This window comes from Quercus lobata, chromosome 4 (assembly GCF_001633185.2).
Source record: "Quercus lobata isolate SW786 chromosome 4, ValleyOak3.0 Primary Assembly, whole genome shotgun sequence".
Lineage (NCBI taxonomy): Eukaryota > Viridiplantae > Streptophyta > Magnoliopsida > Fagales > Fagaceae > Quercus > Quercus lobata.
Genome location: NC_044907.1, coordinates 16,789,776 through 16,850,723, shown reverse-complemented (window position 1 = coordinate 16,850,723; position 60,948 = coordinate 16,789,776). Strand labels below are relative to the sequence as shown.

General features: G+C 36.4%; 5 protein-coding genes across 5 annotated transcripts; 3 read left to right on the top strand and 2 right to left on the bottom strand.

The window, feature by feature from the left end:
* The first annotated feature begins 12,446 nt into the window (after nucleotides 1–12,446).
* On the top strand, nucleotides 12,447–15,561 carry LOC115984342 (receptor-like protein EIX1). Its single transcript, XM_031107348.1, has 2 exons — nucleotides 12,447–15,410; nucleotides 15,498–15,561. Exon 1 carries the CDS (start codon nucleotides 12,448–12,450, stop codon nucleotides 15,145–15,147), a length of 2,700 nt encoding a protein of 899 aa, XP_030963208.1. The 5' UTR covers nucleotide 12,447; the 3' UTR covers nucleotides 15,148–15,410; nucleotides 15,498–15,561.
* A 5,556-nt stretch (nucleotides 15,562–21,117) lies between these two features.
* Nucleotides 21,118–26,177, bottom strand: LOC115983531 (putative receptor-like protein kinase At3g47110). The gene is made up of 2 exons (XM_031106238.1): nucleotides 25,679–26,177; nucleotides 21,118–21,236 (listed from the first exon to the last, which is right to left on the bottom strand). Exons 1-2 carry the CDS (start codon nucleotides 26,085–26,087, stop codon nucleotides 21,217–21,219), a joined length of 429 nt encoding a protein of 142 aa, XP_030962098.1. The 5' UTR covers nucleotides 26,088–26,177; the 3' UTR covers nucleotides 21,118–21,216.
* Nucleotides 26,178–26,241: 64 nt separating this feature from the next.
* On the bottom strand, nucleotides 26,242–27,589 carry LOC115984711 (probable LRR receptor-like serine/threonine-protein kinase At3g47570). The gene is made up of 2 exons (XM_031107725.1): nucleotides 26,323–27,589; nucleotides 26,242–26,269 (listed from the first exon to the last, which is right to left on the bottom strand). Exons 1-2 carry the CDS (start codon nucleotides 27,564–27,566, stop codon nucleotides 26,242–26,244), a joined length of 1,272 nt encoding a protein of 423 aa, XP_030963585.1. The 5' UTR covers nucleotides 27,567–27,589.
* An 8,197-nt stretch (nucleotides 27,590–35,786) lies between these two features.
* On the top strand, nucleotides 35,787–37,223 carry LOC115984710. The gene has a single exon (XM_031107724.1). The coding sequence runs from the start codon at nucleotides 35,787–35,789 to the stop codon at nucleotides 37,221–37,223; it is 1,437 nt and encodes a 478-aa protein (XP_030963584.1).
* An 8,800-nt stretch (nucleotides 37,224–46,023) lies between these two features.
* LOC115984709 lies at nucleotides 46,024–47,499 on the top strand. The gene is made up of 3 exons (XM_031107723.1): nucleotides 46,024–46,334; nucleotides 46,744–46,955; nucleotides 47,039–47,499. Exons 1-3 carry the CDS (start codon nucleotides 46,024–46,026, stop codon nucleotides 47,497–47,499), a joined length of 984 nt encoding a protein of 327 aa, XP_030963583.1.
* Nucleotides 47,500–60,948: the final 13,449 nt, after the last annotated feature.

Below are 60,948 nucleotides of genomic sequence, written 5' to 3'. Positions count from 1 at the left end.
GCCTTTGGCTTTTTGGGCATCATACATTTCATTTTACGTCGCTTTCCCTTTTTCCTAGTTAAATACTAGTATGTACGACAGGCTTTTACAGCTCAATATCTCTTTTCATTTGGAGATTTACATTTGGTGAGCTCTTTAAGCAAAATCAATAAAATAAATGAGTGGGAAGATATATAGGCACAAGTTTATGCATGTCTCAAGATTAACAATACCATTGACTAGTCATTCATGGCAAATTTGAAGATTTATTTACAACAATCACATAGATGTCAAGATTTCTCCCACAATGATATGAGTGCATAAAGAACAAGCTATACTCGCAAATGCACAAAGCCATTAGTACAAAGATACAAGGCAAAACATGCTTGTGACAATACACAATAATGTTGATCAAAATTTTTGGATTTTCTACTTTTTATGTGTTTTTGGATTTTTGACATAAAAGTAAGAAAAGATTGACCCAGAAAGAACGTAAAAGCATTCAAAGCAAATAACAAACACACACAATTATCAACACATGCTGGAGTGATAACAAAAAGGCACACAACCAATCAAAGTCACAAAGCATAGAAAGTATTTATGCATGGACATGTTGTAATGCTTATGCATGTGTACCCTTCTTCACCCACACGACACTTGCGTTTGGGGTGATATCCCTAGAGGATTGGGTATGATTGTTGTGACTTTCAAACCTTTTGGTATAGCTTGCCAAACAAGTAGTGAAGGCATCAATCATCTTCAGCACATCCCTCACTCCAGGATCGCCTTCTTGACCTTTTGATTGCTCAGTAGTCCAATTCCCTTTGCCATGTCTTGGTCGTCTCAACCTTTGAGCATTTGAATTCTTCAATGCTTGAAGCTTATGGAAATTTGGTCTGATGTGTCCTTGAATTCCACAGCGATAGCAAAAATGTTGAATTCTCGGACCTCTTTGTGACTTTGGGAGAGATTTCCCTTGAGCCTTAGGTTTGACCACTGATTGGTTAGGTGGCTTAGAGAAAACCCATTGGTCAATCACATTCCGCTTCTTTTTCGGCTTCACTTTCTCTACAACTAAAGTTTCTACCACTGGTTCCTTAGCTTTCACAAACTTCATTTCCTTGGATATATTAACCGTCAAACTGCTCTCTCCGGTGTATCCCAATCCATTTCTGTTGGAGAATGGTTTTTGATGAGCAAGCACTTCATCAAGCTTTTTGGAGGAGACTCGCTCTACTTTAGCATTGGCTTGAATCACCTTAAGCTCAAGAAATTTTATCTTTGAGTAGGCTTCAGTTAGCTCTCCATTCAGCGTCTCAATTTTACATTTAGTCTCCTTGTATTGGACTAAAAGACTCTTGTAGTCTTGCTCTGCTTTCTTCATTTTCTTAATGGCTGCTTTAGCCACTTTTACATATTCACTGGTCTTATCAAGGAGGGAATTGTATGTCTCTTGTAGTCCCACTGTTCTTTCCTCTTCCTCATTATCGGATTCCTCTGTTATTCCCATCGACTCCACTTCGATGTGCTCACCAAGCTCTTCCACTAACACACTCAAGTCATCCGAAGATTGCACGAAAGCAATGGTCATGAGTGCAGAGTAGTTTCCCTTTCTAAGACGGAGACCTTCATCTAAAGATCCAACGATGTTATTGCAAGGATGGTTTTTGATCACTCTTGAAGATGGCTTCTTTGAGGTAGACACTTCATCATTCCGAGAGAAGGGAGGATGAACTTCCGAAGGAGTGAGAGGAGTTGATGTCCTAGACATTGATCTTGTTTCCATTTTTGAGTTCACAGGAGTTGATTCCTCTTCCAGTGTAGGTTCTTTAACTTCAATATCTTGGGCTTCACCCTCAATTGTGAGTTCTTTGGAGCTTGGCCCTTCTCCATCATCAACCATCTCTACCTTTGTTATAGCATCATCAACTTCCACATTGATGGACTCCATTACCGTCTTTGTTCTCTTGTTGAATACTCTATATGCCCGGCTATTTGTAGAATACCCAAGGAAGATGCCTTCATCACTTTTCACATCAAACTTCCCAAGGTTCTCACGATCATTGAGAATGTAACACTTGCTTCCGAATACTCGGAAGTACTTCACTTTTGGCTGCTTTTATTTCCAAATTTCATATGCGGTCTTCTTTGTTCCCGTTCGAAAATATATTCTATTGCCAATGTGACATGAGGTGTTCACAGCTTCTCCCCAAAACTTTTGAGAAATTTGCTTGTTGAGTAGCATAACTCTCGCCATTTCTTGAATCACCCGATTCTTCCTCTTAACCACCCCATTTTGTTGAGAAGTTTTGGAAGCTGAAAATTCCTTTTTGATTCCATTCTTCTCACAAAACGACTCAAATCTTGCATTCTCAAACTCCTTGCCATGATCACTCCTTATCTTGACAATAGGAGCCCCTTTCTCATTTTGTAGTCTCTTGTAAAGAATTTTCAATTTCTCACACGCTTCCAATTTTTCTCTAAGAAATTCAACCCAAGTGTATCTTGAGAAATCATCAACAATGACCATAATGTACCTTTTTCCTCCTAGACTTTCAGTTCTTGTGGGCCCCATTAGATCAACATGAAGAAGCTCTAAGCATTGTGAAGTGGCAATCACATTCACCTTGTAGTGACTTGCCTTTGTTAGCTTCCCCATTTGGCATGCACCACAAAAAGTCTTCTCCACCTTTCCAAATTTTAGAAGTCCCCCAACAGCTTCAAATTTGGAGACTTTAGCCACTTGTTTGAAGTTTGCATGTCCAAATCTTTGATGCCAAAGTTCCAACATGTCAACACGAGAAATTCTGCAGGAAATTAGTGCCGTAGGAACCACTCCGTAGCAACTGTTGGTGGTCCTCTTTCCTTCCAAGACTTGAATCCCTTCTTCATCAATGATTATGCACCCCTTCTTTGAGAATTGAACAAGGAAATCCTCATCACATATTTTAGTGATGCTTAAAAGATTTGCCTTCAACTCTTTGATGTATAAGACATCTTTCAATAGAGGTAATCCAAGTATCTCAACAGTCCCTTTGCCAAGAACTTGAGCATGACTCCCATCGCCAAATGTTACATAGTCACCAACCTTTTCTTTGAGTGACTTAAACAGTGATTTATCACCTGTCATATGATGAGAACAGCCGCTATCAAGATACCATAGACATGAATTAAATACCTTCAAAGAGGTGTGCACAAATAGGCAAGCATGGGATAAACACTCTTAACCTTCAAACAGAAACTTATCTGCATTTTCCATGCTCTTGCTAGATTGAATTTTCTTTTTTAGATTATCAACCTTATCACACAATATTCTATTTCTTCTTTTATACTTCTTAACCAACAAATTAGATGAACATAGACTATTGTGTAAGATGTGATTCTCATTTTCAAAAAATTTCCGCATGTGAACAAACATTCTAGCATGTTTCTTTATTTTTAATAACTCTAGGAGTTCATTGTTAGGGCACCCTTCAAACATACTCATAGAGTCATTACCACAAACATTTAAATCACAATTCAGCATAGCCTTTTCCATAGCTTCATCCATAGCTAAGTGGTCTAGGATCACACTTAGGTAATAAAACCACAGCAAGTGCACCCGCTCTGATACCAATTGAAAGTTCAATATGTGTATAAAACACTATGAACGTTTAGACCCCCAATTTTCAAATAATCAATTCAAGCTTATTATCAAACAATTAATGTGCGGAATATGAACATAAGCATATAACAGATTATAAATCCAAGTTTGAGCTATTTATGAACGGCTTGGTTCACTTACATCCATAATTTTAAACATATTTATATGAATGGAATGCTAGGGTTTGGACCCAAGAAAGTTGGCAATATGATGGGAATTTCGAGAAATTTGGAAAGTAAATTAGGGCAATCGGTAAGTTTTTCTTTTCTATGCAAAAATGCATATTATAAAAAAGACTATTAGTAAATATATATGAATAAATAAATTCACCATTAAATTGCATTTCTTTCTTATATCTTCCACGCTTGCAAAATTTCTTAAAGATAAAAGATCAATAGCAATATCATCAATCAAATGTTTAAATTTCAAATTTTTGTAATTTAAAGTTATGGTGGTCAACAGCAAAGGCTATGGCCAATGGCGGCTCCAGGAATATTTTCTAGGGTGGTCATTAAAATACTAAAATTATACAAAATTTAATAAAGAAAACTTTATATATTGACCAAAAAAAATAACACACACACACACACACACACATACATAAAGTCTTACAATTTTTTTTTACAAATTTTCTTATTTTGAAGCCTTTGCATGATAGTCTTGTTATCAATGTTGCAAGTTACATCATTTTCAAAATTTTAGTTAGATAAAAATTTTCTTGGACTTTTTCTTTTTGTTTGTAAGGACCTAATATATTGTTAAGGGAGGACAAATTTTGGCTACAAACTTAGTTGTAGGGCTACAATTCTCACAAAATAAATTAACATGATTACATATTTTGGAAATCTAATGCCAGTGCTTTCAACCGCTGGCTAATAAGTGTGACAATAGCCCCAAGTGAGCTACACTGACAGTTTGAAAAATGCTGGTATAGGTCTCGATAGTTTTGAGCAAGCTATCTTGGTGGTTTGAAAGTACCACTATATGGGTTTTTTTTTTTTTTTTTTCAATTTATTATTTTTTTTTAATACATGCTTTAGTAGCTGTTTAAAAGCACTGCTATTGACCGTAATCCTAAAACATTTGTTAGAGAAGTCATTGACACATTGGTTACTGGATGAGGGTATATCTTTTACCTTTAAAAAGTTCAGATCAAATAGAGGAATACTGTTATAGATAATATAGATTATTCTTCCAAAATATCAAAATATTAAAAAAAATAATAACTCTCTCATTCATTTAAATTTCAATATTTTTTGTACTTTAAAATTATACACAAAAAATGAATTTATTTGATTGAGTGGTAAATAATCTGCGTACACATAAAAAATTTAATATGCTTGTTCAGAATAGAAGAAAATTTGATGAATTTTGTCAAAAGTCCTATAGCTCAACTAACTCTTTTGTTTTTGCTAAAAAAGAAAACAAGACCATTTTCTTTAGTCTTCTTTCTTCCTTCTTAACATGTGATAAAATGATTTGAAGCGTTAATTTATCCTGTTTGATAACCAAATTGAAAAAAAAAAAAAATTAATATGATTAATAACAGAATGAGAACATAATAAAAGAAATTTATATTTTCATATTTGGGCCCAATTTATTCAATGAATAGGTATTATTATTATTATTAAATATCTCTCTTAAAATGGCTAAGCATTGAGTGCTTTTTTTTTTTTTTTTTCATCCAACACCCTCCCCACCATTTGAGTCTTCAACCACAGAGAGAGCTTGTATTTCGTTCAATCTTTGTCCATGTTGCTCATTTTTTGGTGTCATGTACTTTTGGCTTAGGCTTGTGGGGTGCATTTATTTCTCGTGTTTGTTTTTTTCTTTTTTCTTTTTTTGCTACGCACCTAGGGCTTTGCTTTGTCTCCTCTTTGTAAATAATGGGTACACTTACTGAATTGCCCTCCTTAGCACTGTGTTTGGTTGGAGTGAAAATAGGGAGGATGGAAAACAGAGGGAGGAAAATAGGGTGGAAAATAGTGTTTTCCACTGTTTGGCAAAAGAAGGAAAATGTGGAGGAAGGAAAATCCGGGAGAAAGTTTTCTCTCCCTGGCCCACATTTCATCCTCCCAAATCGGGAGGAAAAGGTTGATGAGAAAAATGCTCTCACAGCACTTTTACACAAATTCTCTCTCTTTCCCAACGGTCACAACAACTCAGCAAAGAAGAAGAAGACAATTTTCCAACCACCAACTCAGCACAACCCAACTATCACCACCACAACCCAAAAATAACTCAAAATCAACACAAAACAACTTAAAATCAACTCAAACCCCATTGGAAAACCCATCCCAAACCTAACTCAAAATCAACCCAAAACAAAATTAACTCAAAATCAAACCCAAAATCCATACAAAATCAACTCAAAATTAAACCATTAACTAAAAACCCATAACCCAAACCCAAAATCAAAATCAAATACAAACCCCATAGTGGCAGAGACTTAAGGGATCTAAGAATTAAGGAGAGAGATGAGGGATTTCCTTATGTTTTCAATCATCTTCATCTTCATCTTCTTCACCATCATCATCATCATCTTCTCTCTTCCTTGTAGCTTTCGAACTGTCAAAAAAAAAAAAAAAGATGCAGAGACTTGAGGGATGGGAGAGGGGCGGAGACTTTGTGGGTTAGAGGAAAGTGAGAGTTAAGTCACTTTATGGGTTAGGTGGGGTAGGTGGGAAATAATAAAAAAGTGAGAAAACATATTATTTTAATAAAAAAGTGTGTATAATAGATAAATTGATGTGAGTGTTTTGTAAAAGTGATGATGTTACAAATTTTATATTATTTAATGAGTACAAATAAATCTATTTCTTATCTATTATGTAACAAGAGTATAATAGTTAATTTATATAAATTACATTTTCCATCCTTCCCTTCTTCTCTCCAACCAAACAAAAGAGTTTTTCACCCTTCCACTTTTTCACCCCTTCAACCAAATACACAAGAGGGAAAACTAAATATTTTCCATCCTCCCACTTTTCCACTCCTCCAACCAAACGGACCTTAGGTGTCGTGTGCAGTAATGATTCTCCATCAGTGATGTGCCCATGATTGGTTGGAGCTGTCGTTGCTAAACTAGCACTAATGTGCCGTGTGGGACTTGAATTCCTTGCAATTGTGGGAGTTGCGGTCTTAGATCCTTCATTAATGGGTACACTGACTATGTTGACTTCCATAGGTGCCATGTGGGGTAATGATTCTCCATCATTGATGTGCCCGTGTTTAATGGGATGAGATATTCCCATATTAGTTTGTGCCGTGTGGGACTTGAATTCCCCGCAATTGTGGGAGTTGCGGCTTCAAATCCTTCATTAGTGGGTACACTGACCAGGTTGACTTCCATAGGTGTCATGTGGGGTAATGATTCTCCATCATTGACGTGCCCGTGTTTAATGGGATGAGATATTCCCATATTAGTTAGTACCATGTGGGACTTGAATTCCCCGCAATTGTAGGAGTTGCAGTTTTAGATCCTTCATTAATGGGTACACTGACCAGGTTGACTTCCATTGGTGTCGTGTGGGGTAATGATTCTCCATCATTGATGTGCCTGTGTTTAATGGGATGAGATATTCCCATATCAGTTAGTGCCGTGTGGGACCTGAATTCCCCACAATTGTGGGAGTTGCAGTTTCAGAGCCAACATTTCAATTCATTATATTTTTATTAAAAGACAGAATAATGCAGTAAAGAGATGTAATTCTAAAGATTCAAAATTTTACAGAACATGAACATCTCAATATTACTAGATTTTATTTTCTAACTCTAACAAAATTAAGAGTTTCATATCATTTAAAAACAGAAAGAAAAGGGACCTAGATGAGCAATTTGCTTTTTAGTGAATCCCCCATTTTCAAATGCATTGGGTCTAACTTATTATTATTGGAAGCTATTAATTGCAAGTGAAGTCTATTGAATCAGGTAAAGTTGAAGTTTCTGTAGATAAAGACTCGGGGCAATATCGAGATGGACAGGTCTTTGGGTGGAGGATTTCAAAATAGACTTTGGGTTGCTTTACTGAAAGCAAGCGGGTGGAAGTGGTACGTGAATTAAGGGTAACGAAAACTGGTCTTCTGGGATTGAGATGATGCAATTGTTCTCAATGGTTGAGATTGAGAGTTGAAAAAAGCAACTTTTAATCTCAATTGTTAAATAAAATAAGTGAGAATCATAAAAACTTTTTGTGAGGGAAATACGGAGTAACCTAGGTATTGCACTGGATCTAAATCTAGTCCTCTGCCATAAGTCCTTTCCTTCTGTCCTCATGATGGATATACACTATTTCTTTTTCTTTCTTTCTTTTTTTAATTTTTAATTTTTTTTTTACAAATAATACAGTAGTTGACAGTTGCCTTAGGCTTGTTATGAAAATTTCAAACATGCAAGTAGTCCATGAATATAATAGACTTATATATAGGGTATATTATACCCTTTTTGTGGTTGGATCCGGTCGCAATTTAGTTTACAAACTTTCAATTGTTATATTTGTCCCATATAGTTTAAATTAAAATGAAACCAATAATTCTGTTTAAATTAACAGATTTTGTATTTTTTAGACTAATAAATTACTCATTTCTAGTTTGATAACAATGGAGAGCTACACATTCCATTCGATTTTGTTATGCTTGGTATGAGTAATATATTGACTCAATCAACTCAATTTAGATTAAAAGGCCCATGTTTAATACAACTTTGTTCTAATATGCAAAGTTGGAATCCATAGACCCCAAGCTATTCAAGTCTTCAAATCTTCATGAAAATAGACCTACTTCATGATAAAATTCACTCCTTGTTTCTTCTCATGCCATTTAAAATTTAAAATGATGGTGCTTCTTAGTTCTTAACACCATGGTTTTTAGACCCGAACCGTTCAATAAATCGTAAAAAGGAGAGGTTCAAGATTTTTAAGGTCGAACCGAGGTCGAACTAAGGTTGAATCGTGATGACATCATAATTATTTTAATAATTTATTAATATAAAAATAGTAAAATACATATACAAAATTTAACAATTTTAATTAAAATAATATATAAAGAGGTTAAAATATATTTTAATTAAAGAAAAGATGATTTAAGCAAAAAATTAAAAATAAAGAAAATATGATATTTTTTGTAATTTATTACAAAAATGATAAAATATCTCTTATATTATTTAAAATATCTAAATTTTCTTTCATTTTATCCACCCGGCCCCACTTCCAATACTTTTTCTTCTCATTCTTATCTCATTCACGTGTCCCCTGTCTTGCCTTATTCTCTCTAGTTTTTATTTTTTATAAATTGTTCTCTCTAGTCTTATCAATTAACAAATCCCAATATTCTCACATTCAAAACTTCATCCTCACCGTCAATTCAAAATGATATCTTTAGCTTTCTATCTTCTCTCTTCTAGTCGCCGTTCCTAATAGTCTGATACTTTGGGTGCGTTTGTTTCAATGTAAATTGAATTTCGAGTGTAAAATGAATGCAAAGGAAAATAAATTCTGGTAAGGAAAATGAAATCTGGATGATTGATTCTGCGATGGAAAATAATCCAGAAAACAATTTCTGGTGTTTGGTAACATTCTGAAAATGCTATTTTCATACAAATTTTTCATATTTTCTTAGCTCCCAAATAAATTTTATAACAGAAAAATTCAAAATATACACTTAACACAACCAAAAATCAAAATAAAAACATCTTTTAGACTCGATGAGAGAAGGAAGAAAGAGTGAGAGATTAAGGGAAAGAGAGAGAGATCAGGAAAGAGATGGAGATTGGGTCAACGAGATCAGTCTTCAGCGGCGGCGATGATCTTCAGCAGCGACAACGAGATCGGTCTTGGGTTGGTCGAGTTCGAGATCAATCTTGGGTGGATCGGGTATTGTAGAGGGTAGGTTTAAGAGAAGTGTTTCGCTGCCGACGTGGGAGCGACAGATCAGAGATGTTGGAGGTGAGATGGGCTTCGCTGGCATGAAGGAGATGTTTTCCTTGGTGGATCGAGTACATGCAGAGCTCAAAGTGGGCAGAGGTGAGGTTGAGTGGATTGGGTACGGCGGCGCTGCTCGTCGGAGTGTGGGGGACCTCAGACCGGCATCTGCGTGCGGCGTGGAGCTGAGTCTCTCTCTCGGTACGTGGGGTGGAGCTGAGGGGAGATGTGTTTCGGACCCCTGTGCTCTCTCTCTCTCTCTTTCTCTCTCTCTCTCTCTCTCTCTCTCTCTCTCTCTCTCTCTTTGAGTCCTGGAAATCATTTAAAGGTAAAATGAGAGTGCAATTGATTTTACGACTGAAGTGGGTTCTTTTTACGGTCAACGGAAATGTTTTTCCGTTTAACAAAATTTTCCATGCGCAACCAAACACATGGTAGGGTGTAAAATGATTTCTTGAAATGCTTTTCAGGTGAAACAAATGCAGCCTTCGTTCATTTTTCTTTTCTTTCTCCCTTTTGGTTAGCTCCAAGAATGCCTACAAAACATCTCTTCGAAAATGCATGATTCAACTTCTATTCCAGAAAATCTAATGCCAGCGTAACTTTGCTCTTCATTTTCCATTACTATATTACTTCATTCTCTCTAATCTCTATTACTCTCGCCTTTTTCTGTCTCCCTCCCCTTTCTTGGTCTCTCATTAAACGGTGAAATCCAGTGATGTAGTTGACAAACGAGATGAAAGCTAGAGATTTTTAGCAAAATTATGCGGGGAAGAAAACTGGAAAACTTGTGCCCGGTTCCACAAACCAAACGGTTTGAACAGTTTGCTGCAAAACAGAGAGTTTCGGTTTTTTATGTTTAAAAACCCGAATTAATGGCCAGTTTCCAGTTAATCTGGTCTGACTGTACGATCCGGTCCAGATTTCAAAACCATGCTTAACACCACGCACATTATTAGATTAGCATTTACCCATCCCAAAATGTTTCTAGGCATGGAGTAAAGGCACCTTAGGAAGCGTTATTGATCCAGTTTGATTTCTATATAACACCTTTGGTTGTCTTCTCTAAGGATTTTTCTACAACTTTATGTGCTACCATTTATTAATTCTCTTCTATGATTAAAATTATGCATGCATCAAGCTTGAAAGAGTTTAATCTATTGTGAATGTATATGCAGTGGGCGAAATTTGTCCCTGCATCATACATTCCCATAATCAATTCAAACTAACCACGACCAAAAAAAAAAAGATTTACATGAGCAATTTGCTATCCAGTCATGAGTCACCAATTTTCAAATGCATTGGGACCAATTTATTATCGTTGGAACTTCGAAGCTATTGCAACTTGCAAGTGAAGTCTGTCGATTCAAACATGGTGCAACATCAAGATGGACAGGTCTTCCTAGTCTCGTCATTCTTCTTTACTTAGCCATCATAAGTTACAAGTTACAACGACTTAGACTTGGAATGGGCCAAATGGTTAAGAAGTCAGGATTGCTTAGCTTGCTTCCACTAGTGATCAATCTAACATGAGTGCGGAAATTTGGTATAGAAAACATAGGGTTCGAATCTCCGTTAATACCAAAAATTAATGGGTGTTTTAGCTTGATGATAAGAGTAATTTTTAAGAAGTGGTTATAGGTTGAAATGCCCTATTTATCAAAAAAAAAAAACATTTGTTTGTTTGTTTAAAAAAAAAAAATATTTCAATGAGAGGGAGGGTTAAACCCTACCTAGACACATCAAGAGATACGGTGTAAACTCTTAATTAGCTAATACTTAATATTACATAATTTTATAATTTTTTTTTATTGAATTTTTTTTTTTAGATGTTTTTTTCTTTTTTATAATATTATGCTTACAAAATATATTGGATTATAAAATAATAAATATCTCATTTAAAAATGTTTAAATTTCAATTTTTTTATTTTAATATTATACACAAGACTGTGTTTGGATGGTTCTTATTGATAAGTAATTTGGTATGTTTATTAAGAAGAAAATACCCTATAATCCAATTATTTGATTTCTAAATTAATCTAAATTAATCCAATTACTATAGTTTAAGATTATGCATAAAATATAAGCTTATAAATCATATAATAATATTCGATTAACACAAAATTTGATATGTGTATTAAGAGTGTAAAGAACATGTAATTCAATGGTTAGATTTTCAAAATATGTAGTAATGTTTATTTTATTAAGAGGTTGTAGCCTTAGTCTATAACCAATTTTTTAGCTAAACTTTGTTTAAATAAACCGTTACAATGATCAAAATTTAATTATCAAAAGTTTCAAGAAATTCAAAGGCAATTATTATTTATTGTTTTAAATTATTTTATAATCTATTAGAAACTTTGGTTTTTTTTTATTTTTATAATATATAAAAACTTAGTCCCAATCGATGTACATTCTTCATGTAACTTAAACTTTGTTCCATTGAAAAAAAAAAATAACTTTTTTTGTTTTATTTTTATCATCTATTTTATTATTCAAATGTAATTATACATGCGTGTGTGTTTCTAATGAAAAGCATAACAAAATATAAAAGACATTAGTATATATGTTGATTGATTTAATAAAAATTAATTTCATATAACCTCTTACAGTTTTTTTTTTTTTTTTCCCTTTTTTGCTGCTTGTTCACTCAGAAAACAAATGTTTTTTTAACAATATAGTATCCATTGATATAAGTAGAAGACTAATAATTTAGCAAATAAAACAGAAACAAAATTAATTTATATTTATTTCTTAAACAAAACTATTCTATAATAAACAATATCCTGCAAATTCTAAGCACCAATAATTCAAGTGAAAAAAAGAAAAGTTAATAGACAATCCGCATGCTTATAAATAAGCATCTATAACAACGATCCTTGTAAGGAGATAAGGGGAAATGGCCAACATGAATACCACCTTTGTACTTCTTAATCTTCTTTACCTTCTTTTGATAACCGAATCTATTTCACTTGAAGCTGTACCATCCAATTCTATTGCTGTAAATGCCAACGTGCGTTGCATTGAGATAGAGAGGGTAGCCCTTCAAAAATTCAGAAAAGGTCTTAAGGATCCATTCAATTGGCTTTCTTCTTGGGTGGGTCAAGATTGTTGCAATTGGGAAGGCATTGGTTGTAGCAATCAAACGAGCAACGTAGTAAAGCTTGATCTTGGAAGCTCAAATCTATGCGGTTTTGGAGGAGGAAGCCAATATACTCCTGATCAGCCTAATTGTTTGAGTGGTAAGTTAGATCCTTCTTTACAAAATCTGAAATATTTGAGTTACTTAAACCTAAGCAACATCAATTTCCAAGGATTATCATTCCCATATTTCCTTGGCTCTCTCAAGAAGCTGACATTCCTTGACCTTTCCTTTACAATGTTTTCTGGAGTAGTGTCTCCCAGTCTTGGAAATTTAACAAATTTGAGCTATCTTAATCTCATTCCATCTCAATTTTCTGAAAGAACTCTTTCGGTTTCAAATATATATTGGCTCACCAATCTCTCTTCCTTACAATACTTGAATTTGCAAAACATAGACCTTAGCAAAGCAGAAACTCATTGGCTGCAAGTTGTTAATATGCTTCCTTCACTATCAGAGTTGTATTTGTCAAGTTGTGGTCTTCATCATCTCCCTCAAACTCTTCCATTTGTGAATTTAACGTCCCTTTCGGTCCTTGATCTCTCAAATAATGGCTTCAACTCTTCTTCTATTCCCCCATGGTTGTTTAATCTTACTGCCCTCATTAATCTCAGGATCAATTTATGTGACCTAAAAGGCCCCATCCCTAACATAGCAAGGGCTAGCCTATGCAATTTGAAGAATTTAGATATGTCGTTCAATTTTTTTATCGGTGGCCCAATAACTGAATTTATCCAAGCATTATCCGGATGTGGCAACCATAGACTAGAACAATTAAATTTGGGATCAAACCAACTTAGTGGTGTTTTGCCTCATTCCTTGGGGTATTTTACACATTTAAGAGAGCTCCATCTCACCAACAACTCATTCTCAGGCCCAATTCCATCAAGTACACAACATTTATCACGTTTGGAGATACTAGATCTCTCTTACAACTTGATGAATGGAACCATCCCAGAATTTATTGGACAACTTACTGAGTTGAGCACTTTGGCTCTCTTCAGTAATTCTTGGGAAGGTACCATGACTGAAACTCATTTCCTAAATCTCAAAAAACTAACTTGGTTTTCCTTGTCATCAACTAGGAAATCCTTAGTTCTCAATGTGACACATGATTGGACTCCCCCTTTTAGTCTCCAAAATGTCCTAATCAAAAACTGCCAATTGGGTCCTGCATTCCCGGCATGGCTCAAAACTCAAAAGAATCTTCTTGAGATCTCCCTTGTAAACTCTTCAATTTCAGCTAAAATACCAAATTGGTTGTGGAATTTGTCTTCGTTGCCTTGGAAATTAGATCTTTCTCATAACCAATTGAGGGGAGACCTTCCTAAGTCATTATCTTTTGAGTGGGTAGATCTAAGTTACAATAATTTAACTGGTTCACTCCCACTGTGGCCTAGTGTGTCATATCTCTCATTAAGGAAAAACCTTCTTTCTGGACCATTACCAGTAAACATCTTCCAACGTATGAAAAAATTGGTCACCCTAGATCTTGCAAGAAACTTTCTAAATGGTAGTATCCCCTCATTGACCATTGGGCCGACGGGTTTGTGGTTTGTTGATTTATCGAACAATCTTTTATCTGGAAACATCCCCAGGCATTGGATGAGTATGCAAAATTTAGAGGCCATTGATCTGTCGCGAAACAATCTATTGGGTAACATCCCAACCTCATTGTGCTCACTACCTACCCTTAATTGGCTGCAACTAAGCTACAACAATTTTTCTGGAGATCTCTTTTCCACCTTGCAAAACTGCTCGAGCTTATATACACTTGATGTTGGAGGTAATAGATTCTCAGGGACTTTGCCAAAATGGATTGGAAAAAGGCTACCTTCAATATCAGAATTGCGCCTACGAGAAAACATGCTCTCAGGACCCATTTTGGAACAATTGTGTATTCTCGCTCGTCTACATGTTTTGGACTTTGGATATAATAATTTTTCAGGATCTATCCCTACTTGTTTGGGCAATTTGGCTGGTTTGAAATCTTTGGTCAAATATTCTATATCACCAATCCGAAGTCTCCTTCTTCCACAAACCTACTCGGAGCATATGGATTTGACTGCAAAGGGTGCCCAACGTGAATATTACAGCCTAATTTTCTTGATGAATAGTATAGATCTTTCAAGAAACAATCTAACCGGAGAAATTCCAGAAGCACTAACAAAGCTCTCATTACTATCTACCTTAAATTTGTCATGGAATCAATTAACCGGAACGATACCAGAGAATATAGGAGCATTGCATAATTTAGAAACTCTTGACCTCTCATGCAACCATCTTTTAGGTCCCATTCCTCCAAGTATGTCTTCTTTGACTTTTTTAAGTTATTTGAACTTGTCATATAACAACTTGTCTGGATCTATTCCATTAGCCAACCAATTTCAAACTTTCATTGATCCGTCCATTTATGAGGGTAACCCAAAACTTTGCGGGCCTCCATTGATAACAAATTGCTCATGATTGCCAAGTGATGGGGATACAGAAGCTGTAGATGAAGACAATGAGGAATTTAGGTTTGAAAAGTTATGGTTCTATGTAAGTGTTGTTTTGGGGTTCATTGTGGGATTTTGGATTGTTTGCGGTAGTTTGGTGATAAAGAAGTCTTGGAGACATGCTTACTTCAATTTTGTTAATGAAAAGAAAGATAGGCTTTTCGTGGTTGTCAAAGTTAATATGGCTCGTTTGCAAGGGAAGATTGAAGCATAGAGACACAAAGATTGAAGGTAATTAAAAAAAGAAATCACTTTGTAGCTTCTTTTTTGTGACTTCATTTCTTCTTTTTAATTTCTCTTTATTGTTTATCGGTGTAGTTGTGCTTCATTATCAGGTGGAAGTCTCAGTACTTGGAGATCCTATGATTTACAGTACGTGTTTAATTCTTCAGTTCATGCACATGGAGAAGTACTCTGTTAGAGATTAAGTTATGTTAGTTAGTTTGTTGTAACATAGATATTTGTGTAGTTGTATCAATGGAAAAGCTCAGGCGTGGTATTTTGATTAGTATAAATAGATAGCTCACTATAATTAATGAAGAGTAATTAGTTATATAATTTTTCTCAATTTGATCCAATATTGCGAGTTTCTTCTCTTCTCTTCTCCTCTCTCTCTCTCTCTCTCTCTCTCTCTCTCTCTCTCTATCTCTCTCTCTCCTCACTTGAACATTGATAAACATGAAAAATAAATAAATCTTTCAAACACAAGATGAATCTTACATGTTCAATTGTACTTCTATAATATTTTTTGAGCATTCACTTGCAGCTAGCTATATTGTAATGGAAAATACTAAAGCCATAAACTATTTTATAAATTTTTTTACGAATTGCTGATATGATAAATGGTTATTAGTATGTAAAAAAGTGATGTTGATAATGGACACAAATAAAAACTATTAATAATTTATCATATTAATAGATTATAAAAATATTGTAAAACATTGGCAGAGCCAGAGGGGGGCGTGGGGGAGGGGGGGGGGGTGGGGCACCCCCTGACTCCTAAAATTTTCTAACATTAGTAGTCTAAAGCAATTACTTACTGACATGGAGGGAAAAAAGAAAAGAAAAGAAAAGAAAAGGACTTCTACTTGGTAGAAAGTGACTCTGACACAGGAAAAAGAAAGGAAAAAAAAAAATTCTCAAGCACCAAACCATGCTTTTGTCTTGTCCTATGTGAAACTTGCACCTATTTCCATATTTTTATTTTATATCATTATTTACACTATTTTCACTATTTATGATACTTTTCACAACATTTTATCCTTAAATGATGCTAAAGATATTACAAATTTTACTACTTATGTCTTACAAATTGGCATGTCACCAATTACAAAAAATAATTTCAAACATTTATTCATTATATTTTTTAAGTAACACTAATCACATTTTTACTCCATCAGTTTGTAAAGTTTTTAGAAGCTATGAGTTGGTTATTTTTGTTTATTTATTTTAATAATATGAAATATATTCATATTTGCATACAATTGTTTATTTATTTTGTTATTATTGTTGATTAATATTTTTTAGATTAATTTCACTTTTAATATCTTCTTTTAATTTTCCCCCTCTAGAATAAAATCCTAGCTCCGCCATTGTTGTAAAATAGTTTGTGACAACTGTAACATTATTCTTGTGTCATGGACTATACTAAACATTATGGTGAACAGGGACGAAGCTATGGTAGTTTGCAGCAACTGTACATACTACACACTACACAGATGATTTTTTAAATATAGTATCTATACTACTATTTAAGGGGCTTCCCCGGTTGGGATTTCTCACTTTTTTTGTTCAAAAATGCCCATACACTCCTATGTTTAAGTAGAAAAAAAAAATATATATATATATATATATATCCAATAAAAATGCAACTCTAACTCCCACTAAAATATTGCCTAAAAAATAAGGTCACTTTGCAGTTAGATTTTCAAAATAATATATATATATATATATAAAATAAAAATTATGACTCTATCATCTTTACTCAAAAAAAATTATGATACTATAAAAAAATAAATAATAAAAAATAAAAAAAGTCTCATCGCACGCACAAATAGTTAGTTAATAATTAACTTGTGCCTTTGCTACTATTTACTAGTATAACTTTTTATTATTATTATTGACTTCAAAACTCAAAATTATTATTATTATTATTATTAACGCGTGTTCTAATTAACTTAGTTGGTAAAATATCATGTCATCGAATAAGATTCAGAATATGAACTCTATTTATACCAAAAACCAATTAGTATCTTAACATAATGATAAGAGCAATCATCAGGGTACGAACCCCATAAATTAGAAATAATAACATCTCAAATAAAAAAGAAAAATATTTACTTAGTATTATTATTTTTTTGATAATGGTAATAATTAACAACTAAAGTATAATTATTTGGGAGATTGCTCTACAAGATTTTTCTCCCCTGGTTAGCTGGCTGGCTGGACCATTGGAGGATTCCAAAATAGACTTTTGCCTTGTTGAAAGCTAGTTGGTGGAAGTGATGGGTGTCTAATAAATGACTTTAATCTAATGACTTAACAAGGAATTAGTACAAATCTTCTGCCGTGATTTACTGTGATGGAATAGGAATTTGGTTCCGGTTTGGTTTTCCATGTAACACCTTTGTTTGTCTTCTATTTAAGAGCAACCACATTAATTAGTGTAAAATTTCCATCTATTTTGCAAGAAAATATCTACTTTTTTTATTATACACACTCACTTTTACAAAACTCTCACTTCAGTTTATCTATTTTACACATTTATTCAATAAAATAATCATTTCTTTTAACACTGTCATCTCTCAACACAACCCCCACAGCCACCATCATCAAGCAACCTCCATTATCAACCTAGCCTCCGGCCTCCTACTAAGCAACAAGATCGACACCAACATCCAACAACAACAACAACAACAACAACAACAACAACAACAACAACAACAACAACAACAACAAAAACCAGAAAAACAACCTGAAGAACAGACCGACAACCCACCAACCCACACCCACAATCACCGATACCATCAACCCACACCCATAATCACTATCATGGCAGCCTTAAGCTCAACCCAAAAACTAGAAAAAAAAATTAAAAAAAAAAACCCAAAGAGCAGATTGGCGATCAAGAGAAATAACCCACCACAACCTAATTGACGATTAAGAGAAAACCAGCAACCGTTATCTGAGAGAGTTGATCTGATCCACAACAGATTGGCGGCAGGGCTTGAGTCGGTGGCGTGGGTCGGTGAGAGTGAGGTGATCTAATGAAATGAGAGAATTGATCTAATGGCATGTGAGAGAGTTGATCGGTGGGAGTGAGGTGAGAGAGGAAATGAGAAAAAGAGAGAGGTGAGAGTCAGAGGTAATGAGAGGCGAGAGAAAAAAATCTAAAATAATAGATAGACGAGCTACAGTAACCATGTAAATATACATGGTTATTGTAGCTAATGTGAATATTTACACATTTTTACACCCACTGATGTGGATGTTTTTTTACTTAAAATGTGTAAAATGGTTACTTTTTTCTATTTTAGAAGACTATACAAGGGCTAATGTGGTTGCTCTAAGGATTTTTCTTACAACTTTTTGTCCTAAGGTTTATTAATTCTCCTTTATGGTTAAAATTATGCATCAAACTTTAAAAATTTAATCTATAATTTTTTATTAAAAAGAAATGTCACATTATTTAAAAAATTTTAAGTCATTATTTCGTTAACCACTTCAGCAATACTACCAATGGAAGTTAACCGAAGGACTTAAACGGCTCATTTTGAAAATTTGAGGGACCAATTATGCTCACTTGAAACTTGAGAAACCAATTGCGCATCTAGGATAAACTCCAGGAACTTATAGTATAATTTTGCCATATTAATTTAATTCTCCTCTGTATTTAAAATTATGCATAAAGCTTTAAAAATTTTAATCTGTTGTTGTGAGTGAATACGCAATAGGCGAAATTTGTCTCTGTATCATACATTACCATAATCAATTCAAACTTGGCAAGAAACAAAAACAAAAAGAATAGGGGCCTATTGAATCCGAAAAAGAGTTGAAGTTTCTGTAGCCAAAGACTTGGGACCGCATCGAGTAGGACAGGTCTTTTTGGTCCCATCATCCCTTGCGCAAAGCCGCAAAGTTGAGATACAAGATTTTTGACAATTTTCTATTATTAAAAGTATTTTAAAATATGGTACTAACTACTAAGTAACAAGTTGGTACTATTTGTGAGGTCGATAGAAGATTTTTCTTCGGGTTTCTTTATTGAAAGCAAGCTGGTGGAAGATGGAAGTGATGGGTGTCTAACCTAACCAAGATGTTTTCTAATTTCTATGAAATATGTAGCAAATAAATGTGTGAATTATGCATAACAAGGACAGGTCTTCTGCCGTGTAAGCCCTTTCCTTCCGTCCTCATGATGGATATATGTGATATCTAATTTATTGGGTTGCTTATCTCTGCGGTCATAGAAAACAGAGTTAAAGAATACACTAGTTTTTTTTTTTTTTTTTTACAAATAATACACTATTTGGCAATTGGCTCAGGCTTGTTATTGAAATTTCAAAAATGTATATGGTCCACAAATACAATAGACTCATATATGGGTATATTACACTCCCTTTGTGGTTGGGCTTGGTCGTCATTTAGTTTAAAAACTTTCAATTGTTACATTTTCCATTTATTGTTTGAATTAAGATGAAATGATTGGTTTGGCCCAAATCTATAGATTTCGCATTTTTTAAACAAATAAATTACTTGTTACCGGTTTGATAAAGAATGAGGAGCTACACATTCCGTTCGATTATGTTATACTTGTACGATAATTATATTGACTCAAAAAACTCAATTTAGATTAAAAGGCACATGTTTAATACAACTTGTTCTATTATGCAAGGTTGGAATCTATAGATGCAAAGCTATTCAAGTCTTCAAACATTCATGAAAATACTCAAAATAGACCTACTTCATGATAAAATTCCCTTAATGGATCAGTTAATCATTCTAATTTGATGACGTTATAATAAAGTCTAAACACATGAGATGTACCCCAATCTTTCATGAAAAATACTTCAGATTATTCAAAGTTGCATCAACAACAATCTGCATAAATCATTCAACTGAGCTCTCATTCAACAACACTTGGACCAAAATCATTTTGAACCCAACAAGGGCCAACCGGCCCAACCCATGAAACTGGAGCAGGACCAAACTGGCTCAGGCCTAAAAACATTGTCTTTTGTTTAACATAAGATTAGGCCAGATCCAAAATGAGCCCAATTTGAATTTAACTGGCTTTAGGCCTGAAAACATTGACTTCTGTTCAGAACAAAGTTATACCTGACCAAAAATGAGCCCAGTAGTATAAAACTAGGATTGGGTCAAAAGTGTTTGATCCTAACCAACGTTAAAAATAACAGGAAAAGACCAATATGTATATTACAAGATCCAAATTCACATGAACCCAATCTTAAAATAGAAAGTGATCGAAAAGCACTGTACAAAAAGAAAAAAGAAAAAAGAAAAAGAGAAAAACAAATTCTCCATCAAAATTTGTAAAATTACATCTTCTATGTTTAAAATTAAATTCACCTTTCTCTATTAAAAAAAAAAATCACCTTAATAAAAAAAATTAAACCTAAGTCCAAAAATCTTAAGATTGATAAAAATTATTCTTGAATATTACACATTACTTGGCTAAAATTCATGAAATTAGTTTGAATTATAAAATATAAGTTGAAGAAATTGTAAAAATTCCCTTGGATTATACCTTAGCCAATTAGATACCACAGCATATACACATGCGTCATAGCCCATTTTTAATTTGTTGAAGGGAAAATCATCCACTTGTGACATGCGATGTCTTTTGAAAATTCAATGAATTTCCAACAAATAAAATTTAGAAAAAAGGGAAAAAATAAATAAATAAAAACACCCTTGAAATAATTGAATTTCCTCTTGGCTTGAAATAATAGTGATACGGTGATACCAAGCACGGACTTCTCTGTTGTGGTAAAACTGGAAAGGGTGCACATAGCTTCTAGGACACAGGATGAGAAACTGGAAAAGGCAATAGCGTTACGATTACGAATAATATATTCACTAAATGGGCCATGCTTGAAACAATTATTGGGAAATTATCTCAAATTACAATTTTAACCTGGAAAGCTATTTGAATTAATCATTCTAGTGCTAATATGCAAGATTGGAATCATAGATGCTAAATTATTGAATTCTTCTCCATTAGCGAAAAACATTACCATCTACATAACCAAAAAAAAAAAAACAGGAAGCTAAGTTATATTTTGTTTTCTTTTATTGTAAGTTTGACATTAATTTATTTGATTTTTGTTGGTTGCTTTTGCAGAAAGTTGTGTAAAATATATTTGTAATTGAAAAAAAAAAAAGTAGAGATTTTAAAAAATTGTACATAAACAAAATAAACTAAAAATTAAACAAAAAATCCTGTGACAAAATCATTTTAATTTATTAAATAGATCTCACTTCATTGATCTATTCATCATTTTAACTTAATAGTTATGATAAGTTTAATTTAACTTAATTGACCAATTAATCATTTTAATTTGCACCATTGCCCATTAAGCTTGAAAAAATATTATACAAATTTTCAAGATTACATAATTACTTGCAACAGTTTCAAGTAATTATAAGACCAGGAGTATCATGATGTCTAATACTAGCAAGTAACTCACTACATATGCGCAAGTACACTTGAGTTTAGTACAACCAATTTTAGGTTTTGAATTTCTACCTTCTCTTGAAACAACCTTGTATGGGCATTCACAATGAGTTCTACAAAGTTCTAGCAAAATTTTTGCTAGAAATCCCATTTCCTTTTTTACCTACCTACCTTTTTGAATACAAGTTCTAACAAACTCTTTATTTCTTTCTCTTTCTATTTAAATATTTTTATTTTTCTATCCCAATAACCCCCAGAGCAGCACACCTACACCAAGGGATACCCAAAAAACCCATAAATTTCCAACCAAACAAAGTTTAGCTTCCAACATGTTTGAAGTTTTGAATTCCAACACTCAATAAAAAGATGATATGCATTCTTGTTAATTGCAATACACATGACTCACATAATCTAACTAACCAAGCAAATCATGTATATTGTACTTAAGAGTGACATACAAATATCATCTTCATATTGGGAATTAAAATCCAAGACTCCAAACATTTTTAGAGACAAACTTTCTCCGCCCCGCAAACCCACCCCCGGTCTATTCTTGACAAAAAGGGGGATAATATACTCTAGAGAGTATACCGGAGAGTTTTTGTCATTTCTATATGACTCTTGTGCACATCCTTAGGGAGAGAAATTCTATTTCTCATGCACATTTGTAGGGGGAGAGATTTTCCATTGTGGAAATGCATATACCAAGGGGGAGAAGACATTGTGTTAATTAGAAAAATTTGTTCTGTTTGCTTTCTTGTTGGCTTTATGGTGCTTTGAGTTATGCTTTGTTGTTCTCATTGCATCGTTGGTCTCATTGCATCGTTGTTCTCATTGCATCGTGTTTGTGTTTTGAACATGCATATATCCCTTTATTATTGTGCTTCATTGAATACATGTTCAGATGATCATTTGTTTTACTATGTGATCATCGTAGTCATTTCTATATGACTATTTTGGTGTATGATCAAGTTGCTCACATGTTTCACATCATGTTTACTTGATCGCAATCCACTTGTTATATTATATTTGTCCTTTTATTATTTGCTTTACCTTAAAGGTCTAATGTGTTTTGTGCAAGTGTTTCAGGCTACAAGTATATATGTTCCAAGTGCATCACAGCTTCTCATCATTCTGAAGGGGAGAAACTTTAAGCACTTTTAGCTTATATTGTTTAAGTTTTTATTCAGTATTTTGTGGTTTGTGCCCATGTTTCTTCTGTAAGCTTTTAGGGTTTGTTTCCATGATTTTGTAGGTTTTATGAGTTGTACCATGCTTTATACAGCCGTTATGCTTTGTTAAATCAGTATTTCTAACTAAATGTCATGTATTTTCCTTTTAAGTACTGTCACTCTTGTGTCCTTGTAGGATTGTTCCTAGATGCATATACTTAGTGTATTATGCATTGGTTGAGTGTTGGGCATACAAGTAACTTGCATTGTTCTTATTAGCTTGTATATTCAAGTGTTCATTCCAAGTGTGAATGAGCATTGTGATCATTACCTTGTAGTGATTACTTGTTTAACCAAGCCATGATTTGTTTCTTAACTTCATCTTTGCTTGATCACTTTATGCCTGTTTCATATACTTTTCATGTTTTCTGCATACAATGATCATGGTGTATTGTTGTGTTTTAGGAGTTTCATGTTCATATGATTCAAGTGCCTCACAGTTTCTAGAATTAGGTGTGAGTGAGTTTTGCTTAACTGTTCCCAACTTACATGTTAAGTCTAGAGTCTGTTTTAGGGTTTTGTCACGGAATAGCCAAAGGGGAAGATTGTAAGGTTGAATTTAATCAACTATCTTGTTGGCTTTATTCCGTGCCAAATTTGCTTGTATTTCAGCAATTAGTACCCCTGTATTTAGGTGGGTTTGTTGTAAGGATAGTGAGTGAGATAGAGTGTTGAATGCTCAAGAGTGTGCAAGAAAACAGAGTCTCGCGGTTGGATCTCGCGGGTGACTTGCGGCTGCAAGCCGCCAGAAGCAGCACACGTACCAAGCATGCCAGAAGTTGAAGCGTCATGCTAGTTAGAGCACTACAAGACAAAATAGGACAACTGGTCGTTCTATTATCTCACGGCTGGATCTCGCGACTCAGTCAAGTCACGTGGCCAAGCCGCGAGCCAACCCTATTTTTGAAAAACCTGACGTTTCACATTCCATTCTCACCCTAGTATAAATACCTCTTATACCCACGAAAGAATGAGAGTTTTCAGAGAGAATTTTGAGAGAGAAACCCTAGAGTAAAACAAGATTGATTCATCCACAATCTTTACACAAGAGACTCTTCAAATTCCTCAACTCTCTTCCTCTCTATTGTTAAACCCTTGAGAGGTCTTTTTACCAAAACTTTTTCTCACCATATCCATTACTGTGAGAGGGCTGTTTGGTGTTCTGGAAAGCAGTTAGGAAGGAACTAATCTACATTAGTTGATGCTATGGTCAAGTAGCGAAATCCGAGAAGTTAGAAAAGAAATAGGTTTGGCACAACCTCGTTGGAGCAAGAAGCTTGGAGGGCTTAGGTACACTGAGTAGATTAGGCTTGGAGGGTCTATTGCTGTTCATGTATCCCAACTACATTTTCTAGTGGATTACTTACCGCTTGGAGGGCGGCGGAGACGTTTTACGCCGAGGGCTTTGGTTTCCTCTTTGATAACACATCGTGTGTTGTCCTTGTGTTTGCATCTTCCTTCCCTTTTATCTTTGCCATTTATTATCTACTGTTGTTATGTTTTAATTGGCTTAGATTGTTTACCAATTCCGTTTATAGCTTTTGTTCATTTTCCGTACACTAGTTGTTTGTCATACAACTTGAATTTGTTATTTTGTAATTGGGGGTCTAAACGTTCAAGGGTGTTTTATACACTTTTTGAACTTTCACTTGTTTTCATGCATAACTTTAGCCTTCATACATCAACTTAAAAATTTCTTAAGCATGTAAATTCTATAGGTCTTGATTGTGAATAACTTTGGATATAAACTTATTTAATAGTACATTAAAACATAAAGTTAATTATTTAAGAAGATATTACATACTTGATACAGGAGGGGGAAAAAACATTCATGAATCATGACTGCTATAAGGAAGCTACAATATTGATTATTCTCTCTAGTGTTACATATAATAAAACTAGAAAATCATGATGATCACAATTAACCTTCATAATAAATCATGACTCTTGTGCACCTACGAAGAAGGAAGATAATTTCAATATATTAGAATGATAAGCTTCGGAATTCATAAATGACAGAATGCTAAATGGTCGTTTTCCCAAAAATAAATAGAATTCAAAAGATATTCATTATCAGTAACTTAATATTTATGTTTTACTAGTGAGAAAATTCATGATGCGAGAATCCTTATTTGCGGTATGAAAAAATCCCAACCCATTCAATAATTGTGGAATTGGTGTGCATTTACTTGGATTTATTTAGAATTCTAAACAAGAAAATTTCTCCAACAAATTCGTTAACTCTAACTACACCCTTCAAATGTCTATGTTATTCATTCAGTAAAACTGAGATAATATGATCTTATGTTATCGATATAGAGACCTCCTACATCTTGTGGACCACTTCAACAAATAGAAAATAGATTTTAGAGGCATATTTTGTGTTTTGGTATTATAAAAAAGTAATTGGGCTTATTCCCCAACTAAATGCAACATAATGAGCGATATGATTAGTGAGTCAGTGACACTTTCTTCCCTTAAAATATTTGGACTAGCCTTATCATATTAGATCACGTAATGTGGGGTGCTACCAAATTATAACATATACACAAAGGCAAACAATATATTACCTGTGGATTGAAGCCTTTGTCTGCGTATATTAGTTCCAAGAAGTTTCTGTCGAATTGAATGTAGCTCAATCATAACAGCACTCATGTTCATCCTTTCTCTTGGAAATTCAACCGAACAAGCAACCCCAATTTCGAAAATCAAAACCACGCATTCTTGAATTCTTACACTTCCATTTTGACGCTCGTTGCAAGTAATGTTGTTCATTTGTGTCTCTCCTTCTCTTCCACGTAGAAGGATGGGATCAATAATGTCATCAATTATCTGTTCTAACAAAGCTACTTTCACAAAGTTGCAAAGGTTTAAGTTATCTTGGAAAATGTCATTGGTTGGCCTTTTTCCTGTGAACATCTCTGACAATAATATCTCATAACTATAAACATCACCATATGTTGATATCATGTTTCCCATGCCATACTCTACAATCAACCATTACATAACATATTTAATGTGAGCATAGATTTCTACCCATAAAAAAGAAGGGAAGATATATATATATATATATATATATATATATATATCAGATAAGTATTAAAAGAGTTTTTTCAATGCCATATAATAAGAATTAAGATAAGCAGAAAATATTGAAAATTCTTTTTTTTTTTTTTATCTACAGTACATTCTTATTAAAATTTTCCTTTCAGACTTTAAAATATAGTAAAAGACAAAAGAAATTGGAAACAAAATTAAATTTAATAAATGATAATGATATTCACTTGGAGGAGTATAGCCAACTGTGGCTCTTATTCCGATGGAGATTGATTGATTAATAGAACAATCTTGAGTAGCATCGAAAAGAAATCTTGCCAAGCCAAAGTCACCTACATGTCCAATCATTTCATGATCAAGAAGAATATTGCTAGACTTGAGGTCACAATGAACAATTGGCGTTTGGCAATGATGATGAAGATAATCCAATGCATTAGCAAAATCAATGGCAATATTTAGTCTCTGAAGAAAACTCAAGTTCTTTAGTTTCTTAGGAGTCTCATTTGTTCTCGAAGTTGGATGTAGCCATTCATCTAGGTTGCCATTTTCCATGAACTCATAGACCAATGCTTTAAAATCATGACCTTGATGGTCAACACTAGAACATGATGTAAGTACCTTTACAAGATTTCGATGTCTAATGTTTCTTAAAGCCTTACTCTCAGCTATGAAACTTTTAGAAGCTCCACAACGCAAAAGGTTAAGCACCTTGACAGCAATCGTTTGTCTACCTTGATCAAGAATTCCTTTATACACGGATCCAAAGCTACCCACACCAATTAAATTGGTAGTAGAAAACCCATCAGTTGCTTTTAGGAGAATTTGGTAGGATAGATTCAAAAGAAAATTTCCAGAGTCACTTGAGGACTTTCCTTTCCTTTTCTTTCTTAAAGAACAACAAAGTAGAAGTGATAGAACCAATGTTACTCCAAAAAGCCTTGAAATTATGGAGATTATTAACTTCAAGGTAAGAGTTAAGTTCTTTTTCTTGGATTTTTCGTATTTGCATTTAGGACGCTGGAACTTGGGTACGCCCCCACAAAGCTTACCATTTCCCTTGATGAAAGTTGCACTTGTATTCTTGAAAACTCCATTTGTTGGAACTTCTCCCTCAAACTGGTTGTAAGATAGATTTAAAACTTGCAAGTAGATAAAGATCTCCAAAAATTTTGGAATATGGCCTGATAAATTATTGTTAGAAAGATCTAATTTCTCAAGGCCTCTTAATGATTCCAAAGATGGAGGAATGATCCCTTGGAAGAGGTTTCCCCTCATGGCTAGAAGTTCCAATTTTACACAGCTACCAAGACTTACTGGAATCTTACCAAACAACATGTTTTCAGAAACATCCAATTCTTCTAGATTTATCCAATTTCCTACTTCCATGGGAAGGATAACCATGAATCGGTTGGCAGATAAATCTAGAAAAGTTAGTGAGAATGAGAGACCAATAATTTGTGGCGATAGCGAACCATTGAGATTGTTATTAGCAAGATTCAAATCAAACAAATTTTGGCACTTGCTAAGACTTAGAGGGATGTTGCCCTAAAGATTATTCTTATATAAATACAACTCTATGATAACAGTTAAATTTCCAATAGAGGATGGAATGTTTCCATATAGATTGTTTGTATTTAATGCCAAAATTTGTAAGTTTTGAAGCTTTCCAATTTCGAAGGGAATATTACTTGATAATTTGTTCTTCCACATATTGAGCCTCTCCAAGTTGATCAAATTTCCTATTTCAATAGGAATCTTACCAGATATCTTATTATTATCTAAAAGTAATATAGTAGGAGTAGTTGATAAATTACCAATGCATTTGGGGAAATCTCCCCCAAAGTTATTAGCATTTATTTCCAACAAATGTAGATATGTGGCATTTTTCAAAGAACAAAGAAAACTCAAATCATTTGCCCCTCTATTTCCAAGATTGTTCCAAGTAATGATAAAAAATGAAATTCTATTTAGCTTCTCCAAAGAAGGAACTTCTCCTCTAAGTTGATTAGAGTTCAATTCAAGGACTTCTAGATGTGACGCATTAGATATTGATATAGGGATAGATCCAGTAAATTTGTTCTGGCCAATGGAAAAGACTTCAATATTTGGTAGAGTAATGACACCCATATTTGATGGAAGACACCCTTGGATTTGGTTGATTCCTACATCAAAGGCTATTAATGAAGATAAATTGAGGATTGAGGGAGGAATTGTACCAAACAACCTATTTGAAGCCATAAGAAAAAATTTAAGCATAGTCAATCAGCCAAAAGAATTAGGGATAATCCCCCTGGAGGGATTTATCACCCTGTGCAAACGACCAATTTCTGGAGGGATTTCATTATAAAAGCTGTTGTTAAAGAGAGATAAATTCCTCAAAAAACTTAAATTTCCAACATAGGGTGATATAGAGCCTACCAGTTTCAATGATTGTAGGTATAACATGGTGACCCTTTGATGTCGGTGCCCACAAATGACCCGTTGCCATTGGCAAAAGTGGATGCTATCATTCCAAGAGCTCAAAACCCCGAAAGGGTCATGAGCGATCTTGGCTTTGAACTCGAGCAACACCAACCAGTCCGTCTCATTATTGCCGCTAACCACAGAGGTGAATAATAAGCTACACCAACATAAAATAGTAAAGGTACGCATACAAAAGGATGAAGTCTGTGAGGATGGGGAAGCTGAAATCAACCGGGAAAGCCCTATGCAAATTCGCGCTGGGTAGGAGTGGGTGTTGATTTTGCCGCTTAGGGCTCAAGCAAAAGTGCATTTATAGCAAGGGAAGAATGAAGAAGAACCAACTTTTTGCATGGAGCGCGGACCCACCCAAAAGACTTGTCCTCAAATCATTGTAATGATTAATGGGCAGTGTGAATTGTTTGGTTGAAGTTGGAACACGTGTGAATTGTTTTTTTTTTTTTGGGTATGAACCCATGTGTAAATCTCACCCACCAAAATCCATTTGTTAAAGTCAAGTTTGTCAAGATTTTGCAAAAGTATTTTTTAATTCTGCCTTTTTATTTCATTGGTTAGGTAAATTTTGCAAAGATTTTCTGAAAACCTAACAACCATGATATTAGTATTTTAGTAAATGTGCCTTTGCCTTTTTATTTCATTCTTCTTTTTATTATATATATATTTGATAGATATGATAAAATTTTAACTAGTAACTTCCACTTTATAATAATTTCTTACTAATTGGTACATATATATACACTTATATAATTTCTTTTACATATAAACAAATATAAAAATATAAAGTAAGAACATGATAAAATATAAGAAGAAAAGTACTTCAATCCAATTTAATTCGATTTGTTTTACTTCGAATCAGAGTACTTTGATTTACTCTGTTTAGCAATTATTTACTTTCAACTAAGTTAATTCTAATGTCATTGAGTCGAAAGAATTATTCACTTTCAACTAGTTTTCTTCAATTCAATGACATTAGAATCAAGGTTTTCAGACCCAGACCGTTCATTGAACCGTAAAAAGAAGAGGTTCAAGGTTTTTAAGGTCGAACCGAGATTGAACCGGAATCGAACCGTGATAACGTCATAATTAATTTAATAATTATTTAAATATAAATAAATATATTAAATTAGTATAAATAAAAAAATTAAATTAAATGACCGAATTAAATATAAAAATCTATCTTTCAAATGTATTTTTTCATATCATAACTTTCACTTTTATGTTACAAAACCATGCTTAAGTTATTATGTAACTTAATATGTAACTTAAGTTATTATATCATAACTTTCGGTTAAGTTATGATATTTTTTTCATTTTAACCCATTATTATATCTTGGTTATTTTTTCCTAATCAGCTCGAATCAAGTTGGTTCAACTCACTCAAAAGTTTTCATCATGCTTTTAGCAATTTCATATTTTGCACGTGTAATGGAAATGCATTTCGGGCTAAATAGATAAACATTAGGCCTTGTGATTTAACTTAAAAGACAACCAAAGTTGTTGTAATTGTTAGGTACTTTGGGCCCAACATAAATAGCCCATTAGACATTAGTTGTGAATTGATGTGATGATTCACCTGAAGCCTTCATTCTTCTTCAACAGTACACTAACTAGCACAGCACTTGGAGTCTCTTGTTTTGGTGGGCGGACAGACCAATAAAGCAAATAAATAAAAGTAAAGAGTATTAATATAAAATGAAAGTTCTCAACTTCCAAGAATGCGTTGGCAGCACCTCCTCCATGCAAAGTGCTTCAAAGTTCAAAGTTGGCATTTTACAGTTCAAAACTTTTCTTTACTTTTTTCTTTGAAAGTTTCAGATGCAGTGCTCTCTATTCTTCTCTTCACTTGAGCATCCTCTGCTGTGTGCTTGTGAATTTCAGTTCTTTTCTTCCTTCTTTGCCCTTTTTTTTTTTTTTGGGTCAACAACTTCTTTCATTTTCTCTATCTCATGTTGCCCTCTCTTCTCTATCACTTGAGAAAAAAGATCCAAACTTTATGGAGAGACACGAATGGAAGATCTGAGAGCGGAAAAAGAAAAATGCAAAGAGTAATAGAGAGACACGCAAGAAGAAGGAGGTTCAACAATTTTTTTAAAATTTTTTTTATTGCTTTGATCTGAACCGTGAAAGGTTTTTAGACCCGGCCGGTTCAACCACGGTTCGAACGATTTCATGCTTTTTATGTACAGAACAGTTTTTAGGGTCTAAAGAACCAGATTGATTAGAGGGTCACGGTTAACCTGGTCGGACCGTACGGTCCGGTTCGAGTCTAAAAACCATGATTAGAATTAACTTAGATTTAAGAATTAGACTTAGTCATTTGGGTCTATTACAGTACTACTTTTATTTTTAAATACGATTCTCACTTTATCACTCAGTAAAACCAAAATATTTTGTGACTATAGAGTTATTGGAAGAGCATTACAGTGACAGGTTTTTAGCTGTAAGTTTTTATTTCCATAGTTCCTCAATGATGGGATACGTGTGAGTGGATTGGAAAAAATATGTATTAAGAAAACTAGTAAGAATGTGAAATTGGGCTGTAAATACAGGATCGAGTTGGGTAAAGCACTAAAGCCACTTTATTTTAAAAATAAAATAAAATAAATAAATGTCTTGTTATTAAAAATAGGTCAACTCCTTGCTTGCACAAAAAAAAAAAAAAATTAACAGAACCAAATAAAATGATCAATATAACTTATTTTTAAAACTTTATAGACTATAATTACTCATTTGAAACATCACAGACAAAACACGAATTAACATCTTAACTTTTGGTAACGTCTTAATTTTTTTTGTCTATATTGTTTAATTCGAGTTGACAATTGTTGGTAATCAATAATAAGTTGGCTTACCCTCAAAAAAAATAATAAGTTGGCTGATCCAATATAAAAAATTAATTAGTTTTCATGATCTGATAAAAAATAATAATAATAATCGTAAAGTCCAAGCAAAAGTCATAAAGTGTAAAAAAAGTGTAATTTTATAATATCTGTTATTAAATTAAAAAAGGAAAAAGAAGAAGAATAGAGAAATGTTAAAGCATGCCTTAAGGTTAAAAGAGAAAAAGAGGGCTTACTAATTGTGCTATGATTGTGTTGACAGGAATTTATAAGGATAAGACTTGAGTCTAGTATCTAGTTACATTGGACCCGTTGAGATTATTATACGTATTTATTTTTGAACAAATATCACTATCTTAACGGGCTACTGCACAACATGCATTGGACCAAAACCTCACCTAATTTATAAATGCTTGTTGCTTTTAAATGATTAGTTGGGAGTTGGAACCCATTTGTGAATTTCATCAATATTGCAAAATCTGAAGTTTATTATATTATTTTTATTTCTTTTGAGATATTGCAAAATCTAAAGTTGATGATGCAAGACCCTACACTCCCCGAAAAAATAAAAAAGATTTTCCAGCAGAAAGCCTAACAACCATTTTTTTTTTTTTTTTTTTAAGTCAAAAAGGAATCTGCTTTTTAAATCTCAATAGATAGCCAAGATTTTTCAAAAGCACCTTTTGACTCTGGTTTTTTATTTCATTGATTAGATAAGTTTTGCAAAGATTTTCCAAAAGTGTACCCACCAGTATTTTAGTAATATCAATAAACACAACCTTTACACGGTGATTTTGTGTTTTGAGTTGAATTGTGGTCATCAACAATCTCTCCCTTATAATGATATTCCTTCGATTTGAACTCATGACCTTGAGTCTAATACTATATGTTAGACTATAAGTTGTGTCATTTCATCTAAAAAACAATTAGTGATGAGGAAGATAAACTCAAATTTTTTATGGCATTCGACATCGCACCCCATGTTAGTAGTTATAGGGAGTCGAATTGTGGTCTCTCAAAAAATATTACTACATAATTATAAAAATTTGATATATTTTTTAAAAATAAATTACAAACTAATGTATTGGATTTTTAAAAAGAGTAATGCTACAGTCACAAATTATTTTATAATATTTTTACAAATTGTTGATGTGACTAGTTTCTTATTGGTTTTTTTTTAGGTCTACCATTAACATTACTTTTTCATTTACTAATAATTACTCACCACGTCAGCAATTTGAAAAAAATTTGTAGTTTCAGCATTACTCTTTTAGATATAAAACAAAAGAAGTAATTAAGAAATTATTTATTATACAGGTGAGATGGTATCTTATAGTTGTAACTGATTTAATTGAGAAGAATTAATAAAAGCATGCATGAAAACCAAAAAAAAAAAAAAAAAAAAAAAAAGCATGAAAAAAAGAAGAGGATGGTGGTGCTGAACTCCAATGGGAAAACCCGATATGGAATATGGTTGTAGTCTTTAAAGAGGCATTTGGCAGTTGGTACAAGTGTTTATTGTGAGAGAAGGCTAATTTAGTAATTTGGCTATGTATAGAATCTCAAGAAGTGAAATTCATAACGAGAGATCGAAGAAATTTGGTGCAAGAATTTAGTGATGTTTGGTCCCAATCCAAGATTGCAAGAAACTTTTAGGTATTATGGTCAGTCTGATTATCTTTAATTAATTAGACTATGTAATAGACTCTAGATGGTGACCTCATAAACTTTATTTGTTCAGTCCTAGTCCAAGATTACAAGAAACTTTTGGGGATTATGGCTAGTCTGATTATCTTTGATTAATCAGACCGTGTAATAGACTCTAGACAGTGACCCCCATAAACTTTATTTGTTCGGTCCCAGTCCAAGATTGCAAGAATACTTTTGGAGATTATGGTTAGTCTGATTATTTTTAATTAATCAAACCGTATAATAGACTCTAGATAGTGATCCCATAAACTATATTTGTTCGGTTCTAGTCCAACATTGCAAGAAACTTTTGGGGATTATGGTCGGTCTGATTATCTTTAATTAATCAAACCGTGTAATAGACTCTAGATGGTGACCTTGTAAACTTTATAATATAAAATGATTTTTTTTTGAGATATTGGAAATTCTAAAGTTTTTTAGTTATTTATTGTTATTATTTTTTGGGATAGAATTGCAAAGTCTAAAGATGATAAAGCAAGGCTGCAAGTCAAGTTTGCCAAGATTTTCCAAAAGTATCTTTTGATTATGCCTTTTTATTTCATTGGTTAGGTAAGTTTTGCAAAGATTTTCCGAAAACCTAACAACAATTACATTAGTATTTTAGTAAGTGTGTTTTTGCCTTTTGATTGTCTTTTCATCACATGTGATACTTTACCAATTTAATTGAAATAATTTTTACATTTTTTTCAGATTTATATATAATACTTATTTTGTTATATGATATTTATGATTTCCCATACTATTGTTGGATGTTTTGAAGTTCGATCTTTTTAATTCATATTTTATCATTTATTTTATCCCAGAATTGGTTTATTGAGTGAAAGTTTTTACAAATCTAGATTTTTAAGACTGGAACTTTTTTGTTTTTAAGATTAGTGGCCCAATAGATAATTTTTTCTCGAATGAGTGAGACACCCGTTGGGATCAATTGGGCTGTAGATGGGAAACTTAGGCCCAAGTTGTACCAGTTGCTTCGGCAAAGACATATGTTTACCCATGGCCCAAAAGAGAGCTAGAGCCGATTAGATATATCGGCCTTCTTTAAGACATCTTTTGCTATTTTCGCATCACACATGACATGAACCGATACCCATTTTTTGTATCTCGTGAAATTTACTAAAAATTAATTTGAAATACGTCTTGATTGACTGAAATTCACCAAAATTAATTGGAATTACACCTTCAATGATTAAAATACATATCACTTACACATGAGTTGTTAAAATTCACAAAATAATTCTAAATTACACATAAGTAGGTTATAAAATTTTCAACAACATTAATGTTGAGGTGGTTTTTTTAAGTGAATGAGTTGGTCTTTTTTTTTTTTTTTTTTTTTTTTGAGATAGTTTCAACTTATGACTTTGGTTCCTAATGATAACTCTGTATCATATACTAAAACACTAATCGGTTTTTGGTGTAGGCGGTGATTGAATTCTAGATCTCTTATTCAACCATGAAAGACTTTATCAATTGAGCTAACTGAAAATCACTTTTAACTGGAAACCCACTCTTAATTTCCGTATTGAGTATTATAAATTGGTCACTTGGCATCTAAATTAATATAAAAATTAAAGCAGACACATGGCATAAAACTAAATTATAATTAAAAACTAATTTGAATTTGATTTAAATTCTAATTGCACTTCAACTTTAATATAATATATAAAAATTTGGTCGGGTTGAACTATAGATCAAGTTAATTGACTTAATTTTTAGGCCAAATTATTTATTTATTTATTTATTTTCATTTGGTTTTATCTTTGGTTGCTATACATTTTTTCATGCTTAAATATTTCTCTTTTGGCATTCTCAATCTTCTCTTTCTTTGAGTTTGGTAAGGGTCGATCTTCATTTGCCTCTATGATCTTGTACTCTCACTTAGTAGTCATTGATTTGTTAATCTCAGATCTCCCTCTTCTAAGAGGGTACCTACTGACTGTCACATGTTGTTACATTCATCCGTTAACTTTGATTTTTTTTGTCAAAACGTCGCTAAGTTGTGAATTTGTTTCTACTCAACATTATTGCTTTTCTTTTTTTTTTCCTTTTTTCTTTTTCTTTTTCCTAACTTTGCTAATAAAATGATTGAGAATTTATGTAAAAAGAAGTAAAGCAAGAAATTTGAATTACTTATTTATTAAATTTGTTTTCAATTTATATATCAATTTTTTAGTCATCTATATTACATGAAAATTGCTAAAAATTATTGTGTAAATTCACTATTATATATATATATATAAAATATTAAATATTATTACAGTGTTTTAAAAACTCTTTTTAAATTCTTTGAATTGCTTTGGCTAAACAAACATATATAGTCCCAATGCATCTCATTCATAACCCCAAAAAATGAACATATAGCGATTCAATTTATGAAGAAAATAAAGAAAAAATATGATGAGTCAATAGAACTGAGATCACAAGTAGTCTTAAAACAGGGGAATTATTTTTTCTCCTCAAAGGGGGAGTGCTTCTTCTCACCGCGAGTGAGCTTTTCTTTCCACTCTTCTTCTCCTAATCTAATAGCACACGAAGTTTGGAGGACTAGAGCCACATTAGCTTTGGCTGTGTCACAAGTAACAACGCCATGGATTCTGAAATAGTGGACCGCATTCAACGGATGCAACTTACAACAGATGAAGATGAAACCATTACAGTTCGTCCTTTGAGAAGAAAGGAGATCCTGGAAGAATACTCCTTGAGTTTAATCGGTAAGTTTCTTACAACTAAACTGACTAATATTAGAGTAGCCAAGAATTTACTAAGATCTATGTGGAAGATGGGGGAAGACTTGAAGATGGTGGAACTGGGTGACGATCTACTACAGTTCAAATTTTCAATGGAGTGCCAACTGAATTGGGTTTGGAACAACGGGCCTTGGTGTTTTGATAACCAAATCCTTGTTTTGCGGAGATGGGAAAAAGGTATGACTGCCCGTTCTGTGACCTTCACCCACATGCCGATTTGGGTCCAAGTTTGGGGGCTGCCATTTGATTTAATCACTGAAGAAGCTGCGCACGATATCGGGCAAGGGCTGGGCAAGGTCATTGAGGTGGACTGTAAAGCTCTCAAAACAGACCAAGCCCGGTTCCTCCGAATCAAGGTAGAGGTGCCGCTGGAAAAACCATTAAGGCGAGGTGGACCAGTGGTTAGTCCAGAAGGTGATGAAGCTAGAGTAGCTTTCCGATACGAGAGGCTGGTCGACTGGTGTTTCGCATGTGGGAGGGTAGGCCACGACGTTAAAGAGTGTATGTCGGCAAGCGAGGAAGAAAGGAGGGTTAAGCCATATGGAGAATGGTTGAAAGCAGGCACTTGTGGCAGACCTGACACACCGAGAAGCAACCAGAAAATCCCAGACCAGCGCTGGCGTGAACCCGAAGCAGCAACTCCACCGCGACATCCCGAAGCAGCGACTCCACCGCCACATACGCCAGCTGTACCTCCAGAAACATTAAATGCTGCTACAGAAAAGCCGAAAAATTCGAAAACTGTTTTGCCCATCCCGACAAATACGTTTCAGACCTTAAAGCCAGCAATCACACCAATATCCTCACCTGATACGTTACAGAATTTAAACCCCACAATCACTCCACCTCCATCTTCAAACACGTTACCATTTGACCAAGGATTTATGACAGGGAATAATCTGCCAACCAAAAGCCCCACCAGCATGGTTTCCGAAAAACTTGGAGAGGAGCTTTATTACGTTCCTATTATGTATGGGGGGAATAAGGAGACAAACACGTGCCTCACTGTAGTCCCACGTGCACATGGAGTAGACCCATATGTAAAAACCAATGCCACGTGGAAAAAAATCCCAAGACAAAAACTAAACACCAATACCTCACAAGACACCTCAGAGGAGACCAACCCAGTAGGAAAAAAGAGACAAGCAACCCAGGTACGCCTGGATGATGTTCAAGGTGACAAAGTAAAGACCAAACGGCTCAAGGTGGTGGCCGACCAAACACAACCTAATGTCCAAACGGTGGAGGCTGCGGCACAGCCCCGTCGGTCACAATGATCATTATAGGATGGAACTGTCGGGGGCTTGGGAACCGCCAGGCAGTTGAAGTTCTTGCCGAATTGGTGAGAAGAAAAGCTCCCACAATTTTGTTTCTCATGGAAACAAAACTGAATGTTCGAGAGATGGAACCAATAAAGACTGAGTTGGGTTTTCAATCTATGTTGGCAGTATCTAGTGAAGGAAGACGGGGAGGTTTGGCATTGCTTTGGAAAATGGAGGTGGTTGTTGATACAAACACATACTCCCCTCACCACATTGATGCAAAGGTCATCCCTAACTCGGGCCAACCGTGGAGAATGACGGGTATTTATGGATATGCCGAGGAGCAACAGAAATCAGAAACATGGAGGCTGCTTCGTCATCTACGTAGTCGGTCAACACTTCCCTGGGTGTGCTTGGGAGATTATAATGATATTTTGAGCTCTGAGGAGAAAAATGGAGGACTACCAAAGCCACTGCCTCCCATGCTTGAATTTCGTAGTGCCTTACTTTTTTGTGGATTCATTGACCTTGGATATGGTGGGTACAGGTATACTTGGCGAAATGGGCGAGATGAGGAGGCATTCGTGGAGGAAAGGTTGGATAGAGTGTGTGTAACGGTCGAGTGGTCAGAGATACACCCGAGGGCGAAGGTGACCCATTTGTCAGCCTTGTATTCTGATCATGATCCGATACTGTTGGATACAACACCGGCCTCTATTCCTACTCCCCGACGTCGACACAAACTACACAGGTTTGAAGAGAGGTGGGCGTTTCACCCGGAGTGCGAGCAAGTGATCCAAAACTCATGGACCCAGTCTCTGGCCTCGGGTAGCCACATGAACCGACTGTTTGAAAAGATTAAGAAATGCCGAGCAGACTTGGTTGCCTGGAGTCAGATTGCTTTTGGTAACACAAGACATAGGCTTAATGAAAAACAACAGGAACTGGAGGACTTGGTTAGGCATGGATATGGGCAAAACTTACACCGTATAACCAAGTTGAAGAGGGACATTAACAACCTGTTGCACCATGAAGAAGTGTACTGGAGGCAGCGCTCCAGATCATTATGGCTCAAGGCAGGGGATAAAAATACCCGTTTCTTCCATCGTAGGGCAAGCCAGAGACACATAAAAAACATGATAGAAGGGTTAAAGGACAGGGACGGGTATGGCAGTCGGACCCGAGTAGAGTCAATGGCATTGCAGAGGAATACTATACTGAACTTTTCACTACATCTCACCCTAGGAGCATGGAAAGGGTTTTGGAGGCAGTAGATAAGGTAGTCACAGAGGATATGGCAAACTCATTGACCCAACCATACTCTGAGGAAGAGGTGCGAGTGCTTCTGTTCAGCATGCACTCATCAAAAGCACCGGGACCTGATGGTATGTCTCCCTTCTTTTTTCAAAAATATTGGCATATTGTTGGACCAGATGTAACTGGTACGGTACTATCTGTTCTACACTCTGGTAGATCATTAAAGAAAATGAATTTCACACACATTGTGCTCATTCCCAAAAAGAATGACCCACAGTCTATCACGGAGTTCCGTCCCATTAGCCTGAGTAATGTTGTATCACGGATTATATCCAAAGTTCTAGCTAACCGGATAAAATCTATTTTACCAACTGTTATTTCTGATGCTCAAAGTGCTTTTATCCCTGATAGACTCATTACAGATAATACTACTGTGGCATTTGAGATGCTTCATTGGATGAGGAATAGGAGAAAAGAGAGGACGGACCATATGGCAGTCAAGCTAGACATAAGCAAGGCATATGATAGAGTGGAGTGGGAATTCCTACGACGAATCATGATGAAGATTGGGCTGCCTAAAAAATGGATAAACTTGGCAATGGATACAGTAGAAACTGCCTCATATTCCATACTCATCAATGGGAAACCAAAGGGCTTCATCACACCAACCCGAGGCATTAGACAAGGTGATCCCTTATCTCCATATCTCTTTCTGCTTTGTGTTGAGGGGCTGTCCTCTTTGATCTGGAAAGCAGCAGATACAAATCGACTGAAGGGCATTTATTCTTGCCGAGGTGGGGTACGTATTTCTCACCTTCTCTTTGCTGACGACAACCTATTGTTCTATGAAGCAAAGGTTGGGGAATGCCGCCAATTACTTGATATACTTACATAGTATGAGGAAGCCTCGGGGCAAGCCATAAATAGGTCAAAAACCACACTATTTTTCAGCCAAAATACAAGCTATAGGGAAAAGGAGGAGATCAGAAACTTGATGGGAGCACAAGTCATGAATAACTGTGAAAAATATCTTGGTTTGCCCATGGTTAGGGGTAAATCAAAGGTTGGCACCTTTAAGGAGATCCAAGAAAGGATAACAAAAAAGGTGATGGGGTGGAAGGAAAAAACTATATCGAAGGCGGGTAGGGAGACCTTGATCAAGTCAGTGGCCCAAGCAATCCCCACTTACTCCATGAGCATCTTCCAATTTCCTAGAAGGGTGTGTGATGGTATCAACTCAATCTTGGCTAAATATTGGTGGGGACAAACTAGGAATGAAAAGAAGATCCATTGGATAAATTGGAAAAAATTGTGCACACCTAAAAAGAAGGGAGGTATGGGGTTTAGAGATATTCATGCTTTCAATCTTGCTATGTTAGCAAAGCAAGCTTGGCGTCTTGTTATCGGCACACACTCCCTCTTCTTTAGGGTATACAAAGCAAGATATTTCCCTAGGTGTTCTTTCATGGAGGCAGAGTTAGGACACAATCCCTCATTTGTATGGCGTAGCTTACTTGCTGCTAGAGAATTGATCCGGGAAGGGTCTATGTGGAAGATAGGAAATGGGCAGAGTGTTGAAGTTAGTGACAAAACTTGGCTGCCCCACCCTCCTTTGTTTAAACCAGGTGCAAATACTAAAATGAAAGTAGGGGACCTCATCGATCAACTGACCATGCAATGGAACCGCTCTCTGATACAAGCCACCTTCATGCAACCTACACAAACAGCCATACTACGCACCCAACTTAGCAATATACGAACCCGAGATAAACTATGCTGGAAAGAAAATAAAATGCAAAACTTCACGGTCAAAACAGCCTACTAGGTGGCACTCTGTATGCACCGTGGGACAGGGGCTGAACACTCAAGCGTGAGGGATGAGAAGAGGTTTTGGAGCAGGATTTGGAAGTTGAACGTACCACCAAAAGTCCGGAATTTTGTTTGGAGAGCATGCACAGACATATTACCTACCTGAGCCAACCTTTATTGGAGAAAGATTCCAATTGACCCGCTGTGCTCTATCTGTGGACAAAAAGATGAAACGGTGGAGCATGCACTCTGGGAATGCCCTCTAGCCAGTAACATGTGGGCGGTGGCTAGGGGTAGACTTCAAAAGTGTGTGGCATCGGCGCAATGTTTCTTTCTCCTAACCCAAGACTTGGAAATGAAGCTCACAGGAGCGGAGTTGGAAGCTTGGGCGACGGTGGCATGGGCCATTTGGAATGCCAGGAACAGGTATGTTTTTGAAGGCAAACAGTCCCACCCAACGAACATCTTGCAGGGCGCTATGTCTCTGGTGCAGGACTTCTAACGCCTAAATGGGTCCACGGTAGAACCGGATTGAGCACATGAGCACATGGGAGGCCAACGTTTTTTACACTGGACAATACCATCCAGTTTACATACGCATGTTTTTATTTTTCCACTAAAGGGGACAATACCATCCACTTGACGTAATGCATGTAATGGCTCATACCATGAGGTTTTTGTTTCTGGGCCTCAGTTACTGTATACTTATTGGGTGTCAAAGCCCATTTTTTCAATGCAATAAAATTCCTATCTTCATAGTCAAAAAAAAAAAAAAAAAAAAAAAAAAAAAAAAAAAAAAAAACTGAGATCACGTTCCCACATGGATATATACAGTGTGTGTAAATTACCAGTAAATTTTTTTATTCAACTCATGTTAGAGATCTTTGATGTTAAACTTGGTGAAATCTAAAATTTGTAACTAAAGAGTATAAAATTAGGGATGACGGATCCATTTAAACAGACTTGACAATACTAGATTAGTGGAATCTTTCATGGTAGAAATGAAGTTGTTGTCCGTCCACAAGGGAAGTATTATAAACTCCCTAAGTTTGTCAGGACCTATGAAGGATTGGGTTGGGGGTTCAGCACCAACTAGGCCATCAGTTGAATCACCCTCTAACCTATTCGTGTTCAAATCCTCATCCCTTGTGGAAGGTGATGTGGCCGATGGATTCCTTTCTTCACTTGAGGTGCCAAGGTCATTTTGACCTGACGGGAATACCTCATCGTAGCTAGCCTCCTAGCGGACACACTATTGGTTACTTGACGCACTAGACATCTGTTACCTACACATGACGGGTAAATCCTAAGACACTGATGGATCTACATAGACGACGGGTGTGCAAAGTCTAAAAAATGACGAGAATTCAATGGAAGGTAAAGAGTACTTACCAATTGAAGATGAGCAATAGGAAAGGTGTAGATGACAGATGCACCAAGTAGACGGTATGCTAGTTTAATGAGGTAGATGGTATGCTGGTTTAACAAGGTAGACGGTAGCGCTCTGATTACGAATTCACCGCAAAAAGTAAAAAATGAGAGGTAAGAGAGCAAGTTTATATAGAGGGAACAGTGCGGAAGACGAAGGGACACTTCATTTCAAGAGATTGGCCACTAGGGGAATGACACGTACCCCTACAACGTTAATGACCCTAGGCTATCCTATCAATCTGTGCACATTTCTCAAGAGACAAGTCGAAACCGTCACTCCACGGGTTCGTCCAGGGCTGGTGACGGACCTATGGAGCGAGGGGGCAACTAAAGAGTATAAAATTAGGAATGACATATCCATTAAAACAGACCTGACAGTACTAGATTAGTGGACGGTTAGTATTTCTACATGGACGGATCCAAGATACACGGACACAAGGTGGACGGATCTCAAGGCAATGTGGCATCCACATGACTTAAGTGGCCTCCAAGGAATCCTAAATGGAAACAACTTGCGTCCTACAATTAACCCTAGTCAATAGAATCTCAATATGAAAAGAATCCCAACATGAGAAGGATCTCGTAATATACGCGCATTTATGATGATCTTTTCCCATAAAGAAACACCTTCTTACACAAGAAACGGAGGTCAATTCTACACTACTATAAAAACCCAAGGCCCTAAAAAAACAAGGTACGCATAATTCACCCCAACTCTGGCACTCTAGAATTGTGAAAAGTTCTCTAACTTAACCTTCAGAGGGTTTTTGGCCGGTACCACACCGATACTCTCCTAAGGTCTTCTTGTTCTGTGTTGTGCTGGTGTTTTCTTGGTCACATGAGCACTATGCGACTAACTAAAAATTTTCGGTATCATTAGTTGGTGACGTCTGTGGGAAGAGAAGATAAGCCATACTTACAGCTTTCCGGACAAAAAGTTGCATGGTACTCACTCGTTCAATGGCAACAACCAGTAACAGTCAGGGTGACGAACCACGCACCACTGTCCTAGAGAGACAAGTTCAAATCCTCGCAGTAGTAATGGAAAGCCTCACCAAGCAGAATCATGACCTAGAGGAGTAGCTGCGCCAGAAAAACACAGTGCTTAACACATAGGAGGAGGACTAGGAAGGAACCAATGCTGAAAGAAGGAACCAAAAGGGACCAGAAGGCAGCAACGCCCCAACCAGATAAGAGTGACAGGATACCAGCCGTCCATCTGCCACAGATGCGGCTCCCCCTCACATAGTTACTGAGATGCAGATGATGAAGGAACGAATGGACTTCATGATGAACGCCCTCAGAGGACGGGTGTCTAGCGACCTAGGTGACTTAGTCCATCAAATTGATTCACCATTCACCGCATTCATCAGGTCATTCCTCCTACCACCAAAGTTCCGTATGCCTCAGGTAGAAAGCTACGACGGATCTAAGGACCCCCTAGATCACCTGGAGTCCTTTAAGACTTTGTTGCACCTGCAAGGAGTGGCAGACGAGATTATGTGCAGGGCTTTCCCCACTACACTAAAGGGCCCCGCAAGGATCTAGTTTAGTAGGTTGACACTCAATTCCATTGGTACCTTTAAGGAGTTGAGCGCCCAGTTTGCCTCACATTTCATCGGGGGGCATAGTTATAAGAAATCCACTACATGCATAATGAGCATCAAACAACGGGAGGATGAGATGCTGAGGTCGTACATAGCCCATTTTGATAAAGAGGCACTCTCAATTGATGAAACTGACGACAAGATTCTTGTGGCCACATTTACGAATGGGCTATGAAAGGGTAAGTTTCTGTTTTCCTTGTATAAAAATGACCCAAAGACTATGTCAGATGTACTCTACAGGGCCATTAAGTACATGAACGTGGAAGATGCATTACTGGCCCACGAAGAGAAGCCTAAGAAGAGAGAAAGATAAGAGAAACCACGACAAGATAGGGGGCAAAAGATAGCAAGGACAGGAGATAGAAGGGAAGATAGATGCTCCAAGCCTCCAATCGGAAGATTCACAAGCTTTACCCCTCTTAACACACCAATTGATCAAGTCTTGATGCAGATTAAGGACGAAGGGGCCCTGACATTCCCTGGCAAGTTAAAGGGAGACCCCAGCAAGAAGTCTAGAGACAAGTATTGTAATTTCCAACGTGATCACAGCCAAGACACGTCCGAATGCTATGACTTGAAGTAGCAAATAGAAGCTTTCATTAGGCAAGGGAAGTTGCAGAGGTTCATCGGTAAGGAAGGGACAAAACAACCCCAAGGACAGCCTGGTCGAAGAGAAAACGAGTGCCCTAGGCCACCCTTGGGAGACATAAGGATGATTATAGGGGGTAGCTCGGCTTCCAATCTTCCAAGAAGGAACGCAAGACTTACCTACGGATGGTTCAGAATGTCCAGCTGATAAGGTACGTCCTAAAGATGGCACGAATCGACAACCCCGTAATTGGTTTCACGGAGGAAGATGTCTGATGTCTCCATCACCTACACGACAATGCAGTTGTAGTCGGCATACATGTAGGGATTACAACACCCACCGAGTCCTTATAAACAATGGGAGCTCTGTCGATATCTTGTACTATCCAACATTCCAGTAGATGAGAATAAGGAGAGAACGGTTGATTCCAACCAACACACTATTCGTAGAATTTGGAGGAATAAGGGTGCATCCCCTTGGAGTGGTCACCTTGCCAGTGACGGTCGAAGATTACCCTCAATAGATCACCCAGGATGTCACATTCCTAGTTGTAGATTGTTCATCTATGTACAACGCCATATTAGGTGTAGATTGAACGAACAATGAGGATAGGTACTTTGGCCAGCCAGCCAGTGCATCAAGCATTCATGATGTTCCTAAGAGAAAACCAAGACGTGTTCACCTGGAGTCATGAGGACATGACAGGAATTAATCCGTCAATCATAGTCCACAAGTTGAACATATCGCCTTCATTCTCTCTCATTCGGTAGAAAAAATAAGTGTTCACACAGGAGTAGGACAAAGCCATAGCTAAGGAAGTTCGAAAATTACAGGAAGCAGACTTCATACGAGAAGTGTACTACCCTGACTGGCTAGCGAACATGATGATGGTCAAGAAAGCCAGCAGAAAGTGGAGGATGTGCGTAGATTTCACAGATCTAAACAGGGCCTGCCCCAAGGACAGCTATCCTCTCTCGCGGATTGACCCCTTGGTAGACTCAACCGCAAGACACCAGTTGCTAAACTTTATGGACGTATTCTCTAGTTACAACTAGATCAAATTGAATGAGGCTGATCAGGAGAAGACCTCATTTGTCACCAGTCAATGGCTCTTTTGCTACAAAGTGATGCCATTTGGACTCAAGAATACGGGCGCCACATACCAAAGGCTGATGAACAGGATGTTCGCGCAGCAGATTGGAAGGAATATGCAAGTTTATGTGGACGACATGCTGGTAAAAAGCATATGGGACGACGACCACTTAAGCAACCTCCAAGAGACCTTCGACACCCTATGATCGTACAACGTGAAACTGAATCCAAACAAGTGTGTGTTCGGGATAACGACAGGAAAGTTCCTAGGATTCATTATATCCTAAAGGGGTATTGAGGTCAACCTGGAAAAGATACAGGCCATAATGGAGTTAGCTTTGCCAAAGAGGGTCAAGGAAATACAAAGCCTGAATGGCAAGGTAGCTGCATTAAACAGGTTCGTCTCAAGAGCAATGGATAAATTCCTACCTTTCTTTTGCACATTGAGGAAGTCATTTGAATGGATGACTGAATGCCAGCAAGCGTTTGAAGATCTAAAGGCGAATCTTTCTTCTTCACCATTACTAAGCCCAGGGAAGAACTGTTCCAATACCTAGCCGACTCCTCGGTCACTGTTAGTGTGGCTTTGGTTAGAGAAGAGGATGGGGTTCAGAAACCCATATACTTCACGAGCCGAGCACTTTGAGGAGCGGAAAAGAGGTACCCCCATATGGAAAAGCTCTCTTTCGCATTAGTAACTACGACACGAAAGCCCAAGTTGTATTTCCAGGTACACACTATGGTCGTCTTGATGAATAATCCCCTGTATAGAGCTATGAGTAGCCCTGAAGCTGCGGGACGGATGACATTATGGGCAGTCGAGTTAAGTGAATTCGACATACAATATCGGTTACAGATGACTATTAAGGGGCAAGTAATCACTGACTTCATCGCAGAATTCACTATCGTGGAAGGCTAGAGGGCAGAAGAGAGCCTACAGTGGAGCATCCATACAGGCAGATCCTCCAATAGGCAAGTAGGTGGTGCTGGTGTGGTACTCTGCAACCCAGAAGGAGATAAGATTGAATGCATGGTCCGTCTTGACTTCCCTACGACCAATAACGAAGCAGAGTACGAAACCTTGATAGCAAGGTTGGACCTTGCCAAGGCGGCAGGAGTTGAAAATTTGGTCATATACTGCGATTCCCAAGTGGTAACCAGTCAGGTTAATGACGACTATGAATGCAAGAATGAACAGATGAAGAAGTACCTCGAGCAGGTGAAGGATAGAGTTAGCATCTTCCAAGTAAAGTTTGTTCAAATCCCAAGGGAGGAGAATGAGCACGCCTACCCCGACTTGCTAAAGCTGCTTCAACGGAGCACATGCTCATCCCCAGTTAGGTATTATCCTTCATTCAAATCTCATCATTAATAAACGATGTCAGTGTGTAGGAGATAGGGTCTAAGAACTATTGGATGACACCAATAGCCTTCTACCTAAAGGACAGTACACTACTAGACGAGAAGGAGGCTACAAGGAAGTTGAAGGCTCAAGCAGCTCACTTCGTTCTGATTAAATACATTCTATATAAGAGGGCTTCTCCTGACAGTACCTAAGGTGCCTCGTCCCCGAGGAGGCAAACTATGTCATGAGAGAAGTCCACGAAGGAGTCTGCAGAAACCACTCTGGATCACGGTCGTTGGTGCACAAACTAATCCGGGCAAAATACTACTAGCCAACCATGCAAAAGGATGCCCATGCATACGTCAAAGTTTGCGACAAGTGTCAGAGATTTGGCAATCTCATCAGGCAACCTACAGAGGAGCTCACTCCAATGACAACCCCATGGCCATTCACTCAATGGGGATTAGATATCATGTGCCCATTCTCAACGGCGGTTGGATATTTGAAGCTCTTGGTAGTCGATAAAGACTACTTCACCAAGTGGGTAGAAGTAGAAGCCCTGACCACCATACTGAGAAGAATGTGCGAAACTTTGTGTAGAAGAAAATTATTTGCAGGTACAGTATACCTAGGGTGCTAGTCTCAGACAACAGGAAGCAATTCGACAATGACGCATTTAAAGACTTTTGCGTATAACTAGGGATCAAGAACCACTATTCATCACCTGCCCACCCACAAGCCAATGGACAAGTTGAGGTCATGAACCGATCCTTGCTTAAAATCATCAAGACTCGGCTCTCGGGGGTAAAGGGTATATGGCCGGATGAACTACCAAGTGTTTTGTGGGCGTACAGGACAACGGCGAGGACGCCTACAGGGGAGACCCTGTTTCAGCTAGCATATGGAAGCAAGGCAGTCATCCCGGCTGAAATGAGACTTACAAACTATAGAATAGGGAACTATGATGAAAGCAAGAATGAGGAAGCTATGCATCTGCAGCTTGATCTAGCGGATAAAGTAAGAGCAATAGCTGAACAAAGGTTAGCACGGTACCAGAATCTCACGGCCAAGCATTACAACTTCAAGGTTAGACATAGGGACTTCCAGGTTGGAGATTTTGTCTTAAAAAAGGTGATAGGAACTACAAAAGACACCTCCTAGGGGAAGCTAGGACCAAATTGGGAAGGACCATATAGAGTTGCATCATGGCATAGGAAGGGAACCTATCACCTAGAGACACTGGAAGGACAAAAGTTATATCACTCATGGAACATAGAGCACCTAAAGAAGTACTACCAGTAGACGAGTGACGACACTCCTCATTCCTAGTTTATTTCCTTTTAGTTTAAATTTTATTATCTATAGTTTCTTTTAAGCCCAAGGGTAGGTTTTTTATCTTTTAAAAACAATTTTTACGCATGGTTACCACAATAAGAGGAGTTATTCAAAAATGCCATATGTTTATATCTACATTTCTACAATATCAAGTCCGCAATAATGGATGGGCACGTCCTAGAGGGATGATTTAAATCAAAGTGGATGGGTTTCATCCTTAAAGGATGACTAATTATAAGTCCATAAAGTGGACGGATTCAAGTTATCTGGTCCACAAAGTGGACGACTTTCATCCTTAATTATAAGTCCACAAAGTGGACGGATTCAAGTTATCTAGTCCACAAAGTGGATGGGTTTCATCCTCAAAGGATGACTAATTATAGTCCATAAAGTGGACAGATTCAAGTTATCCAGTCCACAAAGTGGACGGGTTTTGTCCTTAATTATAAGTTCACAAAGTGGACGGACTCAAGTTATCCAGTCTACAAAGTGGATGGGTTTCATCCTTAAAGGATGACTAATTATAAAGTCTGTAAAGTGGATGGATTCAAGTTATCCAGTCCACAAAGTGGACAGGTTTTGTCTTTAACTATAAGTCCATAAAGTGGACGAATTCAAGTTATACAGTCTACAAAGTGGACGGGTTTCATCCTTAATTATAAGTCCATAAAGTGGACGTATTCGAGTTATCAAGTCCACAAAATGGACTGGCTTCATCCTCAAAGGATGACAAATGATAAGTCCATAAAATGAACGGATTTGAGTTACCAATTCAGCAAAGTGGACGGGTTCCACCCCTCTTACGGATTGCTAAAATGGATGGATACATGTTTTCCAATCCACAAAGTGAACGGATCCCATATAAGCCCCTCAGTCATTAAATTAGACGAATCAACCCTTATGAAACTAACAAGGTGAACAAACTCAAATATGTTTGCTTGAAACTAACAAGGCAAATGGATCTATCCTAACCACAGTTATATTCATGCAACCATAAATTGAACGGATTCATCCACAAGAATAAAGACCAAAGTAGACGGGCATTTTAAAACAAATGATTAGTATATACTACAAAAGCCCACAAGGGAAGATGTTTGGACATAAAAAGCAACGGATAAACTAAACATAAATACTATTCTTAAAAACTTTACATTTTAACTAAGTAAATAGAAAAACTATTGCTGGACCGGGGGGGGGGGTTTCTTTATACTTCTCTTCCACAATCTTCAAGTCTTCAGGTTGACAGGTATCACCCTCGACGGATTGGATTTGACCTTTAATAAGAGCAGACTATTCGTCACCATGAGGATCATCAACAAGGGCATCGTTAGCAAATAGTTCGTCAGTGCTCTCGGAATGGACGGGCTGAGCTGAGGTCTGGGCCTAGGCATCAATGGAAACATGTGATAGGTCCAAGTCTAGAAAAGAAGCCTTGACTTGGCGAAGGCAGTCCTCAAAGCTATCTGCATAAATGCCATCGAGCTCCATCAAGTACAAGTCAGAGTCGCGGTACTCTCACGTCGCGTCTTCCTTGGCCTGATGGAGTTGGTCCTTGGCAGTTTGGATCTCTTTTTCTTTGTCCTCAAGGACCTACCACAGCACCCCCGTCTGCTTCTCCAGCTCACCTTGAACTTGCTCCGACAAAACCAGCTTCTTCTTCTAAATCGTCTTCCAGGCCTTCAGCTCAGGATGCTTATCTTCTGTTGACCTTGCCTTCGTCCTAACATGGTCTAGCATCGTCTCGTGGTTTAGGTAACGACCCATCAACCCTTTCATCATTAGCATCACCTGAAAACAAAAGAAGGGTTAGTAACTAAGCAAAGTAAAGAAAAAGAGAAAGGGGATAGACATTGTTACCTGCGCAATGCTAAAAAGACCCGTCTCCCCCATAGCTTCTGTTGCGTGGTTGCTCAAGTCCTCATAGTCATCAGCTGTGATTATGGACGAGAGCTGCTCCAGCGCATACATAGAATCCTCATGGAAGAGGACGGGTGGTTTTTCAGTGATGGGGGCAGGGCCCATCATGAGTCCCTTACCCTTTCCTTAACCAAGCGAAGTGGTCGTCTTCTTGGTTTCAGCCTTTAACCCCACAACGGACTCGGGGGAAACTTTTGTCTTTTTTGGAAGACGGTTAGTTTTCTCTGACGGCTTCCTTTTGGTAGACGGGTTGGCTCATCCCCTTAAGGGTTTGACTCCCCTCTTGTTTTTTCTTCATAGCTTACTGCCTGATGTAGGCCCTTCTCTTGCTGTCTTCCATTTCCGCACAAAGGTGGACAGATATCAGGAGTTAGAAAATGTAAAAATAAAAGAAACCAAAGTATTGGGCAACGGACTTACGTTGGTGAACTTGACGGTCGTAGTGACGGGCAACTGCTGTGGGCTCTGGTCTGTCACAATACCAGTGGAAAGTATCTAAGTTGACTAACTTAGCCCACGTCCTCTCTGATAGCTTGGTTTTGTTAAAAGTTTTTTCCAAAAAGCTTCACTACTCAAGTGAGACTTGTGGACGGTCTTGAGCTACCAAAGGAGACGGTTAAAGTAACAAGTAAAACTAACACAATTAAAAACCTAGATACAGAAGGATGCATACCAGACAGGGGCCTTATACCCCATGTTTTGTCAACGGGCATGAATTCTTGGTCACCAGGGTGATATATCCACTCGTTACCTTCCATAAAAAAATAGCGACTCTTCCAATTCCTGTTAGAGTTGGGGGTGTCACACACGAGCCTCAGCAACAGGCTCCTGGGCATAAAACTATATATGCCCTTGGACTAAACGATCTTAGTCAGACGGTAACAGTGAAAAAATTATTCCACCGTCAACCTACACGCCCCATTGAACATGGCCCCATACAAGACCTCCATGCTAAGGAAAACCCTTTAGGCGTTTGGGGTGATTTGGGTGACAGCCAACCCTAAGTATTGTAGGAGGCGACGGTGGAGGGCACTTAGGGGGAATCTAAGCCCTGCTTTCAGCATTTGCTCATAGACTCCGACGCCTTCGACACCCTCCTAATAACACTTCTTTGATTTATAGGGTAGACGGAGGGGTATATGGTTGGGTATCTGGTACTTCTCCCTAAGTGTGTTGAAGTGTGACTCTTTAATGGTAGCAATGAAGTCATTGACCATCCACAGGGGAAGTATTATAAACTCCTTAAGTCCGTCAGGACCTATGACGGATTGGGTTGGGGGTTCAACACCAACTAGGCCATCAGTTGAATCACCCTCTGACCTATCCGTGTCCAAATCTTCATCCCTTGTGGAAGGTGAGGTGGCCGATGAATTCCTTTCTTCATTTGAGGTGCCATGGTCGTTCTGACCTAATGGGAATACCTCATTGTAGCCCGCCCCCTCGCAGACACATAATTGGTTACTTGATGCACTAGACATCTGTCACCTACACATGACGGGTAAACCCTAAGACATTAATGGATCTACATAGACGACGAGTGTGCAAAGTCTAAAAGAATGACGAGAATTCAACAGAAGGTAAAGAGTACTTACCAATTGAAGATGAGCAACAGGAAAGGTGTAGATGACAGATGCACCAAGTAGACAGTATGTTGGTTTAATGAGGTAAACAGTAGCGCTCTGATTACAAATTCACCGTGGAAAGTAAAAAATGAAAGGTAAGGGAGCGGGTTTATATAGAGGAAACGGCGGGGAAGACGAAGGGACGCTTTGTTCCAAGAGATTGGCCACTAGTGGAATGACACGTACCCCTACAACATTATTGACTCTAGGCTAGCCTGTCAATTTGTGCACATTTCTCAAGAGACAAGTCGAAACTGTCACTCCACAGGTTCGTCCAGGGGTAGTGACGGACCCATGGAGTGAGGGGGCAACTGAAGAGTATAAAATTAGGGATGACAGATCCATTTAAATAGATCTGACGATACTAGATTAATGGACGGTTAGTATTTTTACATGGACGGATCCAAGATACACGGACACAAGGTGGACGGATCTCAAGGCCACGTGGCATCCACATGACTATAGTGGCCTCCAAGGAATCCTAAATGAAAACAACTTGCGTCGTATGATTAACCCAAGTCAATAGAATCCCAACATGAGAATGATCCCATAATATACGCGCATTTACGATGATCTTTTCCCATAAAGAAACACCTTCCTACACAAGAAACGGAGGCCGATTCTACACTACTATAAAAACCCAAGGCCCTCAGAAAACAAGGTACGCATAATTCACCCCAACTCTAGCACTCTAGAGTTGTGAAAAGTTTTCTAACTTAACATTTGGAGGGTTTTTGGCTGATACTACACCGGTACTCTCCTGAGGTCTTTTTGTTTTGTGTTGTGCAGGTTTTGTCTTGGTCACGTGAGCATTGTGCAACTAACTAACAATTTTCGGCATCATTAGTAACAATGAAGGCCTTTACTAATGGAAAAACCTATGCTCAAAACTTAATAATAAAGAATTCTAATTGTGCAACTTGGAACATCTAAATAAAAATTATAGGTCACCCTATTCTAAATGTATATTAATCTAATTTTTGGTTAACTTATTCCACAGCCTCAAGACTTTATATATATATATATATATATATTTGTATAACTAAATATTGCTCGGTATACCTGTCATAATTATCACAAAAAATCCAATAATTAACTAAATTCACAGCTAATAAAAAAAAATATATTAGAAGTGATCTCACAATCTAAAAAAAGAAACAGAAACAAAAAGATAATCAATGAAATACAAAATAAAAATATGCGTGAAGTATATAGGAGGGGTTTGGTAGTTGGTACAAATGGGGTTCTGTTTCATGCATCTCTTCAAACATCAAAAACTTGCCGTTTAAAACAATGAAAATTGAGAGACGCCGCCACCTTTTATTCCAAAGAAAAGACCATAAGCCATCAATAAACAATACCATGGTCCATGGGGCATTAATAAACAGTGAATAAAATTACGCAAGTCAAAACACCAAAAAAAAGTCAAAAACTATGATTTTATAACTATATTCTATTTCTAAGCAAATATTTAAATTTTATACATATATTCAAAGCAATAGAGAATACAAGCAAATGTGAAATTTTTTGCTACAATAAAATACCTATATTACTAAAGTGAGTGTAAATACCTTTATATTTTAATTTTCCTTACCTCCAGCTAAAAAAAAAAAAAGGGCATAGAAAACTATCAATTAACATATCATCATATTTTTCTTACCGTTTTTGCTCTAAAATATTATTCAATAGTACATTAAAACACAAAGGTAATTAATGAAGAAAAGTTTACATACTTGATACAGAAGAAAAAAAAATACATGACTGCTATAGGGAAAGCTACAAGATTGGTTGTTTTCTCCAATGTTAAACATCATAAACTTAGAAAATCATAATGAAATTCTTGATAATAAGTCATCATCCCTGTGCACCTGTAGTGAACTGAGATAATTTCAATATATTATAATAATAAGCTTCGGAGTTCAGAAAATGACAGTATGCTAAATGACGTTTTCCCTAAAATAAAATTCAAAAGATATTCATTATTAATAACTTAATTTGTAAATTAAACATTCAATTATGTTTTTATAGTAAGAAAGTTCTTGATGCAAGGGTCCTAATTTACGAAATTAACAAATCCCAACTCATATAACATTTGCAGAATTGGTACCCATTTACTTAAATTTTATTTAAAATTTTTAACAAGCAAAATTCTCTAACATATTCGTCAACTTTAAACCACTCGGGCCAATATACAAAAACCTAATATCTCTAACATTGGCCACCAGCTGGCTTGACAAGTACCGTAACCTGGTCTGGTTCTTGGCATGCATTTTGGGCCTCTGGGCACAAACAATGTGTCAATATGATCATGATTCTGAGCCTTTACCTTGGCAATTTTAAGGAGGAACATGATTCCCAACTCTATGCAACAATTACAATTCGATATGATATGGTATAAATAAGAAAGAAACAGAGCAAGGTTCAATCACGAGCAGCTCTTGTTGTTATTAAAGGTTTTTTTTTTTTTTTTTTTTTTTTTTTTTTTTTTTTTTTATTAAATTAAAAAAAAAAAAAAAAAAAAAAAACCCTTTTATAACAACACACACATATATATACACCTATTGGGCCACCTCTTTTGCTATGTCATACTTTTTTTAAAAAAAAATTCTTTTTTCCTTTATGATCTGTTTTTAAATTTTATATATATTTAAAAACTGAAGTATAGAATTTAATGTTGCTACGATCCTCTTAAGTCACCTCATCCGCTATGTCATTTTTTTCTAATTCTTTTTTCCTTTATGAATTTTTTTAATAAAATAGTTAAATATAGATCTTGGACAAACCTATTGATGGACTCTATTACTATTCAACCATTACTATTTATTTGTTTTAAATACAAATGATTTTGTTCGAAATTACAAATGTTACTATTCATTAGATAAAAAAATTTTACCATTCAACCACCCAAATTGATCTCAGCTTTTCATATTTGTAAAGTTGTAATTTACAACTATGTGTTTTGTTGGCTTTTATTTCGAGTCAAATTTGATTGTAATTTTATTCAATCTTTTATACCCTGTATTTATTGTGGGATTTAATTGTAAGGGTTGTGTAATAGAGAGAGAGAGTGTGTGAAGACTCAAGCAATTGAAGACAGAAGAATTTTCGTGGGTATCTTGCAACTAAGCATCCCACGAAATGATGCATGTGCCCTACACATGACTGGAATGCGAAGATTCAAGACAAATGGAGACAACTGTGTTTCATGAGTAGCTCGCGGGTAAGGCCTTCCCACGAAACACTCGCGTAACATTCTGTTTTGCCAGAATGTGCTATCTGATACATACTTTCTGTACCCACACTATATATACACACATTACCCATAAAAGTTGAAGAGTGCTTCAGAGAGAAAACCCTAGCCACAAACCTTGAGAGTTAGAGATTGTTATACCCACAATCCTCTACACAATTGCTTGCGGATTTTCCTCAACTCCTACCTCTTCATTTCCATATCATTGAGAGGTTGATAGCCCAAACACTTACCACACCCTTTCAGAGTATCAAGTGAGGTTTTGGTGCTGTTGGGAAGCATTGGAAGAAGCCAAGGATGGCAGATACAACGTAGAGCTTGTTGCGAGATTTGGAAAGCTAAACAAGACATGGTTCCGAGAAGCCTTGTTGGAGTAGAAGCTTGGAGGGCTTAGGTACATTAGGTAAATTAGGCTTGGAGAGTCTCTTGCTAACTCATGTGTCCCAACTGATTGTCTAGTGGATTGATTACCGCTTGGAGGGCAGCGGAGAGGTTTTTCGTCGAATTCTTCGGTTTCCTCTTCGATAACACATTGGCGTGTTATCTTGTGTTTGCATTATTCTTCCCTACTCTTTTACCTTTCATTTTACTGCTGTGTTATAATGTTTATGGGTTAGAGTAGCTTGTTTGCATATTCCCTTACATTTACTCTATTTCGCACTTAGTATTAAGTTAGAGTAAAATCAATCGAGCCGTAACTTTAGTTTGGGGGTCTAAATAGCTCTTATGTTTTAACAAAGGTCAAATTCCTTGAGCATGAAGTGATTCAAGTGAATGCCAAAGTAGAACGAGTCTCCTCTAAGAAGCTTGATGAAGTCCTTTCTCATCAAAAACCTTTCTCCGACAAAACCGGATTGGGATATACTAGAGAAAGCAGTTCAGCTGTAAATGTATCCAAGGAAGTAAAGTTTATGAAAGCCAAAAAACCGATAGTAGCTGCCACTACTGCTGAGAAAGTAAAGGAAGAGAAGAATAAGAATGTGGCTGACCAACGGATGTTGGTAAAACCTCGTAATCAATCGGTGGTCAAATTTGAAGCTAAAGGGAAATCACTTCCAAAATCACAAAGAAGTCCAAGAATAAGACATTTTTGTCATCATTGTGGACTTCAAGGACACACCAGACCAAATTGTCATAAGCTAAGAGCATTGAAGAATGCATGGGATCAAAGGTCAAGAGGACCAAGAAATGACAAAAGGAATTGGGTTGTTGAACAATCAAGAAGTCGAGATGGTGATTCCGGAGTGATGGATGTGATGAAGATGATTGATGCATTCACCACCTATTTGGCAAACTTCAATAGAAGGTTTGAAGGTCACAACATTCGTACCCAATCCTATAGGGATATCACCCCAAACGCATATGACGTGTGGGTGAAGAAGGGTACTCATGCATGATCACCTCCTATGTCCATGCATTAATACTTCCAATGTTTAGGATCATAGATTCATGCATCATATCATGCATTGCTTCCGATTTATAGCATACTTCTTTTACAAGTTTTTTTTATTATTATTATTATTATTATTATATATATATATATATATATACACTTGTCTTTGTTGATCTTACTTTACTTGTTCTGTTTTTTAGTGTGTTTAAAAATTCAAAAACCCATAAAAATTGAAAAATCTTCAAAAAGTTTGATCGCTGCTTGTTTATATCACATGTGAGTTTGGCCTAGTATCTTCGTACTAATGGCGTAGTGCATTTACGAACTTAGCTTGTTACGTATGCACATTTATCTATGTGGGAAAAATCTTGAAAACTATGGGTGACTGTTGTAAATAGATCTTCAAGCTTGTCATGAATGATTGGTCAATTGTCTTGATAGTTTTGATACTTGCATAGACTTGTACCTATATATCTTTACACCTTTACTTTTATGTTTCTACAAAAGAACTCACCAAATGTAAATCTCAAAATGAAAAGAGATTATGAACTGCAAAAGTTTGTCGCATATACTAGTATTTGACTAGGAAAAAAAGGAAAGCGACTCTTGTATTTAAATGTATGGTGCTCAAAAAGCCAAAGACTAACTCTCAATGTTGAAATATCAAAAATTTCAAGCACCAATCTCTAAAGAGATGTTTTATCCAAAAAGGATCTAATGTTATGTTTTATGCAGAAGCCAAATGAAAAGCTTCTAAGTTTTGTAATCATTCTCTTATGGAAGGTCATATATGCTCATTTCTATAATTGAGATAGTTCACTTGACTGAGTACCAGTTGTGTATGACTTGATTGAATTGATCATTGAAGCTTCACTCTGGTCTAAGGACTATTCCACATTTGATACTCACCCACAACACACAAGACTTTGATTCAATTAATGCTTATCTCATTTGTGTGATTGTACATGTTCAAATATGATGTGTATGCTCAATTACTTGCTAATCAAACCCAAAAATATTTTTAAGTGTTTTATATGTTTTTGAAAGTGATTTTATACTTTCATGCTTTTAGTTTTTGTTTAAAATGCATTTTTGTGTTTTTTCCTCAAAAACTGGTTCAGAGGCTATTTCGCGTGAAGCTCATGACTTAGAGCTTCCTGTGAAATGTGCTTAAGGGAAATTACAAAGTCATATTTTCATACAGTGAGTCTCGCTACTGCCTTGAGAGTATTTCGTGACTAAACTCTTCTCGTAAAATGCTTTTAGGTAAAAACTGGAAAATTTTCATTTCATACTGTGGCTATCGTGACTGTTTCGCGACTAAATGCTTCTCGCGAAAGCCTCAATGTGTCTCGTGACTAATATCACGACTCTCTAACCCGCGAAAAACGCATGTTTTCAGTTTTTATGTAGCAGATGTGACAGTTTTTCAAAAATTCCTCACTTCCCTCGCACTGCCTCTCTCGAACCCCTCTCAACCCAAAATCAATTTTCTCTCAACCCCATCATTTTCAACCAAAAATCTCTGCGAAATCACTTCAAGGTATGTTTTCCTAAACATTTTTTCCATTTTTGTCTTAGATTATGCAGATTTTAGCTTAGGGTTTTGAAATTTGGGGATTTTCAAAAAAGGGGTTAGGGTTCTTATTTTTGTGCAAATTTTTTCAAAATTTTGATTGGGTTGAGTCCTATTTGCTGTGTTTGTATCTGTGTTGGCCCCATGAGGCATTTTATGTATTGAGGCAAATTTTATCATGTTCATGCATTCTTCATAGGTGTTGTGCACTGTTGCATGTTAGGTGTTTAACAGAATGTCCTAGTGACATTCTTGTGTTGAATTGGACTCAAGTGAGTTCCTTTGCTTGGGTTTACTCTTGATTGATCATGTTTAACATGTTTTGATCAATGAGAGTGTGTTCTACACACTTTGCCCAAATTATGCCTCAATGCCATGCCATGCACACACTAGGCATCCTCCAAGAACACCCCATGCACCTCCTGCTGCACCCACTTGCATCAGCACATGCACAGTCTCTTATTTTCATGCCTTGTGTTTATGTTTACACGTTTTAACACTTATAGCATGTTTTTTTTAAGTTTGTTTGCTCTGTTTTGAGTTGACTAAACTCTGTTTTAAGCTACTTTACTTATGTTTTGAACTAACTTGAATCTAATCAAGTTTTATGTTTTGTTTTGTGGTTGTGCACATGTTTCTTGTTTGTTCTGTTTTTGTAGATGTCTCGCCATTCCCCTCGAGGTAAAGAACTTGTGATTGATCTTACATCATCACCAGTTTCAAAAAGAACACGGCATTCGTCTAAAGTCTCCAACAGCGAGAGATTCAAGACTCCACTGGACGCTCAGACTTTCTCCAGCACTTTTTAGGATGCTCCCACTATGGTGGAGCGGATTGTCCAATTTGACACCTTGGGATCCACTTTTATCCCTAGGACTTTTGCAGACAAAGATTGGGCGGATCTATTCAGAAACTTCGAGGATCCGATTAATGAATTGGTTAAGGAGTTTTACTCAAATGCTAGATTCACTGGAGTAGAACTAAGGTGTTGGGTTCGAGGAAAGGAATTCATCATTACTCCAATCTACCTTGCAAAGATCCTTCGCATCACTCAACCCAAAAAATGTGGATAGCTCTCCAAATGATGATCGTCTTCCCCAAGTTTTAGATATTCTTAAAATTCTTGGAGATGAACATGAGATCTTAGCCAAAGGCACATCCATTGGAACAGCGAAGTTCAAACTTGATCTAAAAACTCTCACATTCATCATGTTCACTAATCTATATCCACTCTTCAACACAGGATTCATCAATCTTGGAAGAGCACAATTCTTGTGTGATCTCATCATAGGAACTTTGATCGACATTTGTGCTCATATCTTCCAAACTATTGGAAAAACAACAGCACGAACGTGCCTTCCCTTTTGCAGTCTTCTCATGAAAATCATGTTACATAAAGGTGTTTGTCCACCAAAAGATGGAAAGTTCATAGTTTGTCATCGCCCAATCTTCATAACCTCACTTCAAAATAGGGGTGTTAATTCGGGTTAGCGTGTCCGGTTCGTGTCATGTCAAAGTAGAGGTATTCGACTAAATGGCTCAACCCTAACCCGACCCATTTAATAATCGTGTCAGAATCCTTCAACCCTAACCCGACCTGTTAATAAGGCGGGTTGACCTGACCCAACCCATTTGACACGCTTAATAAACGAGTCGTGTTGGGTTGACACGAATGTAACACAACCCATTTCAACCTACATAATATTAAATATAACATCCATCTAGATTTAATTTTTTTTACATCCCAAAAAGCAGTGCATACACTTCAAGTCTTCAACCCACATTCAAAATAATATAGTTCAACAAAAATATAACATTCATCTAGAAATAAGTTATTTACACTCTAAAAGAAATGCATACACTTCAACCCAAATACAAAATAACAAAGTTTAACAAAAATAAAAATAACATAGTTCAACAAAAATATAATTTTCTTAAAACTCGCCAAATGCTAAGTATCAATATTGAAAGAATTTGAGCAAACAGTAGACTAATTCTGACTATGACCATGATTATCTTCCATATATTCTTTGTTGATGTTCAAATTCATAACATCTTCCACAAGCTCATCCAATTTCGTTTGTGTAAGTTCTATGCCCAAAAAAAAAAAAAAAGTATTAGTACTTCTAGAGTCTATAAAGTTTCAATTTCCAATTATATCCCTTGTAAATTTTTGTAATTATTTACTTTTCTTTTTAAATTTAAAATATATGTTGGATATAAAAGGTATTTGACAAATCTAAAATAAAATAAATATTTATTTGTTATACGAGTTAAACAGGTTGTGTTAAGTGGGTCATTTCGGGTTGATACAAATAAATTGGCGTGTCAAACGTGTCTATTGCGGGTTACGTGGGTTGACCCGTTTATGACCCGTTTCTTATCGTGTCGCTATCGAGTCGACCCGTTTATGACCCAAACCCATTAAGGCCCAACCCTAACCCGAAAAAACCCATGTCGGGTTCGTGTCGTGTTCGCGGGTTGGGTTGAACATTGACACCCCTACTTCAAAAGAGCAAAATTCATTCTTCTGCTGAGTGGAAAAAGCAAAATTTGACCACAACACCAAAGAGTGAATCTGTTCAACATGTCAATCACTTAGGTCATGGCTTAGTTGCTCACTCTACTCCTGGACATACAGAGACTATATCTCCTCACATTTTTGAGCCTTAGATAGCTAGCACTCAGCCAGCACAATCTAGTTCTCACGCCGACCGGTTCACTATTCTGGTTGAAAATCTACATTAGCATGTTTCAGGACTTTCAAATGCCATCTACTCCACAAACAACTAGGTTCAAATGCGTCTCACTGCCATTGAGACACAACTAGATGAGATTCAACGCAAGTTAGAGGAGAGCCTTTAGCTATTTATGCCAAAAAGGGGGAGAGCAATCTCTGTGTATAGACTGTATAGATTGGACGATAGCATACAATAAGGGGGAGAGCATCACTAGAAGGAAAATGTGCATAGAGAAAGGGGGAGTTTTGTGAGCTCAAGAGGATAAGAAAAAGCTGACACAAACATTGTTTTTGGTCATATACTGTTTGGTTTACTGTTTTTACTGCTTTCATTTAAAGCATAAGTACTCTGTTTCTAAATTTCAGTTTATATTCAGTAATTGTTGTTTACCTTATTGCTTTGTAGCATTTTTTTTGTGCTTTTAAGATATTGCTAATATGTCTTGAGTACCTCACACTTGTACCCTAGTAGGATCTTGTATCCTAAATGCATATACTTCGTGTATTTTGTATTGGTTGTGTGTTGGACATGCAATTGATCCTTGTGAGTGATCTTCATTGCATTGCATGTCCGGATGAGCATTTACTTGTTAAATGTTCATTGTAGTCGTTCTTTAATGACTATTCTTGTATGATCAAGATATGCTTACATGTTTATATTGTGTTTACAAACTTGATCGCATTTTACTTGCTCATATACGTACCATGTATTCAACTTGTCATAAGCTTAATGAAAGTTTGGTTTGTGTGCAAGTGTTTCAAATTATAGGTATATAC

Coding starts and splice junctions, on each gene's coding strand:
- LOC115984342 (XM_031107348.1), top strand. CDS start 12,448: ATGAATACCACCTTTGTACTTCTTAATCTTCTTTACCTTCTTTTGATA.
- LOC115983531 (XM_031106238.1), bottom strand. CDS start 26,087: ATGGGAAACATGATATCAACATATGGTGATGTTTATAGTTATGAGATA. Junction 21,237..25,678: donor ACAAAGGCTTCAATCCACAG/GTAATATATTGT, acceptor TGCCTTTTCCAG/TTTCTCATCCTGTGTCCTAG.
- LOC115984711 (XM_031107725.1), bottom strand. CDS start 27,566: ATGGTTATCCTTCCCATGGAAGTAGGAAATTGGATAAATCTAGAAGAA. Junction 26,270..26,322: donor GTCTTTTACTATATTTTAAA/GTCTGAAAGGAA, acceptor AAAAAAAAAAAG/AATTTTCAATATTTTCTGCT.
- LOC115984710 (XM_031107724.1), top strand. CDS start 35,787: ATGGATTCTGAAATAGTGGACCGCATTCAACGGATGCAACTTACAACA.
- LOC115984709 (XM_031107723.1), top strand. CDS start 46,024: ATGGTCCGTCTTGACTTCCCTACGACCAATAACGAAGCAGAGTACGAA. Junction 46,335..46,743: donor ACATGCTCATCCCCAGTTAG/GTATTATCCTTC, acceptor CAATCTCATCAG/GCAACCTACAGAGGAGCTCA. Junction 46,956..47,038: donor TAGAAGAAAATTATTTGCAG/GTACAGTATACC, acceptor GCGTATAACTAG/GGATCAAGAACCACTATTCA.